The 68,274-nt window shown below is 32.4% G+C and overlaps 6 protein-coding genes and 1 long non-coding RNA gene across 10 annotated transcripts; 6 read left to right on the forward strand and 1 right to left on the reverse strand.

The window, feature by feature from the left end:
• Window positions 1-321: 321 nt before the first annotated feature.
• On the forward strand, window positions 322-12,148 carry LOC110262687 (uncharacterized). The gene is made up of 2 exons (XR_002347624.2): window positions 322-664; window positions 11,922-12,148. It is a non-coding gene; the product is annotated as an uncharacterized LOC110262687 (long non-coding RNA).
• A 7,517-nt stretch (window positions 12,149-19,665) lies between these two features.
• On the forward strand, window positions 19,666-24,103 carry LOC107644897 (protein SGT1 homolog). Its single transcript, XM_016348849.3, has 10 exons — window positions 19,666-20,116; window positions 21,037-21,106; window positions 21,562-21,686; window positions 21,884-22,007; window positions 22,387-22,483; window positions 22,604-22,669; window positions 23,010-23,145; window positions 23,343-23,428; window positions 23,506-23,610; window positions 23,727-24,103. Exons 1-10 carry the CDS (start codon window positions 19,957-19,959, stop codon window positions 23,832-23,834), a joined length of 1,077 nt encoding a protein of 358 aa, XP_016204335.1. The 5' UTR covers window positions 19,666-19,956; the 3' UTR covers window positions 23,835-24,103.
• Window positions 24,104-25,082: 979 nt separating this feature from the next.
• On the forward strand, window positions 25,083-28,829 carry LOC107641543 (receptor-like protein EIX2). Its single transcript, XM_016345029.3, has one exon. It carries the CDS (start codon window positions 25,249-25,251, stop codon window positions 28,558-28,560), a length of 3,312 nt encoding a protein of 1,103 aa, XP_016200515.2. The 5' UTR covers window positions 25,083-25,248; the 3' UTR covers window positions 28,561-28,829.
• Window positions 28,830-29,591: 762 nt separating this feature from the next.
• Window positions 29,592-33,250, forward strand: LOC107641544 (receptor-like protein EIX2). Of its 3 annotated transcripts, XM_088488643.1 has the most exons (3): window positions 29,592-29,916; window positions 29,950-33,000; window positions 33,121-33,250. In XM_088488643.1, the coding sequence occupies exons 1-2, from the start codon at window positions 29,661-29,663 to the stop codon at window positions 32,967-32,969; spliced, it is 3,276 nt and encodes a 1,091-aa protein (XP_088344769.1). In that variant the 5' UTR covers window positions 29,592-29,660; the 3' UTR covers window positions 32,970-33,000; window positions 33,121-33,250. The 3 variants fall into 3 exon arrangements, with proteins under 3 accessions (XP_088344769.1, XP_016200516.2, XP_088344770.1); XM_016345030.3 differs by having other exon boundaries at window positions 29,592-33,000; XM_088488644.1 differs by lacking the exon at window positions 33,121-33,250 and having other exon boundaries at window positions 29,592-31,347; window positions 31,458-31,611.
• Window positions 33,251-34,468: 1,218 nt separating this feature from the next.
• Window positions 34,469-35,281, forward strand: LOC107641545 (uncharacterized). Its single transcript, XM_016345031.1, has one exon. The coding sequence runs from the start codon at window positions 34,469-34,471 to the stop codon at window positions 35,279-35,281; it is 813 nt and encodes a 270-aa protein (XP_016200517.1).
• A 6,626-nt stretch (window positions 35,282-41,907) lies between these two features.
• LOC107641546 (receptor-like protein EIX2) lies at window positions 41,908-45,581 on the forward strand. 2 transcript variants are annotated; one of them, XM_016345032.3, is made up of 2 exons: window positions 41,908-45,328; window positions 45,453-45,581. In XM_016345032.3, exon 1 carries the CDS (start codon window positions 41,990-41,992, stop codon window positions 45,299-45,301), a length of 3,312 nt encoding a protein of 1,103 aa, XP_016200518.2. In that variant the 5' UTR covers window positions 41,908-41,989; the 3' UTR covers window positions 45,302-45,328; window positions 45,453-45,581. The 2 variants fall into 2 exon arrangements, with proteins under 2 accessions (XP_016200518.2, XP_088344553.1); XM_088488427.1 differs by lacking the exon at window positions 45,453-45,581 and having other exon boundaries at window positions 41,908-43,679; window positions 43,790-44,000.
• Window positions 45,582-47,440: 1,859 nt separating this feature from the next.
• Window positions 47,441-51,574, reverse strand: LOC107644898 (S-type anion channel SLAH2). Its single transcript, XM_016348850.3, has 6 exons — window positions 51,100-51,574; window positions 50,322-50,463; window positions 49,639-50,151; window positions 48,633-49,403; window positions 48,185-48,216; window positions 47,441-48,087 (listed from the first exon to the last, which is right to left on the reverse strand). Exons 2-6 carry the CDS (start codon window positions 50,454-50,456, stop codon window positions 47,688-47,690), a joined length of 1,851 nt encoding a protein of 616 aa, XP_016204336.2. The 5' UTR covers window positions 50,457-50,463; window positions 51,100-51,574; the 3' UTR covers window positions 47,441-47,687.
• Between the last annotated feature and the right edge of the window lie 16,700 nt (window positions 51,575-68,274).

Below are 68,274 nucleotides of genomic sequence, written 5' to 3' on the forward strand. Positions count from 1 at the left end.
AGTACTCCAAAATAAAAATATACTTGGTTAGAGGCTAGAACACGCACGGCGGCACAACCCCCTCTTTTCTCTATCTCTCACCAGAGACCACCTGCCACTGTCAAGGCTCGGCAGCCTCGGAGTCTGTAAGGGGTATGATTTAGGAATAGAGAAGAATTAATCAATCAAAAAAAATTTAGAGAGAATTAAGAGGAAGAGAGATAATTCCATAAAAAAAATTCCAAAAAAAGAACTATATTCATTACTCAATTCATGTCCTCCTATTACCCTTCTACTATATCTATTTATAGTAATTCAAATACTAATAAAACTATCCTAATTGGGCCTTGGCCTATATTTTACTCGTTACAGAGTCACCTTGGCCCGCGCCGAAGCTCCTCTGTCCGACTGCTTCTCGGCGCTTCTCTGGTTGAATCGAACTGTCGTAGATGCTTCACGGCCACGGTGCTGCACTGCTTCTCAGTGACGACGACACCATCAAGAGCTGCGAGGTGCGACGGTCCGTGCGCTGGCGCTTCTCTGCTCTATTTTCCGGCGTTGCTGCTCCCGTTCGTCTGCTTCTTCTCTGCCACCATCAGTCCCCGCGAAGGTTAGCCCCGCCACGGCGAAGCTCAGTTAGCAACCACCTCTGCTCAACTGCCCCTTTCCCTGTTCTCAAGCTCAGGTAAACCGATTTTTTTCCTTTTTTATTTTAAAAAAAAATTAATGTTGATCTTTAGAACTTCTGATTAGTGTTTTGATTATTGTTCTGATTAGTATTTTGATTATTGTTCTGACTTCTGATTACCAGTAATGGTATTTTCCCTCTCTTTTTTTTTTTCTGGAAAAAATTAATTAGTGATGCTATTTTGGTGTTCTGAATTCTGATCCTTGTTCTGATTACCAGTAAATTGAATTTTTGCTCTGATTATTACCTGTTTTTTTTTTCTGATTTGTTTCTAATTTAGTTGATGCGGTTATTGTTGATTTTTCTGATTATTGTTCTGTTTATTGTTATTGTGCTTTGGTGTTCTGTTTGTTTATTGTTCTCTGAATATCTCTTTTTACAAATTATTATTAAAGTTCTGGTTTTCATCCGCTTTTTACCTGGCATCATTGTGGCTCGAATGTGTATAGGTTTCAACGAGTTTAAGATTAGGTTATGGTCTAAAAAATAGGCTTGGTACATATTTAGGCTGGGTCTGGATTAAGACAAACCGGTTTCACTAGTCCATATATACCCCTTATAATCAAATCAAAGTTACTATCTTTTCATAACCCATTTCTAGAAACAGATTCATTTACTTGAAAGTTAAAACCTTTTGTAAATTTTGTTGGCCCCTTCAAATAATGCCGCCCTCAAAGCTCTACAACGCACTGTAAAATTCTATATTATCCAAATCTCTCGCTCTCACGCGTTTTCTCACCTTCCAAATTCGTTCCCTTTCATCAACGTCTGCTTCTGCTCCTGCTACCCCATCACAGGACCATGTCTGCCACCTCATCCTTGAACAGAAAACTGCTTCCAAGGCCATTGAAACTTTCAGATGGGCCTCCTCACTACCCAGCTTCACCCACTTCCAATCCACATACCATGCCTTGATCCATAAGCTATGTACTTTCTGTTGTTTCGACAGCGTTAAGCAAATGCTTGACGAAATGCCTAACTCAATCGGCACCCTCCTGGCGATGAAATCTTTGTCACAATTGTCTGCTGCCAGCATGACTCGTGCAGTCATCAAGGTCCTTGACTTAGTGTACAAGTTTCATAGCAGTCCTTCCTTAAAGATATACAACTCCATTCTTGGTGTCCTTGTGAAGGAGGACATTAGCATAGCTAGGGAGTTTTTTTAGGAAGAGTATGATGGAGTCTGGGGTTGTTGGGGATGATTATACTTTTGGGATCTTGATGAAAGGGCTCTGCTTGACCAATAGGATTGGTGAGGGCTTTAAGCTCTTGCAGGTGATCAAGTCTAGCAGAGGGGTCACACCAAACACTCTGATTTACAACACCTTGCTTCATGCACTTTGCAGAAATAGAAAAGTTGGTAGGCCTAGAAGCTTGATGTATGTGATGGTGAAACTGAATGGTGTCACATTTAACATTTTGATATCCGGGTATTGCAAAGAGGAGAATTTAGTCTAGGCTCTAGTTATTATTTAAAAATTAAAAGTACCTAGCTTAGTTAGATTTGTACAAGTTTTTACTTCGTTTATTCTAGATCAATGTAGTGCACTCATAATAATATTATACACACTAAGTTGATATGTTTGTGAGTTTAATTAGTTCCCATAATTTCAACTAGCATAAGCAAATTCAAGTGCACATGGGTAGAAAACTAGAAATAACATATATACATAACAAGTTTCATTATCATCATCTTGGTAAGCCATCGTTGGGTTGCGTTCTTAATGTGAATTCCATCGAAGATCTAACAACGATATTTTAAATTCCCACATGGTTAGCTAATGATCCACCTTTGGAATAGTATTGTCCAAGGAGTATAACTTCAATGTGTATTGTAACTTTTCTTTATATTAATTTGTGTTACATTAGATCATGTGTAATTTAAATTTTAAAATCAATGAAATCTAATACACTACAAGATACAAAGATAAAAAATATAATATAAAATCAACCCAATTCTTTTCAAATATATGACAATCTCAACAAATTTTATAGTATATAAGCATTAAAATTAAACTCAAAATCAAATTCATTGAGATACCTTTAGATATGGATCTGATTTTATGTAAGATATGAATAATGAATACATAAAGAGAAAACAACAATAATTTTAAAAATGATGGTATATAACTAAGTCTTTTTAGTAATTAAATTTAACTAAATTAGTCTAATAATTTATTAGTATAACAAAATCCATCTTAATAAATGCATGTATAAATTTGAATAAGATCAGCGTTAAAATATATTGAGATGTTCATTAAAATATAATAAAATTTAATTATGAACTTAATTATAAAAATACTTATTTAGGTAGTATTTCTCTAATTTTAAAATTGGCTTCACAAAGCACGTCTGGAAAACAATAATGAATTTATTAAAGAGAGAAATATAATTAATTAGTTGCTATGCATTCACCAAGTTTGCAAATTGTATGCTCAAATAATTAATCATTATGTTTGATAATAAATCATTTTTCATGAGAATTTGGAATAAAATTAGAATAATAAACGTAAAAAAATCAATAATTATAATTGAAATATAGCAAAATAAACGAACCAATCCAAATTCTTCGATTTGATGTAACTAGAGAAAAAGAACTTGTTTAAATGTTATTAAGTTGTTAAAAATCTTTTTTTAAGAATTTTTTTAAATATATTTTTTTATTTTTTAGTGTGAATAATAATTTTTTAATAATAAAAATAAAAGCACTAAAAAATAATAAAAATATTTTTTTGAAAAATTATAATTTATATCTTTTTAAAAATCTTTTTTCTTAAAAGATGTTTTAACATAATAAATAAATAAATAATATTTTATGTTATTATATTTAAATATAAGATTATTTTGCCTTTTTTAAAAACTTCGCTTATACTACATCTGCGGTACATAGCTGGTCCCAAGCTCGAATAAAGGAGAATGGTTGTGTTAGGTCTTCGACAGCCAACATGAAAATTTAGGTTGTTATTGCGCTAAAGTTAGGTCGTTGTTCGGAAGCAACGCGCTGTATAACTCGCGTACAATGTCAAATGAGTAAGAGTCACTGCATCGGTTCCCGAGTGTAGTGTTAAATGAACAAGGGTTCCCACATTTTCATGAACGGACGAAGGTAAATAAGCTAGTTCACAAAGAAAAAGATAAAGGTAAAGGTAGGAACGATAGAAGGTTGAAATTTGGGACATGGAACATAGGCACTCTAATAGAAAAATCGATGAAGGTGGTAGATACCATGGCAAGGAGGAAGATTAACATCATGTACCTATAAGAAACAAAATGGGTCGGTACGGACGTTAGGGAGTTGAATACTTCTGGGTTCAAATTTTGGTATACAGGAAAGGTGAAGAATCGGAATGGGATAGGTATTATCGTGGATAAGCAGTGGAAGAAGGATGTAGTAGATATCAAGAGGGTGGGAGATCGGATCATTGCTATCAAACTTGTGGTGGAAGGAGATACTTTTCATGTGTTTAGCGCTTATGCACCGCAAGTGGGTTCGGACGAGTAAGACAAGATAAGGTTTTGGGAGGATTTAGAGAGTTTGGTCTAAGACATATATTCAGGAGATAAGATTTTCTTAGGAGGAGATTTAAATGGCCATGTTGGAAGAGAAGTGGTTGGGTATGAAAGTATTCACGGAGGCCATGATTTTGGGGTGGTCAATACCGAGGGTAAAACTATTTTGGACTTTTCCTCAACGTTCGACCTTCTCATCGCAAATGAATGTTTTAAAAAAAGAGACGAACATCTTATAACCTATAAGAGTGACCTGACAAGCTCTCAAATCAACTTCTTCTTGTTGAGGAGAGTCGACTGAAAATTTTGCATTAATTGTAAAATTATTCTGGGAGAGAGTTTAACAACACAACATAGGATGGTCGTCATGGATTTTTGCGTTGAGTAAAAGTTGAGAAAAATACATCATACGAAAAATCCAAGGACGAGGTGGTGGTAGTTGAAAGGTGAGGAGGAACAAAGAAGCTTCCTAAGACAGGTAGGAGAAGAAGCAAAGTGGATGGAGATGGAAGTGCGGAAGAGATGTGGAGGGAGATGACAGAAGTTATTAGAAAAATAGTAAAAGAAAGTTTTGGTAAATCAAGAGGGATAGGACCAAGAGACAAGGAGTCCTGGTGCTGGAATGCGAGTGTACAAGAAAATATAAAGGTAAAAAGGGAGTGCTTTAAGGTGTGGTCTTTGTGCCGCAATGCAGATAATTGGAAAAAATATAAGGTGGATAAGAAAGAGACAAAAGTGGCTGTAAGTGAAGCAAGAACTAGAGCATAAGAGGGTTCCAGTCTTTAGGCACGAAGGAAGGAGAAAAATGTATATATAGAATTGCAAAGAGCCGTGAAAGAAGAACGAGAAACTTGAATAAGGTTAAGTGCATAAAGGATAAAGGCGGAGAGATTTTGACTCAAGAGGAGAAGATTAATGAAAGGTGGAAGAGTTACTTCTACGTGTTATTTAATGAAGAACAGAAGACTCTTCCGAGCCTTGGTCGATTATGCATGAGGGAAGAAGATCAAAACTTCAACTACTATCGAAGAATTCGAGACTTCAAGGTAAAAGAGACTCTAAAGCGGATGAAACATAGCAGGGCAGTAGGACCCGATAATATTCCAAGTGAAGTTTGGAAAGGACTTGGAGAGAAAGACATCAGCTGGTTAACCAAGCTTTTTAATGAGATTTTAAAATCAAAGAAAATGCAAGGTAAATGCAGAAAGAGCACCTTGGTACCTGTCTACAAGAATAAGGGGGATATTAAAAGTTGCGAAAACTATAGAGGGATCAAGCTCATGAGTCATACTATGAAGCTATGGAAAAATGTGATAGAACGGAGGCTGAGACAGGAGACACAAGTAACAGAGAACCAATTTGGTCTTATATCAGACATATACACCACTGAAGCGAATACCTGTTAAGAAGGATGATGGAGAGGAATCGTAGTAATAAAATAGATCTACATATGGTGTTTATTGATTTGGAAAAAGCATATGATAGAGAACCAAGAAATTGCTTATGGAAGGTTTTGGAAAGGAAGAGAGTAAGGATCGCATATCTTCATACAATTAAAGACATGTATAATGGGGCTACAACTAGTGTGAAGAATCAGTGGTGTGATAGAGAAATTTTTTATTGGTATAGGATTACACCAGGGATCATTTTTAAGTCCGTATATTTTCACATTAATCTTGGAAGTACTCACAGAGTATATCCAAGAGCCTATGCCATGGTGCATGCTTTTCGCCGATGATATCATCCTTATGGAAAGGTCAAGGGAATACCTAAATAAGAAGTTGGAGGAGAAATGCTCTAGAAGTGTATGGTCTGTGTATAAGCCGTAGTAAGATGAAATATATGGAATGTAAGTTCGGCCACCGAAGGAAAAATCCTAATACTGAGGTGAACATTGGAAAAAACATCATATGAAAAGTTAAAAGTTTTAAGTATCTTGGGTGCATCATACAAGATAATGGATAGATTGAACATGATGTAAATCATAGGATCCAAACAAGTTGTCAAAATGGCAGAGTGCGTATGGTTTTATATGTGACAAAAAAGTGCCTTTAAAACTTAAAGGTAAATTCTGTCGCATTGCTATCAGACCGACTATGCTTTATGGTACAGAGTGTTGGGTGGCCAAAAGGGAACACGAACATAAGTTAAGTGTTGCAGAGATGAAGATGTTGAGACGGATGAGTGCTCATACGCGATTGGATAGAATAAGGAACGAAGATATAAGAGAGAGAGAAAGAGAGAGAAGAGAAGAAGAAGACCGATAGAACACTCAGTCAGGAGGGTGGATGAGATGGAAGATGGACAAGGGATGAAAGGCAGAAAAAAATCTAGGAAGACCATTCATGAGGTGGTCAAACGAGATCTATATGTAAATGGTCTATTTGTAGACATGATACATAATAGAACTCAATGGCTTCGTTTGATCCATGTAGCCGACCCCACCTAGTAAGACAAGGCTTTGTTGTTGATGTTAAAATCTTTCTTTTGGCCATAGCATTCGGAAAAATGATTGAACCCATAAAGAAAGGAAAAGATCCAATGGGGAAACTTCTAGAACCAATTTTAGGGTTTTATCAAGGGACTTAGATACCATCATCGAGGATCCAATCGATACCTCCAACGTAGATAAAATTCTCTTCCCTTTTTCCGTCGACAATCATGTATGTTGTTTTCGAAGTCCCATACTATCCTCTTCTCATATCGATGAAGTTCTCTCTTTCTTTCCGACTTTGCCGAACCAAGAGCGGTTGATAAAAAATGATATTTACATGGCTCTCTTTGGTGACAAAACTCGCACTTTTCGAAACAATCCCAAAATTTCTAAAAATACACTCTTTTTGACCTTGTTTAAGAAACTCGAACCTGATAAAAGAAATTTTGGGCTACAAGTGGAATCTATGACCTTCGACTGTCTCGATATCAACTCACTACTCATCATTGGATGATTGGAGTTGTTATTTACTTTTGGAGTCGAACAACCAACAATCTACACTTTCTATGTGGAATGGTAGGCCCAACTTTGTAGTTGCTACAATAACAAGTCTCTCTCTTATGGAAACCGTTATTACGCATGACTTAAAGCCATCGAAAGAATACAAACTCAATTGGAATAGTTCATCTTATGTGGAATTCATTGGAAACAATATGGGACAAGGTGATGACCCGTCACTGATGAAGAACACATTGTGTTCTCGTGCTATTGGTTATATAGGATAGTCTTTTGTTTGTGCAGTGTGACAATGTAGAAACTCTATCAACCATTGGCAATACTAAGCCATGAGAGTATATCGAGTTACTGCCTGGCTAAACTCCTTTTAGGAAACTTATATGAAGAGTTAGGTCTAATGGTTAAAAACCTGCTAGATTGATCTCCTTTCAAGGCTGGAGGTCCACTATGGTTATTCCAATTATGGTTGAATGCTGTCTTTGAGAAGTTCATGGTGGTTGATGGCGCTTTTCTCGCAACAAAACACCGCATTGAGGGCGATAAACTGTCAATATTGAAGCCAAATTTCTCTAGTTCCTCTGTGGGAGAGCTTTTTACCAAGCTTTACGATGCCAAATCCTTCTAAAACGGATCTCAGCTTCACTCTTTTTGTCAAGCACAAATGTGGCCTGGTTTCAAGCCTCTAGAAAACAAAGAGGGACAGCGCCTCAACAATAACACCTGGTCCAGTTTTAATGTTATCCAAGTGTTTGTCATTGGTTTTGTGGTATACAAAAAAGCTCAATATCGAGTAACACTTTATTTTCTTCACCTAGTTGCTAGACAAATAGGATTTTCTCAAGTATTACCAGCTCCCCTTGGGTCGAAATTATCCAGCTAACTTGGTCAACAAGTTTATAATTTGAAGCAAATTCATCAACTCTTGAATCAAAATAAAGGTCGTCGATTTAATTACGATCCCGTTGACTTCATCTCCAGTTGGTGAATTTGCTTAAGATTTTGATCACATTGTGAAAAATATTTTTGCCACTATTTAAGGAAAGATTGTCACAAAGCAACTGGAGATGAAATCAACGGCATTGAAATAAACGGGATTGTAATCAAATCGACGGCCTTTATCTTGATTCAAGTGCTAATGAATTTGCTTCAAATTATAAACTTGTACCAAGTTGACTGGATAATTTCGACCAAGGGAGCTGGTAATGCTTAAGAAAATCCCATTTGTCGAGCAACTAGGTGAGGAGCATGAAGTGTTATTTGATATTGATCTTTTTTGTATACCAGAAAACCAATGGCAAACCCTTGGATAGCAGTAAAAGTGGACCAATGCTGCCTTTTTTGTTTTTAGACTTGATTATGGAGGCTTGAAATCAGGACCACATTTGCACTTGACAAAAGAGTGAAGTTGAGATCATCGTTTTAGAAGGATTTGGCATTGTAAAGCTTGGTAAAAACCTCCCAAAATAAATCTCCCACAAAAGAACAAGAGAAATTTGGCTTCAATACTAACGGTCTATTGCCCTCAATGCGGCGTTTTGTCGGCGATAGGAGCGCCATCGACTACCATGAACTTCTTGAAGGTAACATTCAACCATAATTGGAATAACAATAGTGGATCTCCATGAGAGGAGATCGATCTCGCAGATTTTCAACCATTAGACCTAACTCTTCGTATAAGTTAATAAGTTTTCTAAAAGGAGTTTAGCCAAGCAGTAGCTCAATGTGCTCTCATGGAAGAGTGTTGCCAATGGTTGATAGAGTTTTTGCATTGTCACATTGCGCAAACAAAAGACTATCCCATATAGCCAATAACACAATGTGTTCTTCATCAGTGACAAGGTCATCACCTTGTCCCATATTGTTTTTGATGAATTCCCCATAAGATGAACTATTCGAATTGAGTGTGTATTCTTTCTATGGCTTTAAGTCATGCATAATAATGGTGCCCATAGGGAAGAGACCTGTTATTGTAGCAACTTTGAACAAAGTTGGGCCTACCATTTCACATGGAAGGTGTAGATTGTTGGTTGTTTGACTCCAAAAATAAAGAGCAACTCCAATCATCCAGCGATGAGTAGTGAGTCGATATCGAGACAGTCGAATAAGGTCATAGATCCCACTTGTAGCCCAAAATTTCTTTTTGTTAGGTTCGAGTCTCTTAAACCAGGACAAAAAGGGTGTACTTTTAGAAATTTTAGGATTGTTTCAAAAAGTGTGGGTTTTGTCATCGAAGAGAGCCATGTAAATATCGTTTTTTATAAACAGCTCTTGGTTCGGCAAAATCCAAAAGAAAGAGAAGACTTCATCGATACTACAAAAGGGCAGTAAGGGACTTAGAAAACAATGTACATGATAGTCGACATCAAAAGGAAGAGAATTTTGTCTACGTTGGAGGTATCGATTGGATCCTCGATGATGGTGTCTAAGTCCTTTGGTAAAACCCTAAGGTTTGTTCTAGAAGTTTTTTCCATTGGATCTTTTCCTTTCTTTGAGGGTTCAATCATTTTTCAGATGCTATGACCAAAAGAAAGATTTTAACATCAACAACAACAATAAAGTCTTGTTCCACTAGGTGGGGTCGGCTACATCGATCAAAGGACGCATTGAGCTTTATTATGTATCATGTCTACAGAAAAACCATTTACATGTAGATCTCGTTTGACCACCTCATGGATGGTCTTCCTACTTTCTTTGCCTTTCACCCCTTGCCCATTTTCCTCCTGACTGGGTGTTCTGTCAGTTTTCTTCTCATATGTCCAAACCATCTGAGATGCGATTCTACCATCTTTTCCACAATAGGTGCTACTCCAACTCTCTCTTGTATCTTCGTCCCGTATTTTATCCAATCGCGTATTACCACTCATCCATCTCAACATCTTTATCTTTGCCACACTTAACTTATATTCGTGCTCCTCTTTAGTCGCCTAACACTCTGTACCATAAAGTATAGTCGGTCTGCTAGCAGTGCGTAGGGGTGTTCAAAACCGATCTGGACCGATCTAAATCGACCAATCGAACCAAAAAATCGAAAACCGAACAAACCGAAAAAACACATTTTGCTATTTTTGTTACGGTTTGGTTTGGTTTTCGGTTCTGACAATGAAAATCCCAACCGAACCGAACTAAACAGGTATATAAAAAACCATCAAAAACCAAACCCCCCACCCCCAAACGTGACTCTTGAATCGTGACCTAACCCCCCCACCCCCAAACGTAAACCTAGCTCTAGCTGCTCTCTTCTCTCAATCTCGCACTCTCGCTCTCTGCACTGGAGTCTCGAGCTCGAAACCATTCCTCCCACCACCTGGCAGCGCCTTCGAAGCCTTCTTCCCAGCGAGAACTGATCCAACAACTTTCTTCCCAGCAGCGCGGAAGCCGGAGCCTTCTTCCCAGCGAGCATCGACCCAGTAGCGTTCTTCCCAGCAGTGCCGAAGCCTTCTTCCCACCGAGCCACCCAGCACAGCACCACCCAGCAACGTTTTTGGCCACCCACAGCGCAGCACAGCACAGCACAACACAACACCGACCACCAAGCCACCCAACCACCGATTCAAGTGAGATATGGAGCCCGAGCCTCCGAGTCAAGTATGTAATTAAGTAGTTTGACTAATTTCTGTTCAATAATTATTGTTCATTGATTCATTGTTGCTGGTTGTTGTTAACTTGTTATTGTTTTATTTGTTTCTCATTGTTTAGGGAAATTTGTTGTTTTATTTGTTTTATTGTTTTACTTGTTATTGATTCACTGATTATTTGATTTCGTTGTTGCTGGTTGTTGTTTTCTTGCTGGTTCAGTGTTCATTGTTTTATTTGTTGTTCATTGTTTAGGGAAGTTGCTTCTGATTCCTGGTTCACTGATCATTGTTTAATTTATTTGTTTTCCTATTTTTAATCTATTTGTTGTTGTGTTTCTGCTGTTGAATTATTAGACCAAAGAAATTGGATTGATAGATAAAAATGATAGTAAAAAAATGACAGTTTGTCCTGTTCATTATAACACTTGTAGCTTTGGTTATGATGTACTAGGAAAGAATCTGCATGCACGCTTCCCCTTTCCCTGTATTGGAAGATATCATTCGATCACAACATGCACAAACGACCATAAATTTTCTTATCTGAGAAAAATGTAAGGTTTCATTTTCTAGGGAATTGATGGGATTATAGACATATGTACAATAGTAGTACAATGATTTGGTGCTTGAAATTTTCTAGGCTTTGCAATTGCAAGCATTATTAGTATTTAGTAATTTGGTATGAGGTATATAACTGATGTTTGTTAGTCAAGGCCGCAAGGTTAACAGTTACTGCCATGTGAAACTTTGGAGTTGAGCTAGGCATCACATGCGCTTATGTTAGAGTATGGATATCTGGAGTTGATTAAGTGCTTCTCAGTGCCGTTTTTCATCTCTAAATGAATTGCTGTGGTTTTCTTTGAATATGAGTATCTTGATAAGATTGGGATGAATTGTCAATTCTTTGAATCAGTGACTTTCCTTTTGTTGAAAATTATAGTTGCATTAGTAAAATTGCATATATGATATATGAGTCCTTATAAGAATAAAAGGATAATTTTGGTAGACATTATACATGCAAGAAATGGTCACAAACAGGTAGAAAAGGATGAAGAGGCAACATTTTTATTGACCAAAAAGCTGAGACTGCTTGGATACAAACACTTTTGTTGACGAGTAACATGGTCAGGGTTAGCAAGTTGTGTTGTACAGTAGCAATCAAAGATGGAAACACTTTTATTATTACTATTGTTCTTATTATGTAACTGCATTTTGATTTCAGGTTGGTTTACGTAAAGAAGTTTAGCTGTTTTGTTGGAGAAGACACCATAACTTGGCTATCCTTTGATGAAAATTTATATTTATTTTCAGTTATTTTGACTATTGAACTTTTAAACTTCTTTAATTTCCATATTTAAATTTCATTTGTCATCGAATTTCATTTGATCAAGACTTTGTTAGCTATTGTGTATTTGTGTTTGTCGATTTCAATGTTATGACTTTGTGAAATAGTATGGTAGTATTTTTTCGAATTGATTGATAAAACCAAACAAACCGAATCTATCTAAACCGATTTTAATTGGTTTGGTTTGGTTCGGATGATCTGGATAAAAAAATCAAACCAAACCGAACCGTAGTTCAATTAAACGATTGGATCGGATGACTTTTCTCTCAAAAACCAAATCAAACCGCATCGCGAACACCCCTAGCAGTGCGGTAGAATTTACCTTTAAGTTTTAAAAGCACTTTGTTGTCACATATAAAACCAGACGCACTCTACCATTTTGACCAACTTGCTTGAATCCTTTGATTTAAATCCTGTTCAATCTCTCCATTATTATGGGTGGCAATGGGGCGGATTTTTATCCTACCCAACCCCGCTTCGCCCTACAATAACCCGCATAGAACCTGTCTCGTTTCTACCCGCAGGTAGTAAAAAGTTAAACCCTAACCCGCCCTACCCTTACCCACCGCTATAATTATTAAAATCCAACAAATAAAATAAAATTTAAAATTTATATAACCATCATTGCATACATAACATAAATTAAAATAAAAACTTAAATATAATATAATATTATTAATTATTTGACTAACTATTTTATATATATTACATATATTATATAAGTTGGGGGCGGGTTTAACCTAAACCCGACCCCGCTCTGCCCAATCCAAGAACCCGTCTCGTTAAAAACCTTCACCGAGTGGGTAGGGGTGGGGTGAGTACCCACATGTTCGGGTAGTATTGCCACCCTTATCCATTATCTTGTATGATGCATTCAAGATATTTAAAACTTTTAACTTTTCATATGATGTTTTCTCCAATGTTCACCTCTGTATTAGGGTTTTTTCTTCGGCCGCCGAACTTACATTCCATATATTTATCTTGCTACGGCTTATGCGAAGACTATACACTTCTAGAGTTTTTCACCACAAATTCAACATCTTATTTAGGTCTTCCCTTGACTCTCCTATAAGGACGATATCATCGGCAAAAAGCATGCACTATGGCACAGGCTCTTGGATATGCTCTGTGAGTACTTCCAAGACTAATGATCCCTGGTGTAATCCTATATCAATAGAAAATTCTTCTGTCACACCACTGAGTCTTCACACTAATTGTAGCCCCATCATACATGTTTTTAATTATACGAATATATGCGATCTTTACTCTCTTTCTTTCCAAAGCCTTCTATAAGAGCTCCATTGTCACCATGTCGTACATTTTTTTCAAATCAATAAACACCGTATGTCTATCCATTTTATTACTACGGTACCTCTCTATCACCCTTCTTAACAGATGTATCGTTTCAGTGGTAGATTTGCTTGACATAAAACCAAATTGGTTTTCTATTACTTGTGTTTCGTGTCTCAGCCTCCGTTCTATCAGCTTTTTTCGTAACTTCATAGTATGGTTCACAAGCTTGATCCCTCTATAGTTTTCGCAACTTTGTATATCCCCTTATTGTTGTATATAGGTACTAAGGTGCTCTTTCTCCACTCATCTTGCATCTTCTTTGACCTTAAAATCTCATTAAAAAGCTTTGTTAACCAATTGATGCCTTTCTCTCCAAGACCCTTCCAAACGTCAATCGAAATATTATCGGGTCCTACTGTCATGCCAGTTTTCATCCGCTTTAGAGCCTCTTTACCTCGAAGTCTCGAATCATTCGATAGTAGTCGGAGTTTTGATCTTCTTCCCTTATGCATAACCGATCAAGGCTCGAAAGAGTCTTCTGTCCTTCATTAAATAACTCGTAGAAGTAGCTCTTCCACCTTTCATTGATCTTCTCCTCTTGAGCCAAAATCTCTCCGTCTTTATCTTTTATGCTCTTAACGTGATCCAAGTCTCTCGTTCTTCTTTCACGACTCTTTGTGATTCTATATATACATTTTTCTCCTTCTTTTGTGCTTAAAAATTGGTAGAGACCCTAATATGCTCTAATTCTTGCTTCATTTACATCTACTTTTGTCTCTTCTTAGCCACCTTATATTTTTTCAATTATCTGTATTGCGGCACAGAGACCACTCTTTAAAGCACTCCCTTTTTGCCTTTATCTTTTCTTGTACACTCGCATTCCACCACCAAGACTCCTTGTCTCTTGGTCCTATCTCTCTAGATTCACCAACACTTTCTTTTGTTGTTCTTCTAATAACTTCTATCATCTCCTTCCACCTCTCCTTCGCTCTTCCATCTTCACCCCACTTTGTCTCTTCTCCCACCCGTTTTAGGAAGCTTCTTTGTTCCTCACCTTTCATCCGCCACCACCTCGTCCTTGGGTTCTTCGTATGATGTCTTTTCCTCAACTTTTGCTCAACGCCAAAATTTATGGCGAGCATCCTATGTTGTGTTGTTAAACTCTCCCCTGAAATAATTTTACAATTAATGCAAAATTTTCGGTCGACTCTCCTCAACAAGAAGAAGTCGATTTAAGAGCTTGTCATGCCACTTCTATAGGTTATAAAATGTTCATCTCTTTTTTTAAAATATGTATTTGCGATGAGAAGGTCGAAGGTTGAAGAAATGTCCAAAATAGTTTTACCCTCGGTATTGATCACCCCAAAATCATGGCCTCCGTGAATTCTTCCATACCCAGGCACTTCTCACCTAACATGGCCATTTAAATCTCCTCCTGAGAAAATCTTATCTCCCGAAAGTATGTCTTGGACCAAACTCTCTAGATCCTTCCAAAACCTTATCTTGTGTTGCTCGTACGAACCTACTTGCGGTGTATAGAAGCTAATCACATGAAAAGTACCTCTTTCCACCACAAATTTGATAGAGATGATTCGATTTTCCATCCTCTTTACATCCACTATGTCCTTCTTCCACTGCTTATCCAAGATAATACCTACCTAATTCCTAATCTTAACCTTTCCTACATACCAAAGTTTGAACCCAGAAGTTTCAACTCCCTAGCCTTCGCACCGACCCATTTTGTTTTTTGTAGGCACATGATGTTAATATTCCTCCTTTTCATGGTATCCACCACCTCCATGGATTTTTCTGTTAGCGTGCTTATGTTCTATGTCCCAAATCTCAACCTTCTGTTGCTCCGACCTTTACCTTTACCTTTTTCTTTGTGAACTAGCTTATTTACCATTGTCCGTTCACGAAAATGCGAGTACCCTTACTCATTTAACACTACACCCGGACACTGATGCAGCGGCTCTTGCTCATTTGCCACTGTACGCGAGCCATATAACGCGTTGCTTCCGAGCAACGACCTAGCTTTAGCGCAATAACGTGTTTAGTCTATATCATAGTTCTGAAATTGAACCGAACCGATCGATTCAAATTGGGGTAACTAGAAATCGATCTCCAGACCGGTTCGGTTAGCCTCATAAACCGTCTAGCAAAGAACCAATCGAACCAACGGTTAACCGGTGAATTGCCAAAATCGGTCAATTTTTTTCAAGGTTTCCAGTTCAAAAACCCCTTCAAACGACGCTGTTTTAAATTCTAAAAAAAATTAATAAAAGGAAACCCTAAATCCCTAACACACCCAAGCCCCATTCCTCCCCTCTCCTCTTTGAAACTGAACTGCAAATTTTAATTTGAAAGCACAAAGAACCCTAGCCTTCCAGCCCCTAGCTTTGCAGCCATCGCAACCGCCAAAGCCCTGCCACCACGCTTCATTGTCATCGCCGAACTTGTCTTCGCTGGGTAGAGGCATCGCGTGCAGAAGCTCCGTCGCTGTCGCAAGAGCTGTGTCGCCGTTGTAGGAATCTCTGTCGTCATCCTTGGAAGCTGTGTTGCCATTGTAGGAAGCTCCCTCGCCGTCGTGTGGAAGCTCTGTGGCCGTCGTCGTCTCCCTTGTTCAAGCTCTCTCTCTGTGTTCGTCGGTGTCGCCGTCTCCTCAGTCGTCGCTGTCACTCCCCTTCCTCCTCGCTGTTTGTAAGCATTGTGACTTGGATTCTTATAATACTTAGATTTTGATTGTTGAGTTATGTAGATAACTAATTTTAATTTGATGATGACAAATACTATTTTATTGGGTTAAACACCTAATTAGTTTTGATGGTCTTATTTAGTGTTGTAGACCAAAAATATAAGCATAGCAGCAGCCCAAAATGGAACAAAGAAACAAAATCTGCTATTGTCGGCAATATTTACAAACGAAGCCCAAATGAGAAATGATAAAGAAATCACATGGGCTAAGAGGTAAGTGAAGAGAATCCAAGCTCTAGGTACATCACTCAAGGTGAAGCCTTCCAAAGCACTTCACAAGTGTGCTTCGGTCAGAATCAGAATGAGAGAGAGAGCTTCTTCTTCTCCATTCATTCACTAGAGAAGAAAGAAAGAGAAAGGTTAAGCAAAAAGCAAAGGTCTAATCACCCAAATCAAACCCATTTAGGCTAAGTTAGCAGTTAAAGGTGATTTATTTCCATTTGCATGCAATTTACTTTCTTCACTCCTTCTCCAACTCTCTGCTACTCCAATTTGGGATAAATGGAGAAAGTGATTTCTGATAATCACTGCTGTGAATCAAAGGCCAAATTGTTTCTTGGGGACATAGCTCTTACTCAAGGGTTCAGATATGGGTTTACCACTGAACAACTTTTTCATTGCTACCCTGAGGTTTTCGGTCAAGCTCAGATTCAAAATTCCTATTTTATGGATTAATTGAAAATAGTGAAATGGTAAGTTGGTAAAGCACACAGCTCGAGGAGTTGAATTGGAAGAAAGCAACTCAACAACATTGAAAGAGGTACAAAAGAAAATTTTTCTTCTTTCTGAAGGCAAGGAGGGAGAACTAGATTTTGAGTTTGCTCTGAAGAGTTTCTCTGTGAAGAATTCATCAACTTTGGACAGTGTTTTCTAGTAAAAGAAGCATTCCGCCAAGATGAAGAACTTAATCAGAGTCAACTGAATCCGGTTCAACTTATAGCAACAGAGGCTGTTAATGTATTAATCTCCTTCATGTTTTATAGTTTGTATTTCATTTTCAATGTATATCTTTCTGTAATTTCTTGAGTGGAAAAAGGCTGAAAGAGAGGAATCAAGAAAAAACCTATGAGTGACAAAAGGCTGAGTGATACACTTGAGAGAAAAGCCTAGAGTGATTTCATATTTCTTTATGTTGTTTCTATTGTCTTGTATCTTGTACCTGTAAGGTGTCCCTTTCTTAGTTGGGTTAGCACTAAGAGTGAAGAGTTAGTTATTAGCATAACCAAGTCAAGTTAGTTGAGAACTTGAGAGAAAAGGATTGTGTGAATCCTATGTAATTGGTGTATGTAATACTTTAACTATAGTGAAAATTCCACCACAGTTGTGATGGAGAATGGATGTAGGTTGCGTGGCACAAGACAACTGAACCAGGATATATGCCTGTGTTATTTCTCATAAAGTTTCTGCTGCACAGTTCAAACAGATTCTAAGTAAAAGTTTGTAAGTAAAGGCTTATTTCATTAAAATAAAAGAAGGTCATAGATTCAACCCCTATTCTCTAAGCCTTCTACAACCTTCATTGATAATACTGTGTTTGCCGGTGTCGCTGCCTCCTTCTCGTCTCTTCTGTGTTTGCTCATTTTATTGTTAATAATTGAGTTGCTGATAGAGGGTTTGTCATTTTGAGTTACTGATTTTGTAAATTTTTTCTTGTTTTGTTAAATTTTCTGGAAAGAATTTGTTATTGATCCTCAAATATTTTGTGTTACTGATTTTGTGAATTTGTTATTTTATTTTGAGTTGCCAATGTTTATGAAACTGGAGTTGATTATAATGATCCCTCAGATTTTGAATTGCTCTTCTGTTGATTTTAGAGTCTAATTTTCGGATAGAACTTTGTTGCTATTGCATTCTTTTTTTTTTGTTGATTGTAACTATTGTGAGTTGCTGTTTTTTTTTTATTTTGTTTTTGTTGATTATAGTGATTCTGAGTTGTTGTTTTTTATTAGAATGATTTTAGAATAAATTGTTAATTTTTTCGATTAAGTCTGAGTTGTTGTTGATTATAATTTGTGGTGAAGAGTGTTTTTATTTGGTTAAAAATTTTCTTATGAAGTTATTTATTTTGGTTTTAGAAAGCTTGAAACTCATCTCAATTTTATTGATAAAAGATTATAGGTTGAATTTATATATTTGAAATTATATATATATTTTTTAATAATTTTATTTAATATTTAATTAAACTGGTTGAATTTTGGTCGAACTAGTAAATCCGTAATTTTATCGGTTTATTGACCGGTCCGATTTTTGTAACCTTAGTCCATATCATGAAGATTTGACTAAATTTTTATGTTGATTGTCGAAGGCCTAACACACCCCTTATCTTTTATCCGAGATTAGAATCGAATATGGACTGCAAATATAGCATAGGCAGAATTCTCTTAATAAATAATAATTTAAAAAAATCTTTTTGTAAAATTCACCACACCCTACCAAATAAAGTAAAAAAATTGCATTAATGTAAAAATGCATACATAATAGTTAAGGGTGTTCATGGATCGGATCGTATCCACAGATCCGTGGTAAATATCCGCATCTGATCCGAAAATTGCGGATACGATCCGATCCGCAAATTGATCGGATCAGATCGGATCCGATCCGCACGATTGTGGATCGGATCGCGGATATCTGCTCTACATCCGCGTATCCGATCCGCGGATCTGCAGATCTGCACAATAATAATTAAAAATAAATAAATATATATGTTTGGTATTATATTTACTTGTTTGTATGTTTTAGTTAGTAATTATTATTCATATATTGTATTATTTTATTTTTGTTATTTAGAAAGAGTTTGATTAAAAATATTTTAGGAATAAATAAGTTTAAAAGTATAAAAGAAATATTTTTATTGAATTTTTTTACGTAGAAATATGATTAAAAAGAGAAGGTTTAATTATGCGGATATATCCGATATTCGATTGCGGATCGGATCGGATCGGATCTGGCACTAAAAAACGCGGATATCATATCCGATCCGATCCGATGAAAATTGTACGGATCGGATCGAATTTTCGGCTATATCCGATCCAATCCGATCCGCGGACACCCCTAATAATAGTAGAATATATCAATATATTTAGTACTTATTTGGGCGCCATTATTTTAATAAAAAATATCTTTTTTATCTTTTTTTAATGAAAAAAGATCTTTTCTTTTTATTTTTTAGCGTAGTTGACAAATTTTTAGTAATAAAAGTAAAAGCACTAAAAAAAAATATCTTTTTTGAAAAGTTGTAATTTACTTTTTTTTTAATCTTTTTATGTAATAAATAAATAAAAAATACTTGTATATTGTTATATCCAAATATAATTGATGGATAAAAAGATCTTTTTAATAAAATATTCAAACATAAAATTATTTTTACTTTTTCATAAGATCTTTTAAAAAAAAAATAACTCAAAAAATTTTTTCTTTTAAAAAACACACTCGAACAAGCTCTTAGACCTTGATAAATGCGAAATAGAGGATAAAAAACAAAAAGTTGAATCGATCTATTCTGATTCGTGACTATTTTTTATTTGAAAAAAGGGAAAAATTGAAAAAAAAAAAAAAGCTAACAAACCTTTCATTTATTTATTTTTCATTTATTTCAAATTCCCCATTATAAATTATTTGTGGGCAGACTTTGCAATGCAAAAGTCTACTCTCTCTGTTCCCTTCTCTCCTTCCTTCTCTTAACCTTCCCCTCCAAATCATCTCCATAAACTCCAATTCTGAGGTCAATCGCATTCTTGTTTTTGTTTTTTCGAACTCTCCCACCCTAAAATCACAGTCTCCTTTGGCGTTCGATTCTCTCTCTCCAATTTTCTTCTTTTGCCCCTTTTTCTCTTTCTGTGTGCAGTGTTCGTTTGTTTCCTGTGCCATGGCTTCTGATCTGGAAGCGAAAGCCAAAGAGGCGTTTGTGGAAGATCACTTTGAGCTGGCGGTTGAACTTCTCTCTCAGGCCATTGATATCGAACCCACCAGAGCTGAACTTTATGCCGACCGTGCCCAAGCCAACATCAAACTCTCCAACTTCACTGGTATCAATTATTTCATTCCTCATCAAGTTTGTGTTTTTCGCATACCCTTTTGCTTGTTTCGTTTGAATTATTTGATTTCTGCTTGGGACTGAAACTGTGTTCAATTGGGTTAATCTTGTGTGGAAGGTAGATTCTGGAAAGATTATGGGAATTTAACGAAGTTGTTTTTTTTTTAATTGCTTTTAATCATTATTGGAGGAGAATTCCTTGCACGTGCTAAGTTGGTGGTTATGAATGATGTCTTCGATTGTTTGCTTTGAGGGTGGAAAAAAGTAATGTTCTGAAACAGTTGTCTTTTATACAGTGTTTACTCTAGTGTTATTCTCTCTTTTGCACACGTTTCCCTTTCTTTGCTTCATGTGTGTCTCTGTTTTCCATGTACTTTAGTTCTGTTTTTGTGTCTCCAATATGCCTTCTCAAGGAAGAGCTATATTTGGCTTGAAAGATGGGCAATGCTCAACTACTTTACCATATACTTAAATTCAATTGAATGGTGCGTGTACTCCTGTGTTCAAAGAAGATAATTTGTACAGTTTTGAACCTCCATATAGAATTAATGTATAATACATGTCTATAATAAGAATACAATGCTTAGAGTTAACAGGTTGATTTCCGGATGAAAAGAAAAGGTCATTTTGTTTATCATATGTTAATCTCTTTTTGATAAGACTTCTGTAATTGGACAATGAACACATGATTGACCTATCCCATGTTTATCTAATTGTTCATTTGTTTAGGTTTTGAAACATGATTCCTTATTCCTTATTTCACTCGCTCATTCCTCCCATGTTTGTTGTATATGTACTTTTTCCTGTGAGCTTTTGATATTGTGTGTGTTTTAGGTGTAAATAAACATTTACTTTTGGAGATTTAGTTGTGTTCATTCACTATTTTTGGCTAACATTTATGATTTTGTGCAGAGGCTGTTGCTGATGCAAACAAGGCAATTGAGTTAAATCCTTCTCTATCAAAGGCATATATGCGTAAAGGGTAACTAAAGCGCTACCTGCTCTAAAAATCTTGTCTTGGATTTGTTTGATTTTCACTTACTATTCATATGGCGTTTTTATTTGGGTTAGATTATGTTTCTAATGCATTGTCATGAGTTAATTTCTTCCCGATCTAAATATGGTCAGTTTTTGATGATTTGTCTTTTTATTGTTATGTGAAAATATGAATAGTTTTCATTGTTATATTAAATATCTGCATCATGTTATGATGTGGTTGCATCACGTGGAATCCCTAATGGAACAAAGTGATGCAGTTTTGGTGATGGTTGCCTCAACTCGTGTTTTCATCTGACAACATACTACATACTATTTGATGTGCTGTGCAACTTATTGAATCAGATCTCTCCATATTCTATTTGATATTCCATGTTTGTGTTTAACTGCTGTAATCGATAGGTTCATTGATTAAATTCTGATATGTTATTTTGGTTGCAGCATGGCGTGCATGAAACTTGAGGAATATCAAACTGCTAAGGCTGCTCTAGAGGTCGGTGCTTCATTAGCTCCAGGAGAATCAAGATTTGCTAAGTTAATCAAAGAATGTGATAAGCTTATTGCAGGTAAAGTATATTTTTACGTGCTAAAATTCTTTCCACTTTTTAATCTGGTATTTTTTCTCTTGTCTACTTCTGGTTTGTTTTTAAGTTATATGTTACTCGTGATTGCCCCTTTGATGGTTGAAAGGGAAAATTTTGCATACACATTTAGTTTGGCCATGAACTGTCTAACTCTTGATTGGGTATATTATGTTGAACAGAAGAATCTTATGACACACCAATACAGGAGAAGACCACAACACAGGAAGAATCAGCAAACGAAGTTCAGCCTGAGAATGTTCTTCCAGAGCAGCCTCCAGTTTCAGTGGTTAAATCTAAATATAGGCAAGTAAAAGGCGCTTCCTGGATTTTTTTTTAACTCCTCTATGCTATGGATATTGCTTTTGCCTATATGTGGAGAGTGCTAGTACTGATGTAATTATTGTGTATATTTGCAAATTGTTTTCTTTGGTATTTAGTTTTTTATGAGCATTTCAAGAATCTTGTTGCAGATTTTTTTTTAATTTGTTGTTTTCTTCCGGTTTCTCTGTATATTGGTTTATGATTGGGACGACTAATAAATAGCTCTGTCTGGAATCTTTTACCTTGTAAATATTGGTATTGCTTATGTACGTTTTGAAAGCATATGTGCATCTGTCATATTTCTTGTGAACGATGGTTCTAATCAACTAGCCATTTTTTGTTTATGAAAAAAAAATTGCAGGCATGAGTTCTACCAGAAACCTAATGAGGTGGTTGTAACTGTATTTGCAAAGGGCATTCCAAGGGAAAATGTTACTGTTGACTTTGGCGAACAAATAGTATGGTTCACATTATAAAACTATCTCGTCAGTTGTATGCCTTTTTTATTACACTTTAGAATATATTTGATAATTGGATTCTGCACTTTAAACGATTTTTTTTCCCTCCTCTTTTTGCAGCTGAGTGTTAGTATTAATGTTCCTGGAGAAGATCCATATGTTTTTCAACCTCGGTTATTTGGAAAGGTATATGAATGTGAGGTTCCTTGTTTGTATAAGCTTGGGCACAGGGACAAATGTAGCTTCCGCTGTAAATTGGTTTGGTTTTAATGTGGGTATTTATGTCTGGGTGGTAATTTTATGTTATCTCAGCTACATTATTGTTTCAATTCAAATAGTTTTGGTTTGAATTTTTGCTGTGGTTTCTTCACATATATCAAAACTCATAAAATTATGGAAAAATATAGCTGATCCTGTATTTGCAAAATATGAATTAACCACCCGTGTATGATCATTTTAGCTATGCTTTGTTTTTGTTTTTGTTTTTTTTGGTATGTCATTCTTACTGGTTTTTGTTTTCAATCAGATCATACCTTCCAGATGCCGATATGAAGTTTTGTCCACAAAAATTGAAATAAGACTCGTAAAAGCAGACCCTATTCACTGGACATCTCTTGAATTCACCAGAGCTACAGTTCCACAAATGGTTGTTGTCCCATCAGGTAACTTTATATTGTAAGCATGTAATATGCATAATCTTAATTGAATCCGCAGTAGTTTTCAGTTTGGCATGAGTAAAAGGGTCTGTCCAGGAGTATTAGATAGGGATTTGAAACAAGTTCTGCATGTTCATATATCCCCCGAAATGTATCAAAATTCACATGCTAACATGCTATATTCCTTGGCCTAAATTTTGCAGCCACAGGAATCAATAGACCAACTTACCCATCCTCAAAACCAACAAGGGTTGATTGGGATAAGCTTGAAGCTCAAGTAAAGAAAGAGGTTTGTCTGCTGCTTATGTAAAAATGTATTTAACTCCATTTCAGTGTGCCTCTTACTCATGATATTGTTTATTTCAGGAGAAAGAAGAAAAGCTTGATGGCGATGCAGCTCTAAACAAGTTTTTCCGGGAAATATATCAAGATGCGGACGAGGATACACGAAGAGCAATGAGAAAATCATTTGTAAGTTTCATATTTGTCATCTTGTTATGTATTGAAAGAACACAACTGATGCTGAGAATTCTAGCAAATTTTGTATATATGCTAAGCATTTGGTGCTTGTTAAATTTTTCTTGCAGGTGGAGTCTAACGGGACAGTGCTGTCAACAAACTGGAAAGAAGTGGGATCGAAGAAGGTGGAGGGAAGTCCTCCTGATGGCATGGAGTTGAAGAAATGGGAATATTAGTCTGTTTTCTTGACAACGATTATGTATACTGAGTGTGGGATTATGCTGTTGAACAAAATGCATATTTGACTCTTTTGTTATTTTTCATGGAGATACTCTTGGTTAAGACTTAGATAGTGCATGGTAGAGTGATTGTTTTCTTGGGGTCTGCTGGAATATAATGCAGTTCTGGTCATGTCTGTTTCAAATGATGCTTCTTTTGTGTCCTGATTTCTACTAATACATCAAGGGAACCAAGTATGAATTTCATAAATAAATTTGAGTTCAAATATCTTAATTTAGCAATTAGATATAGATTTCATCAATAAAAATTTTCTCATTTTTGTTTACTTCTAGAGCTAATAGAAGGGATAGGAAACGGTAAAATTATTCAAATAATAATGACACTTTCGTTACAAGGATATTGGATATTAACATCATATTGTGGAAAATGGTGTCATTGAATTCAAAGTTGCGGCTTGAGTATAGAATGGATCGTTCTATTTTTACGGGGCCATTTACCTTGACTTCCTGAACGAGTTTAAACCCCAAAGTGGCATCCGAGTTTGGCATCATGCTTTAAAATTGTTCATGATTCTTGATTCATTTTCAATTAACGGCATGTTGATGTATGTTGATGATGTGGATCATTAGTGACACGTGTCACTTTATAGTTTGGTCACGTGTAATTGTATAATGACAGGTCAATCAATAATATGGAGTATATTAACGTAGACGATTGTGTCATATGTTGCAATATGATTTATCCACGTGTCATTATTGTACATGCATCAAATTGGTTCTTGACTTTTCATTAAGTGACTTATTTTAGTTTCCAAAATTAAATATTGTATGCCAAATTAATCCCTTTATCATTTTTTTTTATTTTTTTCATAAATTCAAAATTTTCAATATTTTTAGATAAATTTCAATTCTATTTGTTCATGTCGATATAAAATATTTTTAAGATTTTAGTTTTAATACAAATATCTTTAAAAATAATATACAAATCAAAACTTATATGCCACATATGACATACCACACGTTGAAATGCTACATTGCTACGTACTAATTAAAGGGATAATGGATGGATAGTCCTCATCAAAATCATCATTAATTTCAAAAGAGAAACTACAAGCAGAGAGCAGATTGTCCTCACTTTTCAAACATGGATAACTCTGCATTACTAGGACGGTGATGGTGGAGCCATGGAGGTGTTTACTTTGACTTTCATTCATTTAATATGTTTGGAGAATATGCAATAATTCCTCTTCCACAATTTTTCAAACATATGAAGAAAACAAATGCAAGTATTTGTTTCCGGGAAGATGAGGCTTTGCTAGCTTAGCTAAAATGTTTGTGTATAAATATGTGATCATTTTTTAATGCTAATCCCATCCCATTTATCACCACTTGATTCCATTCTTCCATTGTGATGAGTGCAATGACAATGACAAATCCAACTTGTTTCAAAATTCTCATGAAATCCATACTCATAATGTGCTTCATGTTGCAAGTAGTGGACCTTGTTTGTTCTAAAGAAAATGCAAAGTGTATAGAGAGTGAGAGGGAAGCACTCCTTCAATTCAAAGCTGCCATGGTGGATGACTTCGGCGTGCTCTCGTCGTGGAAGGAGAAGAGCAATTGCTGCCAATGGAAGGGTGTTCATTGCAGCAAACTCACCGGCCATGTGCAAAGACTTGATCTCAGTTCAGAAGCTGAATACATTGAACTCAGAGGAAAGATTCCAGAATCATTGTTGGAGTTGCAACATTTGAGGTACTTAGATTTCACTGGGATTCATTCCCAGGACAATCATATCCCTGAATTCTTTGGTTCTTTAAGAAATTTGAGGTATCTTAATCTGTCACATTGTGGTTTTGGTGGAAAGATTCCAACTCAATTTGGTTCTCTTTCGCATTTGAGATACTTAAATCTTCAAGCTAATTTTCTAGAGGGTTCAATTCCATCTCAACTTGGAAATCTGTCCAAGTTGCAATATCTAAATCTTGATGTCAATGATTTAGAAGGAACAATACCATCTCAAATTGGAAACCTTTCAAGCTTGCAAGAGCTTTATCTCTTCAATTTTGGTACTCTCAAAAATGGTGATAGTGGTGGCCAATGGCTGTCCAAGCTCAATTCTTTAACCCATCTTGATCTGAGTCATGTATTGAATCTTGAGAATTCTCATTACTTGTTCCAAATTGTTGCTAATCTGTCCAACCTAAGAGAGCTAAGTCTAACCAATTGTAAATTTTCGGATCATTCCATCTCTTCATTTTATCCTTTCAAGTTCAAATCATCAAATTCCTTATCTGTCTTTGATCTTTCTTTGAACCACTTCACTTCATCCATGATATTCCAGTGGGTGTCAAATGTCACCTCAAACCTCATTGAGCTCAACCTCAGTGATAATAACCTCTTTGAGGATCATGTATCAAATAATTTTGGCATGGCAATGAATTCTCTTGAGAAGCTTGACTTAAGAGATAATAAACTCAAGGGGAGCGACATGAAGTTGTTATCGAGTATCTGCACTCTTCGATCATTATACTTGTCCCAAAACAATTTTACTGAAGATCTTGCATCAATTCTTCATAATTTGTCAGCTGGCTGTATGAGGGACTCACTAGAAGAATTGGATTTGGGCAATAATCAAATCACTGGCTCATTACCTGACCTTTCAATCATTCCATTCTTAAAGCAGTTAGATCTTTCACTCAATCGGCTAAGCGGAAAGATACCTGAAGACATCACATTGCCATCTCAGTTGGAATCATTTTCAATCTCAGGAAACTCTTTAGAAGGTGTAGTTCCAAATTCATTTGGGAACACATGTACCTTGAGGTCATTATATTTTTCAATGAACAATTTGAGTAGGGAGCTTTCATTGATAATTCACCACTTATCTGGCTGTGCTAGAAATTCACTCCAAGAATTGCATCTAGAAGGTAATCAAATTTATGGAACATTGCCTGACCTCTCAATATTCCCATCTTTAGAGAAATTATCTCTTGATGCAAATATGCTAAATGGGAGGATTCCTGAAAATATTCAATTTCCACCACAATTGGAGACTTTGTACATGGGATCAACTTCTTTGGAAGGTGTGATTACCAATCATCATTTTGCTAATATGTCAAAGTTGAAGGTGCTGGATTTGTCTGACAACTCATTGTTCTTGACATTTAGCAATAATTGGGTTCCTTCTTTTCAACTGAGAGAGATATACTTGAGAAATTGCAAGTTAGGTCCATCTTTTCCCAAATGGTTGCAAACACAAGATAACTTGTTGAGCCTTGATATTTCTAATGCTGGAATTTCAGATGTTGTTCCACACTGGTTTTGGACCCTACCATCATGGAAGCTAGAATCAATGAACATTTCATACAACAATCTTACAGGTACTATTCCAAATTTTCCAGTAAGATTTAGTGAATACCCATCGATATCTCTGGCTACAAATCAATTCAAAGGTCCGATCCCACCATTCTTGCAAAGAGCTATCTCCCTTGATCTGTCTGATAATAAATTTTCAGACTTTGATTTGTTTGCATGTGCCAATGGTATAGTTGAACAATTAGGCAAATTGGATTTTTCAGATAATCATCTATCTGGGAAAATTCCAAATTGTTGGAGCAAGTTCAAGTCTTTAAGCTATATAGATTTGAGTAATAATAATTTGTCTGGAGAAGTTCCTACCTCAATAGGATCAGCTCTTCAACTTCAAGTGTTGATGTTGAGAAACAATCACTTAACTGGGGAGTTACCATTCTCATTAAGGAGTTGCACAAAGTTAGTAATGTTAGATGCAGGGGAAAATGAACTATCAGGGGTTATACCTTCTTGGATCGGGGGCGACTTACAACAATTGCAGATGTTGATCTTGCGAAGAAATCGCTTCTATGGAGGTCTACCATTGTCTCTTTGTCACTTAGCAAATATTCACCTTTTGGATATTTCTTCTAACAATCTAAAGGGACAAATTCCTACATGCTTCAAGAACTTCACTGCAATGATTAAGGGAATGGTTTCAGCAATGCCCTATGATGATCATATTTATTTTGTCAACAATACTTTGCAAGGAGCTTCTGATGGTCTCATGGCAGAAGGACAACAGTATGATTTAACTACTTTGTTGATGTGGAAAGGTGTGGAACGGATGTTGAAGAATGACAAATTACTTTTAAAGGGAATTGATCTATCAAGCAATCAGTTATCAGGAGAAATTCCAACAGAACTTGTGAGTTTGGTTGAATTGGTTACCTTGAATTTATCAAGAAATAATTTATCAGGTGAAATTCCTCTAAAGATTGGTAATCTTGCATCACTAGAATTTCTTGATTTGTCTAGAAACCATCTATTTGGTTTGATTCCTTCTAGTCTTACACAAATCAACCGTTTATCTATGTTGGATTTGTCTCATAACAATTTGTCTGGAGAGATTCCAACTAGCACACAATTGCAGAGTTTCAATGCCTCAAGTTATGAAGAAAATCAAGATCTTTGTGGGCCACCTCTTGAGAAAATGTGTTTCAAAGGAAAATCAAGGCAAACATCTTCAGCAAAAACCAAAGAAGATGATCATGATCCTTTCTACCAAGCATTTTACATGAGCATGGGATTGGGATTTTTTGTTGGATTTTGGGGCATCTTTGGCACCATTCTGTTCAATCGCTTTTGGAGACATGCTTACTTCAAATTCTTGAACAAGTTGACAAACAAAGTTATGTCAAGGTGGTAGTGAGTGGGCTGAATGCACCAAGTTGTTTAAACTATGAAGGCTACCTTCATTTCATTGGTAATGTTTTGTGACACCTAAAAAAGAAAATTGAATGTGTGATGCTTTGTAACAATTTTGCCTTTCACTTGTCTCATTCTTTAACGAGAAAGTTTAAGTGGAAAGGTGGGGTTTGGTAATGTGTATCAATGTATCATATACGTGTTTTGCTTTTGCATTTGTGCTTTAATATTTTGATAAATGACAAATAAAAAAAAATGTGTTATGTTTTTTACTTTTAAAAGCCAGATGTATTGATATATTATTTAAAAATTGTAAGTTTAATATAAATTTATAAATTAAAAATAAAAAAATAAAAATTATATTTTATTATTAGACTTCTATTTTCATATTAGATACATTCGTAGTATATAAGACTCCGTTTGGTTAGTGTTTTAAAATTTTGAGACATAAATACAAATATATATAAAGACATAAACACAAAAGGATAATTTAATGTTAAATTTGTTTGGTTACGAAGACATTGACTAAGAGACATAAAAATTAGTGTTCATATTCATTTTTTCGTGTCTTAGCTTTTTTTAAATATACCAAATACATGTTTATTGTGTTCATTTGTCATTTGTGTGTAAGCATGTCTTTAAAAATTTATGTTTCAATAACCAAACAATAAACATATATTACTGTGTCTATCTCTTTGATGGACATAGACATGAAACAAACAATGCCTTAGATGTATCATGCATGCATGTTTACCTTAAAGACACTAATTAACTAATTTCTTTTTATACTTAAAATGCTTTAACTTTTAGCTTTTGTTCCATATATTTGTAGTATATAAGATGCAGCATGCATGTGTACAAACCTATATATATAATTACAATAATTATGTTGACCGCAACTCCACAAGGTTAAGCCATTGACTAGGTCGATTGCATTGCAGGATTGCAGCTTCGACGTAATTTAATCAGAGTTAAAAGTAAAAAAAAAAACCTGCTGTAGATATCAAGAGTAGACATGTATAATTCAGAGTCTGTTGAACTTGTTTTGCACTCACTTCAGAATTTCTAGTCAAAGCAACTTGCTTGTATTGTTGATGAATTATGAGTTTGAGCGCAATCATGCCGAGGAATCCGAGCTGTGGAGCCATATTTATGGTTATCGTGGTGTTGATGTTGCATGTTGGAGTTGTTACGAGTGGGTGCATAGAGAGGGAGAGGCAAGCACTGCTGGATTTCAAGGCAGCTGTGGTTGATGACTACGGCATGCTCTCTTCGTGGAAGGGTCGTGATTGCTGCCATTGGAACGGTGTTCGCTGCAGCAACCTCACTGCCCATGTTATCAGTCTCGACCTTCACGGTGACTACATCGCAACGAGATATTCCTACTTAGAACGAACTTTGAGAGGTAAGATTCCCAGCTCGTTAGTGGAATTGCAGCACCTCAGGTACTTGAACCTCAGTTTCAATGGTTTTGAAGATTACCATATCCCTGAATTCTTTGGTAACCTCACCAGCTTGAGGTATCTTGATTTGTCATTTTGTCTCTTTGGTGGAAGAATTCCAACTCAATTTGGATCTCTTCCTCATTTAACATACTTGAATCTTTTTGCCAATAGTTTAGAGGGTTCAATCCCTTATCAACTTGGAAATCTGTCCAAGTTGGAGTATCTTAATCTCGATGTAAATGATTTCCAAGGAACAATACCATCTCAACTTGGGAACCTTTCAAGCTTGCACGAGCTTTACCTTGGCAGAACAGGTGGTTCTCTCAAAATGAATGATGATGGACAATGGTTATCCACTCTTACCTCTTTAACCCATCTTGGCTTGACCTCTATATTGAATCTCAACAATTCTTATAACTGGATACAAGCCATCAGTAATATCTCCACACTAACAAGACTCAGCTTATTCGATTGTGGACTTTCAGATCATTTTATCTCTTCACAAACACTAAGACTTTCCAAGTTCAAATTTCCTAATTCTCTTTCAGTCTTGGATCTTTCTTATAACACCTTCACTTCTTCCCTGTTATTCCAATGGTTGTCCAATGTCACTTCCAACCTTGTTGAACTTCACCTTGATTCCAGCCTCATAGAGTGTTCCACACCTGCCACATCAAATCATTTTGACATCACAATGCAATCACTTGAGCGGCTTTACATATCTCATGATCAAATCAGGGCCAGGGATTTCAAATCCTTTGCGAATATATGCACCTTATCTTCTTTGGAGGTGTTTGGTAGCGATTTGACTGAAGATTTGGAATCAGTTCTTCATAATCTCTCAGCTGGCTGTGTCACTCACTCACTTCAAGAGTTGTATTTAGTCAATAACCAGATGACTGGCTCAATACCTGATGACCTTTCAATATTCCCATTTTTAAAAGAGTTGGTCCTTTCGAGTAATCAGTTAAGAGGGAAAATACCTGACAATATCAGGTTGCCATCTCAGTTAAAGGCTTTGTCCATCAATTCGAACTCTATACAAGGTGGAATTCCAAAGTCATTTGGAAACCTATGTAGTCTCGAATCATTAGACTTGTCTTATAACAATATGATAGGAGAGCTTCCAGTTGCAATCCAGCACTTGTCTGGATGCTCAAGTCTGCAGTACTTGGATCTCAGCAATAATAAATTCAACGGAACCTTGCCTGACATCACATCAATATTCCCATCTTTAATAACATTATTTTTGTCCGATAATAAGCTAAATGGAAAGGTTCCCGAAGATATTCGTTTTCCATTGCAGTTGGAGACTTTGATCATGAACTCAAACTCCTTGGAAGGTGTGATCACAGAATCTCATTTTTATAATTTGTCTAACTTGAAGGTCTTGGACTTATCTGGCAACTCATTCGTTTTGAAAATTAATCCTGATTGGATTCCACCTTTTCAGTTGCAAGTGATAAATTTGCAACATTGCATGCTGGGTCCGTATCTTCCAAAATGGTTGCAGACACAGAAAAACTTGATCCAACTTGATATTTCCAACGCTGGAATTTCGGATATCACTCCAGAGTGGTTTTGGGCTCTATCAACAAGGCTAAAGACGATGGACATCTCATACAACAATCTCACTGGAATAATTCCAGATTTTCCATTGAGACTTACAGAATATCCTTCTATAAATCTAGCTGCAAATCAATTTGAAGGCTCAATCCCGCTATTTTTACGAAGAGCTGTGTCCCTGGATCTGTCCAACAATAAATTTTCAGATGTTACTTCATTTGTATGTGCCAATGATACAGCTGAAAGATTAGGCCAATTAGATATTTCAAACAATTATTTATCTGGTCAAATCCCTGATTGTTGGGAGAATTTTAAATCATTAGCTTATATAGATGTGAGTAACAATAATTTTTCTGGACAAGTCCCCACTTCAATGGGATCAGTTGTTGAGCTTCGTGTATTGATATTGAGAAACAATAGCTTGACGGGGGAGCTTCCTTTCTCGATGAAGCATTGCAAAAATTTAGTGATGCTGGATGCAGGAGAGAACAAACTATCAGGAATCATTCCTTCTTGGATTGGAAGCGGCTTACAACAACTGGAAATGTTAAGCTTGCGGAAAAATCACTTTTTTGGAAGTATACCATCATCTCTTTGTTTTCTAAATGGCATTCGCTTCTTGGATCTCTCGGTTAATCATCTGTGGGGCCCAATTCCCAAATGTTTCATTAACTTCACTGCAATGACCACCCAAGATAGGTTACTAACAGATTCCTATTATGATCATTCTTATACTGTCAACCAAACTCGTGGAACGTATCTGTATAATTATGATATAATTGCTTTGTTGATGTGGAAAGGTGTAGAACACATATTTGAGAATGATAAGCTGCTTCTAAAAGGTATTGATCTCTCGAGTAATCACTTGTCCGGAGACATTCCATCAGAGCTTGAGAATTTGGTGGAGCTAGTTTCATTGAATTTATCAAGAAATAACTTGACAGGAAAAATTCCTTCAGGAATTGGAAGGTTGTTATCATTGGAGTCTCTTGATTTGTCAAGAAACCATTTGTTTGGCTCCATTCCTTCTAGTCTTGCACAAATTAATTTTCTCTCTGTGTTGGATCTATCACATAATAATTTGTCTGGACAAATTCCAACTGGCACACAGTTGCAGAGTTTCAATGCCTCAAGCTACGAAGAAAATCAAGGTCTTTGTGGGCTACCTCTTGAAAAGCTGTGTTTTGTAAAAGAACCGCATCAAGAATCTGTGGTTAGAACCCAAGATGAGCATGATGGTTTTATTCAAGCATTCTTTGCAAGCATGGGATTGGGATTCTTTGTCGGATTCTGGGGGATCTTTGGCACTATCCTCTTCAACCGCTCATGGAGACATGCTTACTTCCGGTTCTTGAATAACATAACAGAAAAAGTTATGTCAAGGTGGCAACGGTGGTGATAAATGCACGCAGCAACTACTAGCTTGATAGGTAATACCTTCTTTTTTATTTATTTCAAGTTGATCTTATTTCAATTTTTGTTGATATGAAATATTGTTCAACCTATGGACTTTGAATGATGTTAATGATTTCTTATCTTTTCACTGATAGTGGATCGGCGACCATGTGCCCACATCATTTTAGTCAGGAAGCAAATAAAGCAGCAGTACTTTCAAATGATGAATAAAACTAATTAGTCGTTCATGAAGTGAGTGTGTGAAACTTTAAAAGTAAATAAAATGAGTTTGTGTATTTGTAACTAAGTACTAGCGAGTGTTACTTATTAATATATCAGTTTGTATTTGTGAATTGGTAACTACCAGTTACCAATCAATGTTGTGATATATTTGGTTTAGAAAGAGAATATGATATCTATTTTATATCTTTCATGGGATAATAGTCATCAAATCATTTTTGCATAGTAATGAATTTTTCTTGAAAAGCTTGATTAGCAGCTCAATATGGCTTAACTGAATTCAGCTAAGTAGGAAGATGGCATGATGTTAAGCAATCATTGTTTCAGATGCATCTTCATGTGACATAGTTGTTTTGAATTTTGGTGCATTTGATTGCATACCATTTAGTTGCTTTTTACCAATTTTATACCTAAGTCGCAAGAACTTTGTTTTTTCCTCTGTTTTGGACATGTACAACTATTAGTTGCTTTTTACCAATTTTATTTGTTGGATGATATCATTTTCAACTATTTATTTTTCACTTAAAATTTCTTTTAGAATCAAACGTTAATAATTATAGAAAAGAAAATCTTAGTATGAATTTTGAAGTGATTATAGGACACACAATCCCCACAGTAGAGCTATGCAAATGCACACTTATTGTAGATCTCTTGTTCGAATCCCTCCTATCCATCTCCAAAACCTACACCATTGAAGCCATAATCATTTACTTCTTCCATGCATTCATCATTGCTTCCCAGCATGCATGCTACTTCAATTTCACATGTTGTGGTTCATCACTTGCCCACTATAGACAAGATCTTAATTAAACACAACTCAATGATAATATTCATCACCTTATTGCATCCAAAAACCTACAATTCTTTTCTTCAATTCGCAGTTGTTGCATCCAAAACACGCTGTGTTATAGTGAACAGTGAACACATTTGAGGACCTATTAGAACCAAGACGCCTGAAAGCAATTTCCGAAGGTTCATGCATACTCATTTTATGGGAAATTAGACACCATTTATAAGGCACGGAAACAATCACCTAACTACGATTTGTAACAGAATCAAAAGAAGGCAACGGAACGACGGGCGTGACTTGCAACAACCATCAAGCAACTTAATGCGCGTCACTGCATTTGTTATAACAGAATCATATTTGCGTCCCTCTCCTTAATAACGCATTCCAATCCACCTCGTAACCGTTTTCATTCTTCTTTCCACACACTCTCGATATCTCTCTCTCACACAGAGTAGCAGCAACCACTAACAATAATGGTTCTCGAGATCAGCATTGAACCCAGCATGATCACCGAAGTCGAGACTTACGACTTCACTTACCGCCATTACCCTTACACCGTTTATGCCGACGACCAACGCATCCTCTGCATCAACACTACCTCTCCCCAAACGCTCTCCAAGTGGCTCACCAACCTCCTCAAGTCCACTCCCAAAAACACCCCGGTCATCGTTGGCGTAACCGCCGAGCACCAATTTACCAAGTACACCAAGCGCGGCGTCGAGGACCACAGCTACGACTTCATCTCCCTCTGTGTTGGCTCTCACTGCCTCCTCTACCCTCTTCCCGAACAAGCTGACCGGTACAACGCAAAGCAAAGCCCTAGGCCCCTTCGCGACTTCTTCGCCAACCCTAGGGTTATCGCGGTGGGAATGGAGATCGAAAAGGTGAAGGCAAAGCTGGAGAAGCACCACGGGATCGAGCTGAAGAAGGCGTTGGACCTTAGGGCGATGGCGGTGGAAGGGCTGAAGGAGGTAGGGGAGAAGGTGGATCTGTGGCGGTACGATCTTGACAAGTTGGCGAAAACAGTGCTGGGGAAGCACTTTGACGTGGTGAGGCCGGAAAAGAAGCTGGACTGGTACGATGAAGAAACCTGGTGGTATTTGTACAACGTGTATACGGATGAGAAGACTATGTTCATCACCATTGATACTTATCTTTGCTACCTCATTGGTTTGGAGCTGCATGGTATGATCCATGGACATGAAGCCGGTAAGAGCCAAGATTCTTGCAAGTCCAAGAAGAAGGTTAACAAGAAGAAGAACTCGTGTGGCGCCTTTGATTTCTGAGATTAGTAATGAGGTAATGCATGCATGGTTTGATTAGAGTAGTATATGACCGAGATTCCTTGCTAATGATAGTAGCTTTTACTCTTTCAATTCTTATCTGGATTTGGATATGGATTTTCATCATTTCATGTGATGTAATGATCTAGGGCTTGAGTGGCGTTAATCATTTTCTTTTCAGTTCTAATGATGCAATGCTTAATGAACAATTCCACTTTAATTTTTCTTCTAGATAATTAACACCAACATGCAGTTTTAATTTTGGCATAATTAGGAAATTACGATTCTAGGAGCGAACTGTTATATTGGAATATTTGATTTTAGCTATAGTCAAAATTTTCAACAACTGAAATCAACATGTGGCTGATCTGTGTTAAAAGAAAAGTCGTTCTCTTAAATAGCGGAGAATTGCAGCATCTCAGGTACCTGAATCTTAGTTCAAATGATTTTTGATACAATCATATCCCTGAATTCTTTGCTAGCTATAGTTGTTTGGATTTTGGGAAGTGCATTTGATTGCATACCATTTATTTCACATTCGCTCTTGCATATGCCTAAGCCACAAGAACTCTGTTTTTCTCTGTTTTAAATTAAAGTAATACCGTAATGAAAAAAAAAAAAATATAAATTTTTATTAATTTTGTTTAGGTTAAGATATATAAATTTTGATTTTGAGCATATAACTTTGTTTAGATTAACAAATACCTATATTTTAATTTTGAGTAATATATATATATTCCAGCAAAATATAATAATGTAAGAAAAAGGTTTTAGAATAGAAAAGAATAAGAGAGATTTTGACAAGAATTAAAGGAGAGAGATAATTTTATTGAAAAATTTTTAAAAATAAAATATACAATTACTAATTTTTTGATTGTCAATTACATTTCTATTAAAATTAGTAGTATCAAAAAATATTTTAAATTTAATATTATCAAGAAAAAATAAAAAAAATTATATAAGGACTAATTTAATTAATTTTTAAAATTTTAGGGATGAAAATGACTTATGTTTGAACTTTCAAAAACTATTTTGATTATAAATAACTTTTTTACATATCAAGTGTCACGTGGCATGCCACGTGTCACTGATATGATAAGTGGCATGCCAGGTGTCACTGACCTGACACGTGGCATGTCAGGTGTCACTGAGCTGACACGTCAATCAATCATCTTGTAACACGTGGTATTAGCCCCCACGTCATCATTTAACTGACGCAAGGATTAACGTAACCAATCGTGTATCTTTCGAGGACGATTTCGATTAACTTTATCTCTTTCGAGAACCAAAATGGAGATCGGATATCTTTCAGGGACGATTTTGGCTATTTCCTCCATATATTTTGTATCAATGATGATGATAAACTACTTTTGGTAGATCTATTGGGTATGAGATTCTTCTATTAATCTGGTCTTTTTCTTGCCTTTATTGCTTATCTTCTTTGGATCATTCTCATATTCATAATATGTAATGTGCTGAAATTTAATTCTAAATTATAACTTTTTTCATAATATTTATCTTTCTTGATAATGCATTTTTATTGTTTAGCCTAAATAAAAGGCTATGGAATCTCCGTTTTGTTTTGTTTAGTTGCAACTCTTATCTACAGCTACTTTGATTCAAAATTATTTCTTATCTTTTGTGTTTGAGGAGCTTATCCGTAATAGTTTAATATTTGAATTTTTTTTTCTCATTAATTAATTATTTTAATTTTTTATTTTATAATTGCGAGTTAATGTAGTTGTTTTCACATATCTTGTTTAAGTTTGGCACTATATCATTATAAATATATATCATTATAAATATTTTTTTAATTATTTTTTTATATAATTATGCATTATGATTTTGAGGATGCTGATGAAGATTAAACTGTTTATTAGAAGATATTTATGTAGGATATAATATTTTAATTTTTTATAGTTTATTAGTGGTAAATTCTAAGTAGTCTTATGTGTATTTTGATATGGATATGCTTAATTTAGTGTGAGATATATGAATATTTAAAATGATGTTCATTCCAATACTTTTGGTTCATTATAAATATATTTTGTTGAAAGATTATTTTTATTATTTAAAAAAATTATTTAGTACTATAATATATTTATTTTTATTTTATAATATTTAAATAGTTTAATTAAAACTACAAAATTATATATGTAATTATATTACTAAATATTAAATTGTACAAAAAATTATTAGAATATTATATATATACACAAAATAAAAAAAAATAATGAGGAATTTAAGGTTACACTTATATAGAGTAGTTATGGTATACAATGTTGCTACGCTTTAAAGGTGATGTAGTAGCAAGGATAAGTGTAATGTATTCTAGTAAGCATGGAAGCTGAAAAGCGTAGCTTTTGGTCTCAAACAGCATTACTTGAAAAGTGAACCCTATTTTCAAACGCCAAAAGTATAGTTTTTAGCACAAAAAAGCGTAGTCTTTAAGAATAGGCAACGGCAGAATAAGCATTTCTCACTAAAGCGTCTTTATAGTCTGAAAAGCGTAGCTTTTGTCTAAGACATCATTTTTTCTTTATTTTTGACTACACTCTTTAAGTATACTTAAATGAGTGTTTTTCTTGTAGTGTTTGTAAGATATATTAGTGTTTATGAATACTAATAAAAATATTAGAATTTTGTAAAAAAAAAAAACATTACAAGACCATTAAAAAAAGGAAAGAGTTTCAGACATAAAAGATATCATAGAAGGTATTTTCCTCTTCTTTTTCTTTTTAATTTTTTTCCTCTTACTTGTAAATTGGATTTTTTTTTCTTTAAAGTCATATATTGTAAAACGTAGCTTTTATTTAAGGTATCATTTTTTTTTTAACTACACTCTTCAAGTGTACTTAAACGAGTGTTTTTTTTGTAGTGTTTGTAAGATATATTAGTGTTTATGAATACTAATAAAAATATTAGAATTTTGTAAATAAAAAAAAATTACAAGACCACTAAAAAAAAGGAAAGAATTTCAGATAAAAAAGGTATCATAGAAGGTATTTTTCTCTTCTTTTTCCTTTTAATTTTTTCCCTCTTGCTTGTAAATTGGATTTTTTTTTCTTTAAAATCATATATTGTAAATTTGATTATTATCTTCATCTAAAGAAAAAAAAAAGGCAAAACAATCCAAGACTTTTTTTCTCTGGTTTTTTCTAATTTTTGTCCGTAAGTCTTGTGTTTTTCATATTTTTGTTGGTCTGGTACAGAGCCCATATTATAAGGCCCAATTTTCGGTACTCAATTTTTTATTTTGTCATCACAGTAACATTCCAAGAGTTATCCGCTGCTTACCATTCTCACCACTTATTACCTTTCATAATCCTTCACCCAAGTGTCACACATATGTTGGTTGGTCAACACTTAATCAGCACCAAGTACCATTAATTGTGCCACAAGAGAACTGATGGCCACTCTTTTTTTTCCCCTGTTTTGAACATCTACAACTATTCGGTGTATCGAATCCGAATGTTTCTTTTAAGCTCTTAATTTGCTTTTTACTAATTTTATTTGTTAGATGATCTCATTTTTAACTATTTATTTTTCATTTAAAATTTCTTTTAGAATCAAGCGTTAGTAATTATAAAAAAGAAAATCTTAGTATGAATTTTGGAGTGATTATAGAACACACAATCCCCACACTAGAGCTATGCAAACGCATGCTCACTTATTAGATAGATCTCTCGTTCGAATCCCTCTATCCATCTCCAAAACCTACGCCATTGAAGCCATAATCATTTACTTCTTCTTCCATGCATTCATCATTGCTTCCCAGCATGCATGCTGCTTCAATTCACATATTGTGGTTCATCACTTGCCCACCATAGACAAGATCTTAAACACAACTCAATGATAATATGCATCACCTTATTGCATCCAAAAACCTACAATTCTTTTCTTCAATTCGCAGTTGTTGCATTCAAAACACGCGGTGTTATAGTGAATTAGACACCATTTATAAGGCACTGAAACAATCACATAGGCTGCATTTGTTTATAGAGACAGGACACCGAAACAGGAACATAGAAACACATTTATAGAGACAGGGTATTAAGATACAGAAAGGACATAAGAATACTATTAAGGATACAACTTTATTTTTATTTTTTCTTTTATTATTTTTATTAATTTTTTATAATTATATTTTTTATTATTATATTTTTCATCTCAAATTTTTTAAATGAAAAAAATGAGAATAAATTGAATTTTAATAATTTGTTCTAGTTTATCACCAAACAGAATACAAGAATACAATTTTGTGTCTTTACTCTTTATTCTTCAATATCTTATCCTATCTTATTCTCAGTGTCTTGTCCTATCCCGTCCTGTTTTCAGAAACAAACACAGCCCTAACTACGATTAAGTATGTGTGCCACTCATAATTATTTTGAAATAGCACTTGATACTATATATAGGGCCCGTTTGGATAGGTTCATAAGTGACTTTTTTTAACTTTTAACTTATGAAAATGTGTAGTATTAATGTCTGGTATAATTTTCAAAGTAAAATTGCAACTTTCTAAAAAGCTATTTTAGTGCTTAAGGAGAAGTTAAAAAAATGACTTCTCTCATAATAAAAAGCTTTTTATCACTTTTCTCTTAAAATAAGTACTTTTAAAACTAAAAAATCAAACACAAAATAACTTATTTATAAACTATTTTTAGTATAAGCATTTATTATTTAAGCTATTTTTTCAAAAGTAACTTAATTAAATTATTTATCCAAACTTGACCATAGTCACACATTGGAAAAATACCAATGCAAAGTTGTAGAGAAATCATGTTGTACCAAGTATAATTTTTATAAAGTATAAAAAAAAGAGTCAATTTTTTTTCTATTTGATTTTGATAATTCCAAGTATAAATTATAGAAAAGAAAATCTTAGTATAAATTATTTGATTTATAATATAAAATACATAAGAATAGAATAATTTTTTAATAAATAAAATTAATTAATGTCAAATAATGAAATAAATATGACAATGTTTTTAGAAAATACATTAATAATGGTATTAAATTTATTATTAATTAAGATATAATGCTAATTAATATTATTAGATGAGGAAGGATAATAAAAAAATAAATTTAAAATTCTATCAAAATTATAATTTGGTATAAGAATTTATGTGACAATCAAATAAGTTAGAAGAGATGCTACTTTTTAGTGGCAAAAAATATAAGTATTAACTTTTATACAGATATAAACAAAATAGAAGAGAGTTCAAATATTTTAAGTTAAATTAGATATAGAATTCATCCATAATTTTCATCTTATTTTTTTTACTTGTAGTCTTGTAGAGCTAATAGAAGTAATAGGAAATGGTAAAATTATTCAAATAATAATGACACTTTATTTACAAGGATATTGGCTATCAACAATCATATCGTGGAAAATGGTGTCATTGAATTCAAAGTGGGGGTGAAACATGGTAGAAAGATAATTTGATGACTTTGAATCGTGCATGTAAAACGCCATGGATACTAGTAGATGAAAAGTTTGACTTAAAGATGAGTGCCAACAATGTGATGCTTGTACTTTTCATTTGGTTGACCAAAAAAAGGAGGGAGAAAGAAGAGGAGTCAAGGAATTGTAATAGCTGGCATGGTCGGTGTAAGTGTGGAAGCTGCAACAATGTTTATTCTTTTCTGTTCTAATTTTTATTGATACATACATCAATTGAACCAAGTATGAAGTTTATAATATAAATAAATTAAATGAGAGTTTAAATATCTTTAAATTGCCAATTATAGAGAAAGTCTAGGGGACCAGCAGATTTTGTGTTTTTTAGCCATCAATTAGCCATCAATGATATTTTTAATGGTATAAGATTATATTTAATGGTGTAAAATCATTTAATTTTTTTTTTTGTTAAATGCCGGCCAGAATTTAATAAAAGTGCTGGCCCTAACACTCCTCTTATATATATAATTTATCCATAAAAATTTTCATCCCTTTGTTTTTTAACTTCTAGAGTTAATAGAAAACAATAAAAATATTTAAATAATAATGACTTTTTCTTTACAAGGATATTGGATATCAACATCATATAGTGGATAATAGCGGAATTTGGGTGTATTATTAGAGATTCTAAGGAAAATTGGATCTCGGGCTGCTCTGGAAGCATTTCCCCTTGGTCTATAATCAGATGTGAATTATTTGCTGCTTGGAGAGGGTTGGTTTTAGCTTGAGATTGCGGTTTGAGGAATATTATATGTGAAACAGATTGCCTTGACATTCTGCCCATCATGCATGAGCTTACAAGTGGGTATCCATCTGAAGTAACAGATTTGGTTCACAAGATTCAGGAGCTTTTATCTCGTCCTTGGCTTGTTCACGTTGAATGGGTGTCCCGAGAAGCAAATAGAACTGCGGATTGGATGGCTAAATATGGTGCCAAGAGTAATTCTAATCATGTTATTTGGTCTGAGCCTGAGCCTGGTGTTGATCTCCAACGAATCATCCGCTCGGATTTAGAATAGTTTTTGCTTTGTTTCTTTCCTTGTTTAGTCACCAAAAAAAAATATAGTGGATAATAGTGTCATTGAATTCAAAGTTGCATGCAGCCTGGAGTATAGAAATACTCTGGAAATTTAGTGCGACATTATAGTAATAGTAATTCATAGCAACGAATCGTGGTGCTCTACTATATATTGGATCCATATATGGTGCTATAACAGGCACATTCTTGAGTTCATACTTCACTTGTGATGAGCGTAGTCATGATGAAGATGAATAATCTGATTCTGATTGAAGTTGTTTTACTCTTTGTTACGGTGGACCTTCTTCTTGTTTGTGCTACTGCAGCAGGAGGAGCGGTGAAGTGCGCAGAGCGGGAGAGGCAAGCACTGCTGGATTTCAAGGCCGCCATGGTTGATGACTACGGCATGCTCTCTTCCTGGAAGGGTCGTGATTGCTGCCATTGGAACGGTGTTGGCTGCAGCAACCTCACTGCCCATGTAATCAGTCTCGACCTTCACGGTGACTACTACTTAGAACCATTTTTGAGAGGTAAGATTCCCAGCTCGTTAGTGGAATTGCAGCACCTCAGGTACTTGAACCTCAGTTTCAATCGTTTTGAATATAACCATATCCCTGAATACTTTGGTAACCTCACCTGCTTGAGGTATCTTGATTTGTCATCTTGTGGCTTCGGTGGAAGAATTCCAACTCAATTTGGATCTCTTCCTCATTTAACATACTTGAATCTTAATAGGAATGAATTAGAGGGTTCAATTCCTTATCAACTTGGAAATCTGTCCAAGTTGCAGTATCTTGATCTCTCGGAAAATGCTTTACAAGGAACAATACCATCTCAACTTGGGAACCTTTCAAGCTTGCACGAGCTTTCCCTTGGCGGTACAGGTGATTCTCTCAAAATGAATGATGATGGAGAATGGTTATCCACTCTTACCTCTTTAACCCATCTTGGCTTGAGCTCTATATTGAATCTCAACAATTCTTATAAATGGATACAAGCCATCAGTAATATCTCCACACTAACAGAACTAGTCCTATTCGATTGTGCACTTTCAGATCATTTTATCTCTTCACAAACACTAAGACTTTCCAAGTTCAAATTTCCTAATTCTCTTTCAGTCTTGGATCTTTCTTATAACACCTTCACTTCTTCCCTGTTATTCCAATGGTTGTCCAATGTCACTTCCAACCTTGTTGAACTTTACCTTGATTCCAGCCTCTTAGAGGGTTCCACACCTGCCACATCAAATCATTTTGACATCACAATGCAATCACTTGAGCGGCTTTACATATCTCATGATCAAATCACGGCCAGGGATTTCAAATCCTTTGCGAATATATGCACCTTATCCTCTTTGTCGGTGTTTGATAGCAATTTGACTGAAGATTTGGAATCAATTCTTCATAATCTCTCAGCTGGCTGTGTCACTCACTCACTTCAAGAGTTGTATTTGGGCTATAACCAGATCACTGGCACAATACCTGATGACCTTTCAATATTCCCATTTTTAAAAAAGTTGTCCCTCTTCAAAAATCAGTTAAGAGGAAAAATACCTGACAATATCAGGTTGCCATCTCAGTTAAAGGCTTTGTACATCATTTGGAACTCTATAGAAGGTGGAATTCCAAAATCATTTGGAAACATATGTAGTCTCGAATCATTAGACTTGTCTTATAACAAGATGACAGGAGAGCTTCCAGTTGCAATCCAGCACTTGTCTGGATGCGCAAGATACTCACTCCAACATTTGTATCTCCAAAATAACCAATTCAACGGAACCTTGCCTGACATCTCATCAATATTCCCATCTTTAATAACATTATCTTTGTCCCAAAATAAGCTAAATGGAAAGGTTCCCGAAGATATTCGTTTTCCATCGCAGTTGAAGACTTTGATGATGAACTCAAACTCCTTGGAAGGTGTGATCACAGAATCTCATTTTTATAATTTGTCTAACTTGAAGGTCTTGGGATTATCTGGCAACTCATTCGTTCTGAAAATTAATCCTGATTGGATTCCACCTTTTCAGTTGCAAGTGATAATGTTGCAACATTGCATGGTGGGTCCGTATCTTCCAAAATGGTTGCAGACACAGAAAAACTTGATGCAACTTGATATTTCTAATGCTGGAATTTCGGATATCACTTCAGAGTGGTTTTGGGCTCTATCAACAAGGCTAAATGGGATGAACATTTCGTACAACAATCTCACTGGAATAATTCCAGATTTTCCATTGAGGCTTACGGAATATCCTTCTATAAATCTAGCTTCAAATCAATTTGAAGGCTCAATCCCGCTTTTTTTACGAAATGCTGTGTCCCTGGATCTGTCCAACAATAAATTTTCAGATGTTACTTCATTTGTATGTGCCAATGATACAGCTGAAAGATTAGGCCAATTAGATATTTCCAACAATTATTTATCTGGTCAAATCCCTGATTGTTGGGAGAATTTTAAATCATTAGTTTATATAGATGTGAGTAACAATAATTTTTCTGGACAAGTCCCCACTTCAATGGGATCAGTTGTTGAGCTTCGTGTATTGATATTGAGAAACAATAGCTTGACGGGGGAGCTTCCTTTCTCGATGAAGCATTGCAAAAATTTAGTGATGTTGGATGCAGGAGAGAACAAATTATCAGGAATCATTCCTTCTTGGATTGGAAGCAGCTTACAACAACTGCAAATGTTAAGCTTGCGGAAAAATCACTTTTTTGGAAGTATACCATCATCTCTTTGTTTTCTAAATGGCATTCGCTTCTTGGATCTCTCGGTTAATCATCTGTGGGGCCCAATTCCGAAATGTTTCATTAACTTCACTGCAATGACCACCCAAGAAAGGTTCTTACCAGATTCCTATTATGATCATTCTTATACTGTCAACCAAACTCGTGGAACGCATCTGTATAATTATGATATAATTGCTTTGTTGATGTGGAAAGGTGTAGAACACATATTTGAGAATGATGAGCTGCTTCTAAAAGGTATTGATCTCTCAAGTAATCACTTGTCAGGAGACATTCCATCAGAGCTTGAGAATTTGGTGGAGCTAGTTTCATTGAATTTATCAAGAAATAACTTGACAGGAAAAATTCCTTCAGGAATTGGAAGGTTGTTATCATTGGAGTCTCTTGATTTGTCAAGAAACCATTTATTTGGCTCCATTCCTTCTAGTCTTGCACAAATTGATTTTCTCTCTGTGTTGGATCTATCACATAATAATTTGTCTGGACAAATTCCAACTAGCACACAGTTGCAGAGTTTCAATGCCTCAAGTTACGAAGAAAATCAAAATCTCTGTGGGCTTCCTCTTGAAAAAATGTGTCCTAAGGACGGGCCACATCAAGAATCTTTGATCAAAACCCAAGACGAAAATGATGGTTTTATTCAGGCATTCTTTGCAAGCATGGGATTGGGATTCTTTGTTGGATTTTGGGGGATCTTTGGCACTATCCTCTTCAATCGCTCATGGAGACATGCTTACTTCCGGTTCTTGAACAACATAACAGAAAAAGTTATGTCAAGGTGGCAACGGTGGTAATATATGCAACAACTACTAGCTTGATTGGTAATACTTATTTGTTTATTTATTTATTTTAAGTTGATCTTATTTCAATTTTCGTTGATATGAAATATTGTTCAATTTATGGACTTTGAATGATGTTAATGATTTCTTATCTTTTCACTGATAGCGGATCAGCGACCATGTGCTGGCATCATTCTAGTCAGGTAGCAAATAAAGCAGCAGTACTTTCAAGGGATTAACAAAACTAAGTAGTCGTTCATGAAGTGAGTTTGTGAAACTTTAAAAGTAAATAAAATGAGTTGTGTATTTGTAACTAAGTACTAGTGATTGTTACTTATTGATATATCAGTTTGTATTTGTGAATTGTAACTACCAGTTACCAATCAGTATTATGATGTATTTGGTTTAGACAAGAGAATATGATGTCTATTTTATATCTTTCATGGGATAATAGTCACCAAATCATTTTTGCATGGCAATGAATTTTCTTGAGAAGCTTGACTAGCAGTTCAATATGGCTTAACTGAATTGAGCTAAGTAGGAAGATGGGAAGATGTTAAGCAATCATTGTTTCAGATGCATCACAGTCATGCATGTGACATAGTTGTCTTGGATTTTGGTGCATTTGGTTGCATAACATTTATCTTACATTCGCTCTTTGCATATACCTAAGCCACAAGAACTCTGTTTTTCCCCTGTTTTAGATGCCTACTTCTTCTGCTTCCTTGCATTCATCATTGCTTCCCAGCTGCAATTCTTTTCTTCAATTCGCAGTTGTTGCATCCAAAACACGCGGTGTTATATATTGAACACATTTGAGGCCTTATTAGAACCAAGAAACCTCAAAGCAAATGGCCTATGAGTTGGAGAGAAGTGGCCAAAGGCGTTAGGGATAAAACAGAGTCGGATCAGAAGCAAACCAAAAAGCTGCAGTTTTGGGTGAAGATGGTTTCTTCTCTCATTTTGCATTCACCAACAATCTCAATCATTTAATTTAATTTATCTTCTTTCAGACCTATTATGATACACGTGAGACTCAATCTATATGTGTTAATTAGCTAGATCAATATATAGATAGATCATGCAAGTTGGGGGAAAAAAAGTGAGTTTAGTGGTTAACGTGTTATGTTTTAACAAAAATTAATTCATTTAATTCAACCATTTGACTCATGACAAAATACAACAAGAATACACATATTTTTTACATACATTTTAATAATAGTTATCTTATCTCACACGAAAAATATATATAGAAAAAAAAAAGAGAAAAAAACACATGTAAAGCAATGTATAATTACAAAATTGGCATTGTCAAAAACTTTTAAAGAAAATGAGGTCTGGTTAAAACGTGCCTTAAAATAACATCTGTTAAAGTAAGCAAAAGTGAAAAGCTTTTGTTAAAGTACTTATTTTTTTTATGTTACCAATATAAAATGCATAAAAATATAGAAACTGATTATTGTGTTTGATGATTAGAAACTGAAACTAAAATTTTAATCGTGAGATACAAAATTTCAGTCGTTTCAGTACCTCTAAAAAGTAGAGATACAGGAGACTGGAATTTATAGGAACAAAAACTGAAACTTTAATAACATTTTTTTCAAAAAATACCATCATTTAACTTTTCAAATTTTAAATATATTCCTCAATCTCTATATTTATCTTAAATTAAATATGATACTAAGATATAACTTAATTCAGTATAAAGACTTAATTTAGTCCATGTCTCTCAGTATCAGTCTTCTTTCCAAACACATCTTTAGAGACTTTTTAAAATGTTTTAATAGATCTGTTCAAAAATCTAAGTCTAGTTTAAACGATTTCATACTAATTGGCCCTCTAATTTGGGTTTGCCGCAATAATAAAAATGTAAGGATTAATTTAGATTGGTGGTTTATTGTGGTGTTGCACAATGTTAATTTGGAGGTGCATACCATAAATGGAGGTTCTATTGGGTGAGGACTTTGCATGTTGTTGTTGAACTTATAATCATTTTTTTGAATAAACTGAGATCTCCTTTATTTCAATGTTATATATTATATGGTAACATAAGAAAGAATAAATAATGCATGCAAGACCATCATTATTTAGCTTTTGTTGATCACATTCACAAATCACATACATTACTGTTATATTTTTAATTAGACTATATACTGTAGGATCATTGTATTCTTATTATAATTAAGTACTCATTATTTATAATGATTCTCAAATATATTACAATCACACAAACCTTTGCTACAAAATTCAGCTCTTCAATCTTCATACACAAACCTTCACATATTCTAACATACATGGTCACTGGAACAATAATCAAAACTCTTAATTATTATGCTCCTCACATGTGTGACTATACTCATGCTTTTATTATTCTTATGAAGAACTTAGTACCATATCATCCTCAGATAGATGGTGATGAAGAATCCTCTATGCTATTAGAGGGATGAAGTGTTGTTGAAGCTTCTATATCAATTTTATCTGAATCCACAAACTTCAAGTAATTCTCAATCTCTTTAGTGTCATGGCTTCCATGTCCAAGATGAAACCATTTCCTAGGATGGTGGGGTTTTCTCTTTCTGTCACTTATGGCAATGGCTATGTCATTGGGAAACAGATCCTTGAACACAAATGCACGCAACATGGTTGTTACAACAAGTGCTGTTACCACCAATGTAGAGATGATACTTAGTATTACACACATTGTTTTTGTGAAAACATTTGTGACCTCATTTGAGTATTTTATTGTTGCAATTGCTGCACCAGTCATTGGAAATGTATAGGCCCACCATGAAAGTGAGAATCTGCAGAATCAAGAATCACATAAATATATATATCAGATACTCTAGTCAGAAAGTTCATAAACAATAAGAGATATATGGAAGAAGATGGTCAACATACTGGAAGCCTCTGAAAAAATTGATCCGTACAGCCTGCAAAATCATAGGATCATGAAACTAATTAATAAGAGATTTTTAAGCTAGAAATTAAAAAAAAAGTACTAAAATTAAAGTGTTGGATGTGAAAAGGTTTGGCTTTATTATGTTAGTAAAGTTCAATTTGGTCCTAAAGTTACATTTCTTCGAACATTTTAGTTTTGGACAGTCAACTGTTACTTGTCCTTACATAATATTTTCTCTGACATGCCACATCACCAGTCAACATAACATAACATGACACGTTAGTAAAACAGTAATAATTGACTTATGGTTGACTGTCTAATAAGACTAAGTTGATTTGCAAAATGTAATCTAAATTGGTACTTTTGAAATTTAAGGGACTAACTAAAGCCCCTTTGCAATTTCATGATTAATATGCATATTTCATCAAATATGAGGAGAAAACTAACCAGTGAGAAATAAAGGAACATGGCAATGAAATAAGCAATCCTTGATCCATAATCAAAAGAGCCCTGAATCTTAGCCCAAGCCATTGAGGCAACACTAGGTGCAGCCACAAACAGAAAGAACACTGGATGCAACTCCTTAGGGAGTGTCTCATTTGTTGGAAGTCTCTGATACAGAGTCACAAACAAGACAGTGTAATGAGCCAAACCAATAGCAAAGAAGAAAATAGGCCCTTCTTTCAGTCCCATTGTTGCACCAAGCAATGCTCCAACAAAGTTTCCAACAACTGAAAGATGGTTTGATGGGTTTGCAACCTTTGATAGCCTCCTTTGGCCTCCAGACATCCACTGTCCATAGATCTTAAGCTCAAGGCAGAAAATTGGTGTCATTAGAATGTACCAAAGTGAATGGTGAAGGTTCTTTGTGATTGATGGTGGAACACCAAGAGCCAAGAACAAAAGGGCTATCCAGGGTGCGAAGAAGAAGTTAACACGGATCGGATGGTAGTACTCTCGACGAACTGCTTCAAAGTAGAGAATTATCTTGAAAAGATATGTGGTGAAGATAGTAATAACAAGAGCAATGGAGATAAACCATAGGACTAAGTTTATTCTGAGGCTTAAGTGAAGAAACTCAGTGGATGGAGAACTTGCAAGTGTTTTCCAGAGAATTGCTTGGCTGCTAACTCCAAGACAGATACCGATAGCCGAGACAGGAAATCGAAGAAGAAATGGCCATTTGCTGTCCTGAGGAAGCAGTATCTCTTCTGAAGACTGTTGGAGCAGGAAAACAAGATAGCATGTTAGAACCAATCCATAATAAGTAAATTATTTAGACCTTCAATGAGTTAAATATGATCTTCTTCACTTGTGCAAAGTAAATTTAAGTCTAGATTTTCTTGCATCACAAGTCTATTATGTATGAAATATAATGGCTAATTTCAGATTACCCAAAATTGGATTTTTTAATAACTGTTTTGGATATGGAAGAAGGCTACCACGTACATACCCTTAGTGTTTCCAATTCTGGTCCTTCCAATGCATCGAAATATCGATCAACCGGTACAGGCCTTTCAGTATTCCTGACATTGTTGTTGTTGTTGTTATTGTTTTCTTCTTCTCTAGTATGTCTGGGTGACTTCCCTCTAAGCATTGATATCTGTCTCTCAAGTGTTCCAGACCATGTTTTGAAGGAATCAAATCTCTTATCCCTGAAGGCTCTGATGCCAGGATGGTTTGGAATTTCTGCTCCATGAGGTGATGAATCAGTAGGGTGCACATAGGCCTTTGGCATTGGTTGAGAGTAATATTTTGATTGCTGTGGAGACTTAGAATCTGCATCAACTGCAGAAATCGGAACACCGTCTCTACCAACTTCATCACTGAAGAAAACCATGTTGGTTTCATGTGGCAGAGCCTCTTCACAGGTTAGTGGCATGCTGATTGAAACAGATTGCTTCCTTTGGTGGTTGATCACCACAGCTTCATCACCTTGTCTTTCTATTGATGTTAATTCACTTTCCTGTTGCAACATTCAAAATTCAATCAATTGGATTTTGAACATAAATCCGAGATTATAAACGAGATTTGAAAAAGTACAGAGGATGTGTGTGGTTCGCAGAATGCTTTCGCACTCCCAGGAACGCAAAATCCTTCTGTGAACCACACCGAAAGGAGCTAAATATGTCTTACTTTGGTAGATGGGCTTGGAAGTTGAGCATCACCAGTATCAAATCCAACTACTTCATTTGATGATATATACTTAATTAGTGATGGAACTTCAGGAGAACCTTGTTCTGCTAATTCAATTTTTTTGTTAGTTTCCATGCTAGACCTGAAAAGATGTATAAAAATTTGTTTAGTTACATCCACAAGATTCTGAGCCAAATTGAAAATCTTTGCAATTATGAATGGGATCACAATCATCCACTTAGTTCACAAAGTGTCCTTTTCTTTCTCAGAAACTATGTTCCAATGATGTAAAAATATTCACTCTAATACAATCAAATCTTAATGGCAATGCCTAATGCATTTGTTGTGCAATCTAATTAAGATACTGATTCAGTCATAATAACAAACAGGGAAAGGTTCTTTATTTTTTTTTTTTTCCTTAAATAAAAAGGTGGCAGAAAATAACTAATTAATTTAGTGGACCAACAATAAGCATTATTATATGGTGAAAACGTTAGATATATGAAGCTTTTGTCCCTTTCAATCTTCCATAGGAACAGTAATAACATTTATCAAGTTTGGTTAAAAATTAATACCATAAATGCAATATACCCCATCTAATGAATTGGATTCTTATTAGCCATGAATCCACATGAAGATATGAAGCAACAATTTATTAAGACTTCTCAATATCAAAATCATATAAAAAAGGAAAATTTCAAGAATGATCAAATACTATCATAGTATAAATAAAGCTACAGAAAATGCAGAAAATATAACAAGAAAAGAGAATTCAAACCTTCAAAAGTAGTTATCTTCTTTTCCAGTGATGACTGAAAGATGATCCAAGAAAATGAACCAATGTGAGAAATTTTCACCTACTGAGGAAATAAGTAGAACACATGGTAGGCATAAAATGGTTTGAAGTCAAAGGAAGATGATGAATTAGGATCCAAGTACATCAAAAGCACATTTGATTTGAGATAATCACGGCTGCTTATTAATGGTTTTTGTGAGAAGGACGTGTCCTTTGATAAAAGACAAAGCTGCATAAAAATATATATGGTAGGAATATGACAGGTAAGAATTCATATTATTTTGTTAACTTTGAAAAGACTTAACATCATTCTTAAACAAGCTTATAATGTTGTTGCTTTTCTCACTTAAACAATTTGGATGTGAATTCAATGTAAACAAAAAACATTGAGTAGGTGCCAGCCATGTTTAGATGTAGAAGTGTAGAACCTCCTCCAATTGCATACTCAAGAACATTCAACATTCATCAAATTGGCAACATACATCAATTGATTTTTTTTTGTTGGGTAAACTATATTTTTTTTGTCCACGAATTCCCAACCCGATAAGTCAAAGACTAAGGGTCTGTTTGGATAGGTTTATAAGTGACTTTTTTTTAACTTTTAATTTATGAAAATGTGTAGTATTAATGTCTAGTATAATTTTCAAAGCAAAATTGCAACTTTCTAAAAAGCTATTTTGGTGCTTAAGAAGAAGTTAAAAAAATGACTTCTCTCGTAATAAAAAGCTTTTTATCACTTTTCTCTTAAAATAAGTACTTTTAGAACTAAAAAATAAAACGCAAAATAACTTATTTATAAGCTACTATTAATATAAGCATTTATTGTTTAAGCTATTTCTTCAAAAGTAACTTAATTAAGTTGTTTATCCAAACTGGGCCTAATTTGTTGCAGATCTAGGCTCCTATCTAAAGGTCTGATAGGACCAATAGGTTGTTATATGTACAAAACCAAATTTAAACCCCCAACACTTACTTAAGTAGACAAATGAACTGATTACTCGATCAATCCAAATTACTAAAGTGGGTTTGTTGGGTAAACTATTAACACATTAACACATAAGACATAAAGACATTCAAATAGTAAAGATATGAAAAAATAATAATTTTTTTAGTTGATTTTATTTATTCTCTAGCTAAACTGCTGATAATTATTATTTTAGCTATTCTCATGGTTCTATAGAAATAATAATTGTTATTTTTTTATTTTTTATTTTTTTTGTCTTATCTCATATTACTATCAAACAAAATCTTTCCTTACACAATCCAAAATACTAGTACATCTTTTGGGTCTATATTTCTGATTATCTTGAATATTTATAAATTTATGTCATGTTATAATCTCCAAACAAAGTTACATACATTTAGAATACCAAAGACAAAGGAGTAGTCTTCTATGGTCACAAAGTTTTGGAGCTATATCTTTCTTGTAAAATACATAAGAGTCCAATATAAATGGAGCATAAAGGGCAAAACTGGTAACACATAAAATAATAAAAAAAATTAAAAAAAAATATGGACACTATAGACAATCAGACATAGCTAGCAAGAATATTAAAAGGTGAAGATAGTTTGAAGTAGATGGATGACAAGATGCCAAGTCAATGGATTCAATTATGTCATTATCATTACAACATGCACTGAATTGGCTGCTGTTTATAACCTTTTGGATCCCTTGATTTTAGGTTTGGATTTTGTAACCTTAAAGCATCTTTAATGGAATGTTTTTTCTAGAATATTATTTTTTATATTTTAAAAAAATAAATTGACTTAAAATTAAAATTTATATTAAAATTGATTGACAAAATAAAATTGATATTATTTTAGAGATACGATATTATTTTAATGGAGAATCAATAAAATTTTATCGTTCGAATAATTATGTTAATAAAATAGTTAAAAATAATATAAATTTTTAACTAAATTAAAACTAAATATTAAAAAAATAAATTTTATTATTAATTTTAAATCACTATTTATAACATATAATTCTATAAATATTTATATATCATCTTATAAGACTTAAAATACAATTAAAATTAGAACTATCACTAAAAATATATTCTTAAGATTTTGTGGAAGAGATAAACATGCTTAGCACGTAACATGTCATCAGCAACACAAAAATTTCAAACTAATCTGAAAACAACACAAATTTATTATCTTTATTTTAAATGCAAAACAAGTAAACAACACGTTGAATCCTTGATAAATTTGTTTTTGAATATATAATAAAAAATTCCTGAAGACCGTGTTTTAATACCAGTATTTTTTTTAACAATCAATGCACGTTTTCTTTGATTTTGTTAATAAAAAATAACATCAATAATTAATTAATTAATTAATAACAACTTATTTTTATATGAATATGAGAAATATTTAGTATATGAATAATAGTATTGAAAAAAAATCTAAAATATTTTACAATAGTGGTTCACCACGAGTAAAACAAAATAAATATCTATAATAATTTCGCTACGTTACCAATATCATTTTTGTTAACTTCTACTAACTCTTATTTATGACCGTGTTTAATGAAAGTATCTTTGTGGATGTGTTTAATAAAAATATCTTTTTTATAGTTGTATTTAATAGAAGTGTCTTTATAAATATATTTCATAGATGTATCTCTTTGTATATGTATTTAAAATATAATAATTAATTATTATTAATAATAAATTAGTAGATAATATATTGGTACCCTATATTTTTTTTATAACCAATTATGACAAGCAACCAATATTGACCCTTTTTTTTTTTTGGTAGATAATATTGAAATATAAATCCGGTTTAATTAATATGCCTGATTTAGTTGACGATAGATGTACTCCTGAAAAATCGCAATCAACACTAGAAAAAAAAAAATTATTAATAATGATAGACGGCCTAAATACACTCTCCATTCTGCATTATTTTCAACATTAAAATAAATAAGATCATCAAGTGATAGTGAGAGTAGCATATTTGGATTGCTAGGTTATATATGTGATCATGAGATTAATACATACATAAAATTATTATATAACCAGTATTTTAAGATTTTTTGATTTATTAATAAACTTTACAATTCGAATTATTCGATCATGTGTACGATTATATAGGGTCACATATAATAATAGAAAAAAGTTATATGAATTGACTTTAGGTACAATTAATAATTAAGAACGCTTATATAAAAAATTTAGTCAAATATATTAAATTAATTAATAATTTTTTACTATTAATTTTATATAAAAAAATACATACGAATTTTTAGCTACAATAATAGGCCGCTTTATTTTTTCACTGATACAATAATTATATATTTTTTCAACAACTCCATTATTATTATATTATAGATAGATGTCGAATAATACATCCGATTGATATGCGCATATGAGTGTGTAATAAATTACAAATATAATCACCAACTCAATTATATTCGCGAATATTAATTAAAAAAAAAAACATAATAGTAGGGTGGAGAAAATTATAATATCCCAATCAAAACTCATCAGTCATCACCAGACGAAACAAAATAAATAATAAATTGTAATTAATAGAACCAATACATCAATAACAAATCTTTATAATTTATTAGAAAGTAACAAATAATTACAATATTCAAAAAATTGATTTTCAGAAAACATATTTCGGGCGTGTGTGTGTATTTTTATTTGTTTATGTTTTCATTTCATGATGTACACTATACACTAAAATTATTTATTTATAGCATCAATTTTTGGGCAGCGAAACTTTTCTTAAGAAAAAAAATAAAATTGTATAATAATATAGATTGATACCATACGTGGAGAAAGTTGAATGATTAGTCAAAGGCGTAGTTGCAAACTATATATAGCAGTCCCCACTTACAGCTATAACAGTAAGATGTGCCATTCAATTGGAACTCAATTTTAATTTGTTAGTAATAATAATAACAAATTATTAATATTCATATATTATTATTATGTGGTACGTAGCCTAATACACGCCTCAATTTTCTCTGTTTGGTCATCTATATGGATATATCTCTGGGAGGAATATCATGATTATATTTATATGCGAGGAATATAATGGGAAAGTTCTTCAAGTATATATAATTATATATAAAGCCGCCAAACACTATCCAATTATAATTCAAATGACATAATTTTTTTATATTTATTTAAAAAATTACGTGTTCAAATTTTTTTATTTTTAATAAAAAAAGCTGCCAACAAATTATAATTTAAAAATTATAATCTTTTTTTTATTTAAAGATTTTGAATTCGAATTTTATTTTTAATTTTAAAATATATATATTAAAAAAATTAAAACAGTCTAAATTTAATTTATTTAATAATTATTAATTATATAATTTAATATTTATTAATTATAATATAAATAATAAATATTAAATAAAATAAATTTGGATCGAACTGTTTTCTTTTTTTATTTTTCTAACATTGCCGAATAACTAGCTAACTAACACTTTAGATTAATAGTTGTACAACAACCAAGAACATATTTAATTTTGATTATATTTTTTATAAATTTAGTTTAATTTCATGCATAGATAATATAATATAGCTTTATACAGATATTCAATCATCTATTATTATATTATAAAAAATAACTAATTTTTAAATTTATTATCTAAAAATATTATTTAAACAGAAAAATATAAAAGAATAAATATATTATTGATTTATTAAGTTGTTTAATGCTACAACTTAGTTTGATGCATTTGCTAGCTAGATGTTGGGTTGATGAGTCAAATTTCACATACAACGCTATTAACACCATGAATATTCGTGTGCCTTATTGGATGAATTAAAACACATAAAGCATTACCTTTTTCTTAGTGAGTCTCCACAATATATACACTACTTTTGAAATGCGGAATATATTTGTCAACTAAAAAGCATTTTCAGCTTTAACCTTTCAACTTTGTGAAAGCTAATAAATTTGTTCATTATTTATTATAATATATGAGAGGAGTTTGTAGAAATTAAACAAAATTTGCTTCCTTGTTTTTGGTCCAAAGCGACGCTCAAGTTGAACCCTTTGATTTGATCAGGAGAGAAAATTCAAATGACCAAAATAAATAAAACTAGAAAAAGGAGAAATGAATGAATAAAAGAGAAAATATATAAGAAGCGAAAAAACCAACTTGAGTTGGTCGAGTGGTTAACTCACTCGTCCACTTAATCAAGTATCGAAAGTTCAAATTTTATCTTATGCATGCAGCAATTTATCATTAGTATTTAAATGAAATTTCGATCCGCGACGAATTAGTTATTGACCTCTCAAATTAGGAGACACCATGAAAAAAAATATATAAAAAAAGAATAGTATCAAATAACTCATCATAAGTGGATTTTTTTTTTTTTTTAAAAAGAGTCGGGATAAAGAGTAAATGAGTAATAATATATTTGTTTTTAAAATTAATATTTAAATAAAATATTTGTTATGATGTCTAAAAGTTATTATTTAATTATTAAAAAGATTAAATAAATAATTTAAAATTAAAAAATATAAAACTTAAAAAATTTTAAAATATTTAAAATTATTATAAAAATAAGTTAATAAAAAATTAGATACCAAATAAAAAACATCATAAAATTAGTTTTTAAATAATGGAACAACATATTTTTAGTGGACCCCACATTCTTATAGTAGAGGGTCATTGATTTACTGATTGTTTATACTTTATAGTTTATATATAACATAACCTTTTTTTTCAATAAAAATGATATGATGTTTTTAAAAAATAATTATTACTATATATATAGATATATTTCAATAGAGTTACTAGGCATATAATCATATAAACTCGTGAATATCAACAGAAAGAAAAAATTTTCTGTTTGGTATAGAACAAATTATATATATATATATATATATATATATATATATATAGACTAAGAACAAATTATATATTTTTTTTTTTTGGACAGGAGAACAAATTATATTTATATATTATATAATCTATATTTTGGGCTTTTACATAGGTCCATACAGTTGTTTGTCCTTACAGGCCCAAAGAAGTTTTATTACATAATAAATGGGCCCAAATTAACGTAAAGCTTCCATTAAGGGTACCAACTAATGGATAAGGATGAAACTATTTACCAGCTAAGTAGTTCTCCCAAAAAAAATAAAAAACAGAAGAAGAAGAAAACACTATGAAGTTCAATATTTTTGAAGTCCCTGAAGCGCAAGTCCACAAATAAACTAACCGTATTTAAAAAAAATAAAGAAAATGAAAAACTCTTGTTGGAAAAAAAAAAAAAAGAAAAGAAAAAAGAGAATGGAAGCTAGCTAGTCATCAACATACTCTTTTTTTGACTAATTTGAAATACTTTTCTTTGAAAAAGTTGAAAATTCAAGCTGTACTCGATGAGAAATAAGAAGACTAGTTTTTCTTTTCTTTTTCTTTTTTTTATTAGGTGTTATAGAACAGCTGTTTCTTAGATACTAAGGATAAGGATTAAGTTTGAGACACAAGGAGTTGTTATGAATGGAAAAAGCAAAGTTGAATATTTCTTGAGTCTTGATCACTTGATGATGTTACTTGTTACTACTTATTTGTCCTGAAAATGTGTGGATATATATACACGGAAACAATAAAAAGTTATATTTATTCTTTGCCAATCTTATTCTGGCAGTGGCTAATAAGTTATAGTTTAAATAACATAGTTTTTCCATACTCAATTAAGAAGTTGCGGGTTCAAATCTCCTATCTTTGATAAAAAAAAAAATCTTATTCTCGCAATGGATATTTTCTTTTATTTGTGATGTTTTCATATATAAGAAAAAAATATATATATAATGGTTGTTCTTGTTCTACTATTAAGACTTCTTTGTAGAGCTCGTTCTCTTTTAAGTTTGATTTTTTGTTTGGAGGAGTTATACATCTGTTATTAAAGAGTAAAAAGTGTGAGTATCTATAAAAGACGGGATAAAGACGCTTGAAACATTTTTTTTTAAAGATATTTTTTAACAACTAAAATTTTATATATGTAATCAATTAAACAGTATTATTTCTGTCATAATTAGATCGGACAAGCTGATTTGGCTAAAAAATTGATGAACCAAATTTTAAATCGATATAAATTAATATTTTTTATAAAAAATAACTATAATATTCTATTATAAAAAATTACTAAGATACTCATTTTTTATAAAAAAAAAGAGTATTAATTTATACCGATTTAAGATTTAGTTCATTGATTTTTTTGCCAAATTAATTTGTCTGATCTAATTTTAACAAAAAAAATACAATTTAATCCGTTATATGTATTGAATTTTAATTATTAGCAAACATCTTTAAAAAAAGATGTTTTAAACGTTTTTATCTAAAGATTCCCATAAAAAATATTTTGATGCTTTAATTAGTCTTTGAAATATATTTTTTTTGGGTGAAATAACTGAAATTGAAAACTTACCTCTTTCTCTTATTCAATTAACCGTGTTTATAAGAGAAAAAAAATTATGATCATTTATCCATTTTAATCATGTTTATGAGAGTAAATTGTTGTAATCGTTATTTATATTTGTGTGATTTGTTTTGAAACTCGAATCATAGTCCATTATTACATCCTCGTATTTATCACATATTTTATAGCATGACTGTTTGGAGTAGTAAAAAAGTATATCGAAATTTAATTTGTCATTTTATATATCGAATCATGGTTTAAGAAAAAACTTATTTTCCACCCTAAGTGCGTAACTAATCGTACCTAAAACTAAAATAGCTTTTGCTTTCTTTTTATTTTATTTTCACACTTAGCTACTTCAATTTAATGAACATTAGTGGATTATAAATTTATAATTGAAATGGAAAATTAAAGAAGCTAGCTACTACTAGTTAGGAGTCTAGGATTATTAGCTAGCTAGATTGTCATTAATTGTAAGCAACCAATTGCTAATCCTACAAAGAAAGCAAATTAATCTTATCATATAAGTAGAGTAATTAACTCAATTATCTGTTTAAATAAATATCAAATTTTTAAATCTAACTTTATGTATGTAATATTCTATTAATTAGCGCTAGATACTTAAATAAAAAAATTAATTAATTAATCTTAAAAAAATGAAAGATGATTGGTTATTCTAATAACAAAGTACAGTCTGAAAAGGATATAGAGTAAAGAACAGAAATTAAAATTTACTACTTAGTCAAAATCAAAACCGGCATATTTGGTTTATGAAAACAATGTAAGGGTATAGTGGATGCACTATCACATGGCGTCTTGTTCAGTTATGAAAAGGACTCAGCCACAATCATTTAATCCTTTTTTAATTTCAAGTCTTTGTCCACCAAAGTCCTTTTCTATGCAAAAAAAAAGGGGGAAAAGAAAACAAAGAAACAAAATTTGATTGAAGAATGATAGCTCCATATACAATTTTCAAGTATGGAAGTGCATTAGTCCACAAATATATTATTATTGCTTCCTATTGCTAAAGTGATGACATGGTACTCCTCTATAGCTCACTTTTATTATGACCTACTCACATTCACAAACTACATTCTTATATATTATTATTATTATAAGAGTTTACTTTTAATGCATAGTATAACAAATTTTATTTTATGTTATCATTTGGTTAGATAATTATTCAAATTATCATGAAATTTTAACCGTTTATTTTTGTTATAGACTGTCAAGTCCAGCCCAACTAGCCGCCGGGTCAGGGCACCACCTCCAACCTAGGCCCAAACCTCCAACAAAGGAGTTCAACGGGTCGGTTCCTAATACCCGATCCAAGGCACAACCGACCTACTATCCGTACGAAGCGTGCAATCGCTCGGATCGGTATTCTTGGGGCAGCACCCGGCGTCCTAACCCTAAGTCCGAGACGATCTGCTCCTTCCACGTGGGATACGACAGTTCATAAGCTCCTCAACCAATGGGTTAGGTCATCACTAGGCCCACCCAACATAGTACATAAGGGGAGAGGACAGCTCTCCCCCCAAGGTACGTTACACTTTTACCTAATTCAGTCATCTTCCCGTACGGATTCTGACTTGATCGTCGGAGTGTCCTTGCAGGTGGCCACCCCCGTGCTCCACTCCACCTCCGGCATCGTCGGCGCACATCAGTCCTCGCTCCACATCAGCCTAGGGTCTTCCCCTCTTCTCAACTCACCATCGTTCGACCCGTCAAATACTCGAGAACAGCAGGTACCGAATAATTTTAAAATAGTTTAAGTTATTATCAATTAGGTAGAGTCATAAATAAATGATTGTATATCTAATTTTCTCTTTCACATATTTTTTTTTTGAGTTTGAAGTATAAAATTTGTAAAAATATTTTTTTCTCTTAAAAATATATAATTAATATAAGTAATATAAATTTATTTTAATGCTTGTAGTGGATATAAATTAAATTCTTATATTATCATAATATAAATATACAAATTTAGTGGAACAAGCCATGCAATGAGTCAACTACACACTATCAATTTGACAAAACATACACAAACTTATTATTATAAAATTAATTAGAGAGAGATGTATGTTTCTTAAGCTAGAGAAAACCAAAACTACTTTTTGAATATTTATAAAATGAAAATAATTATTGGGGCTGAAACATCACTAAGAAACTATTCCAATAATGTGTCATTGGGCACCAATATGCAACTTGCAAGGGAGCAGAAAGAAAAATAATGGAGATTGATGAAAAAGTTTGCACCAACTTGCACAAATTTAATATAATATTAAACTATTATGCTACGTGTACACTAAAATTAATCATTAAAATTAATTACTAATATAAAATATATATTGAAATATAAATACATATTAAAAATAAATTAAATAAAATATATATTTATATATAAATAAATTGATGACTAATTTTAGTAGTTAATTTTAATCTACGAATAATATTTTTAAATATTAAAACAAAGCCAGTCGGCAGTTTGTGACTGGATCAATCTGGCTTATTTTGTTCTCTTCTCTTTCTCTTCTCTTTTCTCTCTCTTTGCCAATTAGGTATGTTAGGTTTTACACCCTGTTTGTCGGTTCTACTTTAGTCTATTCTCTTTCTTCTGTTGCATCTTTTATTTAACCATGACATATTATTGAAACCAAAGTATTAGAAAGATAAAAAAATTAATTAAAATTTATTTTATTTATTATTTATTAATTATTGTTAGAATTAATAAATATTAAATAAAATAAATTTTTGTTATTTTTTATTAATTTTTTTTACTGTTAAATATTTTTGTTATTAAAATTGTAGAGAGTTGGTAACACTATTTATTTGAAATTAGTGATTTCTCCATGAATCATGTAAAAAATTTGATTGTGAATTGTTATATGGGTTTACATATTTAATTTAATATGTTTAATTAAATTATTTAATAATTTATAATATTATTTTTATATAAAAATATTTTTATTGAAGTAATTACTTTCACAAGTTTGAATCCATAAGTATCTAATATAAGTATATAACTTTTTAGATATTTTAGAATTTAAGGTTTTTGTGGGAAAAAGAAAAGAATTTAAGATTTAGAATTTTTATATAAGTTTACATTTTTTATTTAAGGAATTTTGTGATATAATATTTTACAAAAAAATAAGTATAAATTTAATTTTTATTGACCTCTAAAAAAATAATTTTAGTGTTAAACAAAATAAAAAACATTTAATTATACAAGCTTAATAAAGCTAAGGCTATTTAAACTTTTGAATCAAATCGTTTCATGACAAATTCACTTTCACTCCAATCCGATTTGCAAATAATAGAGACAAGACTAGCAATGGAAGGGAAGTTGCTTCTGGTGAGGGTCAATTCTATTATGCACTATGTATGCTTTTATAAAAATTTTAGAGATTTTTTCGACTCTTTTTAAAATTTCGACTCTTCTGGTGTTCCGGGAATATCTAAAATTTTTTCTAAAATTTTATATATAAAGTTTAAATTTTTTTTATACTTTATACATTATTATATTCTCAAATATGTATGTATGGTATTAAAAATTTATTATCAGCCCTTATTCTACCCTTCCTTGTATCAAATATATGTTGTTTGATCTATTTGTGTATGTGGTTGTTGCAATCTATATCACTTATCAATATTAAAATATAGTACTTTTAAATTTAGTATTCTAAAATAATTATTTCTACACATGGCAATGCAAAAATAATCATTAGTTCCATATATATAAAAAAGACAAAGAAAGAAACATATTATAATAAATTAATAAGTATATATATGAATGTATTATGAGTCATCAAATAATTAATATATATAAGTAGCCAGCACGGCAGCACTAGACAACAATTGAATACTAATTAGGTAATATTAAATAGACAAAAAATATTAATAAAATTTTATTTTATTTAATATTTTTAAATTATTATAATAATTAATAAATATTAAATAAAATAAATTTTAATTATTTTTGGTCAAATTTTTTTTATTATCAAATATTTTCTTACTAATTAGTAGTATGTTCTTAAAAGGCATGAGAGATATTAGCATTGCACATTATACATTACCATTTTTTTTTTCAAATGACTAGGAATACATTTTTTAGTAAAATACGAACGAACTTCTTAGTTTGCGTTGCAAGTTTGGAAAAATCTGAGTAAAAAATAATTATTTTATTCTACAAATTATTTTTCTGGAAAATTTAAAGTTTATTGTTAGTAATTTATGATTTGTTTGAAATGAAAGATAAATAAAATAAATTAAAAAATTATTAGCTAATAATATTAACTGAAAAAAAAATTAACTCTCTAATTTTACTCATCGGTATTATTGGGCCAAATAAATAATATACTTGCAATTAAACATTTGTTGTTGTTGTTGTTTAGCAATGAGGAAGTGATTATAAATTATTTGAAAATGAAGGAGAAGCTAAGGGTGAAGAAAGTGGGACAATGATCATCCAAATAATTCTTTGATGCAGCCATGTCCTACACAAATTGAAACAAAGCATTCCCATCCACTAATAATGTTTAGTATAAAACTGCTTTGCTTTGCTTTGCTTTTCTAACATGCATATCTACCACAAGACATTCATTTTTTTTCCTCACTATTAATCATTTATTTTGTAGTTAATTTAAGGTGAAAATTCAGGTGTAGTCGACTTCACGTGAAGTTGATACCTGAGAGCCATTAGATGATTTGACTGATTTGACTATATTTTTATCTAACAGCTCTCAAATATCAACTTTACATGAAATCGACTTCGAGTTTTCACCTTAATTTAATTATACGACATAAGTATATAGCATGGTGAAAACTCACATGCATAGATGTCTTCATATGAAGTTTATAATTAAAAATCGTTAGATAATAATTTAGTCAAATTTGTTAAATTATCTAATAATTTTTAATTATTAACTTCACATAAAAATAATTGTATATGAATTTTCACCCTATAATATATAGCGGCGCTTTTCTTTTTGTGTGTTTAGCGACGGTTTGATACTGCTAAACCGTTTTACTACATGTCACTCCCCTTCTTGTGCTATTTTTTTCCCTCCATGGTACAATATTTACTTTAAAGTGGTTATTCATGTTAAAATACTTTTCATATGAAAATGATAACAAATAAATGAACCACTACGTATTATATATATTTGATTTTTTTAATATTTAAAAGATGTTATCAAATCATATTAAAATATTATTTATTTATATTAGTAATATTTTAATAAATATTATGTCAAATAATTTAATCAAATATATTAAATTATTTAACGATTTTCAGTTATCAATTTTATATGGACAGCCACCTTACTTTAATTTGATGGTTCACTTTAAATTTAGGCGAGCAAGAAAGGGTTTGGTGATATGAAAATAAAGAGTTCAGAAAAAAAAATTATGTCTCTCTCTCACACATTGAAAATGTCATAGAAATGAGATTATTCAAAAAATAAATAAATAAATATTTTTGTTTTCAATTGATCTTACAAAATTGGCTAAGACACTTATTAATGTATGGTATGTAAAAGGTTATTATTTAAAAAAATAAAAAAGATTAATTATTAAGTAGTTTTAAATATATACAGCCTTCATGATGAGAAAAAAATTTAATCTTTTTTTTATGGGAATGACCTTAATTAACAATATACCCTCTAGCAAATTAAAATTCTAATCCCAATAATCATTTAAGAAAAATTTTAAAAATATTTAAGATTTTTTAGAACATATTTATTTAATGTGTGCTATAAAAATATTTAGTATCACTTATTTTCATTTATAATATGTAAAATTTATATAAAAAGTCTAAGCAATGATTATATCGACGATGCTTAAATTTTAGGGAACACATTAAATATGTATTAGTAATATTAATATACAATTATTTAATTTATTATTGGTAATACCCTTTCATTTTTTAGTCTACACACACTAAAAATAGTTGGTTCCAAAAATAAACAAGACTATCAATCAATTTATTTATAAAAGCTAAGTGAAATCTACCACTTTAATTGTATGTGTGTATGGATGGAGGATTTTGTTGGGTCCATAGTGTAAAGGTGTTTAAATGTATGTGGTTGTGCCTTTTAGACTTCCTCAAATATGAAAGAGAAGCCAGTTGAAGAGAAAGTTCTTAGAATTGTGAGCAGTGAGAGCTCTTATCAAAGTTATCAAAAACAAAAAGGGTGGGCATGCAATGATTTAAAAATTAAAATAAAAATGGACAAGACATGCAATAATAGACTAATTTTTTTTTATAGAGGTGAAATGAGTGATATACTTAAATATTATAATTTTTGATATTTTTTAAAATTATGAAAAATATACAAATAAAAAAATTCGATTTTCTATACCTCAAAATTTTTAATTTGTTTGAAATAGAATGAAATCCAATTTCAGAAATCAATGAATCTAATTTTTGTACTCCAAAAATCGAATAATCGTCTGATTTATGTACCTCTTAAAAATTAAATCTTTTAATTTATGTATTTCAAATTAAACAGTACTATATTTGAGATTAATACCTTAATAATCCATAAGCCAAAACAATATCATTATCAACCCAACGTAAAAAAAATTAAAAAGCGTGTAATAATAGGCTAAAAAATTTTATTATGAAAGATAAATGTGTGCAATTCAATTCTGTTGGTGTGTGCATGTGTTTTATTTTGATATGGGAATCGGATTTACCGATTACTTTGTAACTTGATTTTTAAAATTTTTTAAATATCAAATCGGAGAGTCCGATTTGTTTGTTATGATTTTTTTTTTAAATTACAAATCGGAGGGTCCGACTTTTTGTTCTTTATAAATCGGATGGTCCGATTTTTATTGCCAAACAAATCGGAGGGTCCGATTTTCACATTTTAAAAAAAAATTCCACGTTTGATAATAACGCCCTTATTATTCATAATCCTAAAAAATACCATTTTCAACCCAATATCAAAAATAATTTGCGACAATAATACTCGGCTTGAATCTATTCTTATGTGGAGTTTTCTCCTTTTTCTTTTTTCACTTTCCTATCATTCTTAGCTTCTAGGCAAAATAAACCCTAAAAGAAAAATCTATAGATTATTCCTCTGGTATATCCATGCCATCTTCCTTTTTTCCTTAGGGTACCCTTTTTCCAACTCAGCATCACATGCTTTGGCTCACAATCTTTTTCTTACATTTTGATTTGTGGATTACACGCAATGCCACTATTATTTTTCATACTAATAAACACTACTTTACAATGGAAAACTCACATCACTCCAAAAGCTTCTTTCACAAAAAGGTATAAATAAACAAACCCAAAAAGTAGTAACAAGAAGATAGTATTAGTGGTGTTTTAGTCAATAGCCAAAAATCCATTGAGAGGAGCTTTATCTTTGACTCTTAATTAACATGGGACATTCTTAAGATTTTGTTCTTGTGTTTATTTTATTCTCTTTTATTTTTTTTTTAAATTATTAGTTACCAATATATTTGAAATGTTTGTAAACCCTATTACTTTGACTTTAATGGGAGATTAATTATTCATCATATATTATGATAATAAAACACTTTCATTATTACTTTTTTCAATAAACTGACCCAAATAATGGAAAATAATAAGTCCAAGTCACTTGGACCAATATATAAAGTTGGAGTTGTTTTACCTTTTAATATTAAAAAAATATTATGAAACTTTAGCCTCAATTATATATAATAATGCTACCTTTCCTCAGATCAATTAGATAAATTTAAGGACTAAAAGTAATTATCTTGAAATATGGAAATGCTAAATAATAATAAACAATCTTATTCAAAGTTAGTCGACCGATGTCAGTTTTCTTTTTAAAAAATATTTACTAACTTTAGTTTCTCTTCCTCTTAAATCTATTTCTTTCTATTGAAGTTTGTGTGTGTGTGTATATATATATATATATATATATAAACCTTCAAGAAGCCAGAAAAGCTAATATTATTGTTCGTAATCTTTCGGAACATTGAAAAGCTTGTTGAGAACAAAATAAATAAAAAGTTATAATAACTTAAGAAAAATAAAATACTATATATTATCAATTTCTAATTCCACTTTTGAGTCATTTTCATTATCATGCTTGGGTCAAATCCATTTTAATTAGTGGTTTGAATAGTGACATTAAATTTAGGTGAATTCTATCCAACCCCCTCTAAAATAACATGTAAGTTATCCTTCATGATGTGTCACATTTTAATTGGTCATTACTTAACTATAGTTGGGTTATTTTGTAATTTATTATTTGAGATAGGTAATTGTATAATTTCTTAAAATATTAAAATTCTACCCCATTAATTGAAGCACGTTCTCACGCAATCTCTTTTTACAGTGCATCATTTTTTAACGGGTCGTTGAATTCTCATGGCTCGTAACTTCCCTGTTCTTCCCAGTATAGCCAACGCGGACTTCATTGCTATCTCTTGTCCTCTCACTCAATCCCCATGAATCACTCTGTTAGTTCGGTTATTAAATTTTTTCATAATATATATTTATTTAATTACAAGATGGAATATATATTCATATTTAAAATATAATATAATAAAATAAATCTATTTAAAATACTTAAAAGTATAATTAAAATCATGAATATATAAATATAATAATAAAATTTGTACTCTAAACAAGTAAACATATTTTTTTATCATACATAAATTATTTAAAAAATAAATATATTATTAAAATTAATAATACAAATTTAAAATAATAAAATCCAATTTTTTACTGTATTTGTTATAATATTTTTATTCTTTTAATTTACAATTTATTAGTACTTTATTATTTAATTAATGATTAAACAAATTATTTTTATAAAAAATTATGTTTTGTATTATCTTATAGAAGAGACCAATATATTAGTTTAAAAAATAAAGTAAAAATGAAATTTTAAATAAAAAATATTTAATATTAAAATTTTTAAATATAAAAATAATTTGTATAAATATTTAAAAGATAAATATAAAATATATGCATAAAATAAATAAAACAGATAAAATGGAAGTACTCATGAGAAATAAATAATTATTTTTGTCTCTTTTATTTATTTTAAACATGTATTTTATATTTATATCCTGAATATCTATATAATTTGCTTTTGTATTTAAAAATTTTAATATTAACTATTTTTTATTTAAAATATCATTTTTACATTAATTTTTAAATTGGTATATTGGTCTCTTCTTTAAGATTATACAAAAAATATTTCTCATGAAAATAATTTGTTTAATCATTAATTAAATAATAAAATATTAATAAATTAAAAATTAAAAGAATAAAAATACTATAAAAATTACTTGTAAGAAAGTTGAATTTTATCATTTTAAATTTGTATTATTAATTTTAACAATTCATATTTTTTTTAAATAATTTATGTATGATAAAAGATATGTTTACTTGTTTAGAGTACAAATTTTATTATTATATTTGTATATTCCTGATTTTAATTATACTTTTAAGTACTCTTAATAGATTTATTTTATTATATTATATTATATTTTACATATGAATATATATTCCATATATTATTTTTAATGAAAAAAATTTAATAACCAAACTAACCATTAATTCTATTGGTAAGGAATGATCCATGGTAAAAAAAAAAAAAAAAAGAGATTGAGTGATGCTGACTATACTGGAAGTCGGTGCTGACTATACTGGGAAGAACGAAGAAAGTTACAAGCCATGGAAATTCAACGACTCGTTAAGGAATGATGCACTGTAGAAAGAGATTGCGTGAGAACGTGCTTC

The sequence above is a fragment of the Arachis ipaensis genome, chromosome B5 (genome assembly GCF_059453495.1).
Source record: "Arachis ipaensis isolate K30076 ecotype BB chromosome B5, ASM5945349v1, whole genome shotgun sequence".
Classification (NCBI taxonomy): Eukaryota; Viridiplantae; Streptophyta; class Magnoliopsida; order Fabales; family Fabaceae; genus Arachis; species Arachis ipaensis.

Coding starts and splice junctions, on each gene's coding strand:
- LOC107641544 (XM_016345030.3), top strand. CDS start 29,661: ATGAGTTTGAGCGCAATCATGCCGAGGAATCCGAGCTGTGGAGCCATA.
- LOC107644897 (XM_016348849.3), top strand. CDS start 19,957: ATGGCTTCTGATCTGGAAGCGAAAGCCAAAGAGGCGTTTGTGGAAGAT. Junction 21,107..21,561: donor AAGGCATATATGCGTAAAGG/GTAACTAAAGCG, acceptor TTTTGGTTGCAG/CATGGCGTGCATGAAACTTG. Junction 21,687..21,883: donor ATGTGATAAGCTTATTGCAG/GTAAAGTATATT, acceptor TATGTTGAACAG/AAGAATCTTATGACACACCA.
- LOC107641543 (XM_016345029.3), top strand. CDS start 25,249: ATGAGTGCAATGACAATGACAAATCCAACTTGTTTCAAAATTCTCATG.
- LOC107641546 (XM_016345032.3), top strand. CDS start 41,990: ATGAGCGTAGTCATGATGAAGATGAATAATCTGATTCTGATTGAAGTT.
- LOC107644898 (XM_016348850.3), bottom strand. CDS start 50,456: ATGGAAACTAACAAAAAAATTGAATTAGCAGAACAAGGTTCTCCTGAA. Junction 50,152..50,321: donor TTCCAAGCCCATCTACCAAA/GTAAGACATATT, acceptor ATGTTGCAACAG/GAAAGTGAATTAACATCAAT. Junction 48,217..48,632: donor TGTTCCTTTATTTCTCACTG/GTTAGTTTTCTC, acceptor ATGATTTTGCAG/GCTGTACGGATCAATTTTTT.
- LOC107641545 (XM_016345031.1), top strand. CDS start 34,469: ATGGTTCTCGAGATCAGCATTGAACCCAGCATGATCACCGAAGTCGAG.